General features: G+C 38.8%; 1 protein-coding gene across 4 annotated transcripts; it reads right to left on the minus strand.

The window, feature by feature from the left end:
- Positions 1 to 4556: 4556 nt before the first annotated feature.
- Positions 4557 to 59283, minus strand: Smpx (small muscle protein X-linked). 4 transcript variants are annotated; one of them, XM_015488169.2, is made up of 5 exons: positions 59065 to 59283; positions 55384 to 55440; positions 43763 to 43849; positions 37170 to 37317; positions 4557 to 4988 (listed from the first exon to the last, which is right to left on the minus strand). In XM_015488169.2, the coding sequence occupies exons 2-4, from the start codon at positions 55420 to 55422 to the stop codon at positions 37183 to 37185; spliced, it is 261 nt and encodes an 86-aa protein (XP_015343655.1). In that variant the 5' UTR covers positions 55423 to 55440; positions 59065 to 59283; the 3' UTR covers positions 4557 to 4988; positions 37170 to 37182. The 4 variants fall into 4 exon arrangements, with proteins under 4 accessions (XP_015343655.1, XP_048652242.1, XP_048652244.1 ...); XM_048796285.1 differs by lacking the exon at positions 4557 to 4988 and adding an exon at positions 16853 to 17176; XM_048796287.1 differs by lacking the exon at positions 4557 to 4988 and adding an exon at positions 25908 to 26413.
- Positions 59284 to 66298: the final 7015 nt, after the last annotated feature.

A 66298-nucleotide genomic window follows, 5' to 3' on the forward strand; every position in this document is an offset into this window, starting at 1 on the left:
TGGTGTTGTGGTTCAGCAATAGAATGCTCGCCTATTATGTGTGAGGCCTTGGGTTCGATCCTCAGCACCACATGAAATAAATAAAATAAAGATATGAAAAATAAATAAGTGAAAGGAAGACCAGTAGAGGAAGAAGAATAGGAGGAGATAGGAGGGAGGAGGAGGAGGGATGGGAAGTGGGGACACTGGGGAGTGGAATGGAGTAAATCAAATTCCAGGCATGTGTGATTTTATGAAAATTAACCCAACTATTATGTATAACTATAATGCAATAATGAAAGAAAAGAATTCCTACCCAGTGTGTGGGTATGGGTGGGTGGGCTGTTGCCCTGGATTCCAAATGGAGTTCTGACTCCCTCTCTCCTGAACTGTCGGTATCACAGCCACAATGCCTAGCAATGAATTTGAGATTTGGAAAAAAATATATGTCTGGAGGGTTGATCTTTTTGTGTTTTTCCCCAAATATTTAAGGAATCTTGGTCTATGTGCTATTGTTATTTTATCATTTAGAGACAGCTGTATTGTTTCCTATTTCCTTAGCTGCAAATTTAAATAAATGGAACATGCCATTTTAAAGAAATTATAATAAAGTTGGTTAACCCAAATGATTTTAGAATACTAAGCAAATGCCTACATTCCAACACCAAACAGAAATTCCCAGGCCTTGTTGGTCAGCTGGCCTCCTAGAAGTTGAAAGGTCTCCTTTGGCTTCTCCTTATGTTCCTTATCTCCCACCATGTATGGAAAACTCATCTCTGGCTGGGAGAGGAGGGTGAGGATCGCCTAAGCCTGAGAATCTTGGTGTGTGGCCGAAACCAGAAGACACAGTATGAAATAAAGCAAAACAAAACCATAAATCAAGAACAAAGCCTTTCCTGTTTTGTTTTTGCCTAAAGCTTGCCATTAGCCATCAAGCAGCATGGCTTGTGTGGGTGGGTGAATCACATGTTGATGTGTTCCAAAAATGTTTGTGAAAAGAAATTTCTCCAGGATCCTGCCTTGTCTAGTGCACCATAGGTTTTTGAGCAATGTTAAGGAGCAGGAATGGCTCTCAGAGAAGTCTAGACCACCTTTTTGCATGCCCAGAATCCATCAGCCACCCACACACTGGGGCAAAACCTGCCTGCACCTTCCCTCCCCATTGCTCCTCCCAGTCAGTTTTACAAATTCGATTTCAGAGTGCAGACTTGCCGTTTGCTTTGCAGCTCGCTTTAAGCCCAAGGGGAAAGCCTCCTTCCCTCTGGAATCTGCATCTTAATATATCCTCACTGAACCAGGGAAAGAGCTAGTCATAAAAAAGAGCCTTGTTATCTGATAGTGTGGTTTCTCCTAGTCAGTGATGTCTCTGAATTATTTTGCTCAGGAGAAGTCAAATGTTAAAGGATTGATTTTTCTCCTAAATAAACAAGCATAGAGGTGAAGGATATGAGGCCAAGAGCTTCCCAGAATCTGAAAATGATTGCTTAATTGAGGTTGTTTTTCTTTCTCTGAAGAACACCTTTAGGTGATGATGTTGTTAAGGCTGTAATCTTAGTTTATGTCTGAATCCCCTCTTTCTATAATCAGTATATTTTTTGACAGTATGATTTGCCTTCTATGCAGGATCTAAACAAGTTTTGTCATTTGCTTAGAGAAAAAAAATGAACTCAATACATGAGTTCTAAGGGTTTTCTTGGACTGGCAATATGCTAGTGGATTGCTGTCTATCCCAGAGAATGCTTTATGTGTGGCTTGTTGAATGAATACATGATTGTGTCTGAGTGATATAATATATCCTTTCCTTCAAAGCAACACAGAAATTTCACTAATGGTACATAAGGCAAAGAACTAACAATGGGCCACATTGATGTACACGCTCAGCATCAGGTTAAATTCCCAAGGGAGCATCAATTATCAAATTAAATGCAGTTTCTATTTCAAGCTAGATTGCAAAGCAATGGGATAATGCCACAGGCCTTCCAAGGAAACGAGTTTTAATTGATCAATCTGTAGTCCTTGAATCCAAATGAGCCCTGTGCTCATTCCCAAAGGGGAAACCCTGATTCTAGGTCAGCCCAAGAATGTAGGCGAGGGGATTTCACAGGATGGCACATTCAAATTAGTAGCGTTCCTTACATGGACCTAATCACAATGGGAGGCTTTTTGTAAATCCTCTAGCTGCTCTAGTTAAAAATGAGGGATTCATTTGGGTAATTATCATCCCCCATGCCCAGGGCCTAACTTCTAGAATACTACTGTGCCATTCAGCTATTCAATAGGCAACCTTGGAAACAAAGCTAATTACATCCAGTCTGTGCTCTCAAAATATAAAGATCATGCAAAATGAGTGGCTGAGATGATTCTGAACAGTGTTTTCTATGGTTTCTGATCCAAAGGGAGAAGCTTTCCAATTGTCCCATTCAGTCATGAACCCAGCAGGGCCTTTTTCCTTTACTGTCCCAAGTACAATATAGGAAGATCCCAGATTTAGGGAAAGGATGAGAGGGAGTGATGGGGGGTGGTATTTTAAGCAAGGTGATTTTCTGGGTGAATTTGCTCTGTGTTCCCCAGAACTTAATATAGAGCCTGACATATCTATCAAATGTGGGCAGAGTGGATGTTGTATCTTTGAGTACACAATAAAATGCTAATCATCATTTACAGCACGCACTCTAAAAACTGGATATGGTAGCTTATGCTTTTCTTATTCAAATAGGTGTTGTTTCTAGGATTTTTTTTCTTTCCTGATGACTCTTCAACTACTTGAACTTGTTTCTCCCCATACAAAAGTTGCATAATAACTGGTTGCTTACAAACCCATAAGATAAGTGTGTTTCCGAGTCATGTATCGCTTTCTTCTCCCTGAGACAAGGTCTCAATATGTTGCCCAGGCTGGCCTTGAACTCCTGGGCTCCAGTGATCCTCCTGCTTCAGCCTCCTGATAACCTAGGACTACAAGTGTACCACCATACCTGGCTGATGCATGGGTATTCTTGTTTTTGTTTTGTGGTGCTAGTGATGGGACCCAAGCCCTAGGAAAGCACTGTGCCATGGAGTCATATCCCTAGCCCATGATTTATGGTATGCTACTTACCATAAAATGTGTGATTTTTTTTAAACTTTAGTTTTTTACATATTTAATTGTCAATGGACCTTTTTTTTGTTGTTGTTGTTTGTTTGTGTGCGGTGCTGAGAATCAAATGCAGTGCCTCACATATGCTAGGCAAGCGCTCTACCACTGAGCCATAGCCCCAGCCCTGATTTTTTTTAAATTATAGCTTTATAGAAAGCCAAAGCTCTAAATTTTCCTATATTATACTATAGGTACTCAGCAATGAATGATAGAATATGGAACTCCTAAATCCTACACATAGTGATTTTGAACATTAACAAAATAAAATACACATTACATTTAAAGCTCTCAAAAAATTTGAATTCATCTCATGGCTTCGGTCTGCATTATGCTGCAAATGTGTCTTGGGAGACTTATTAAATTATGAAGACAGTTTTCATAACACTGAACCAGAACTTAATTTTGAAACTGAGTGTGGATAATTTATATTTAAACAAAGTGAAGACTGAGGTAAATGCTGTAACCCTACCCAACCATGACAATTAGGAAGGAAAGAGACAGCCTGAGGCAACCCAGCACCATATTATTTAGAACTTGTTCACCTGCTCTACTGACAAATGATAGGCTGGCAGTTCTGATTGAGCTTCCCCACCCCATAGGCATATATTAGATGTAGATCACCAAGATAAACCACAGTCCAGCAAGATACCTAGGACCTAAAACCAGATAGGCAACCCCTCAGGAAAATGTAAACCCATCAGGCATCAGAGAGTCTCCAGCCAGTCACAGGTGTGGGCAATGATAGTCTTGCTTTTGGAAACCACTCTCTGCAAAACAGAAAAGCAGATTCATTTCCACTTGGGCTTTTTAGAAGTACATCGAATTTTTTACAACAGCTGGCTCTGAGGCAAGGATAAAGTTGTTTAGCCCCAGAAGTGGTGTTGAGGTCTGTGCATACCAGGTAGGTGACACCCTTTGTGTTTCGAACACCATGGCCTTTGATCATCTGGTCACTCGTGTCCTTGCACTGTGAAGTTGCTTGTGTGATTCTTTTTATTCTGTGATAGTGTTGGACATTGATTAAATTTACACAGAGACTCTTCATCTGAGCTGCAGGTGGCATGTTTCATGTTCCTTTGCACAACTAGCATATGATCTGCCCCTCTCTTTTGTTCTGATCTCTCAACTTTATTGTGCCTTACGATAAACTCTATTCCATTTGGGTGAAGGGAGTTTCTGAGCCTCTACAGAAGTCAAATACACTCTCCACAAATGTCATCTTTGGAGAAGGAACATCAGTGATATCCAATCCCTCAGGCAATATTTAATTTTGTGTGCAATGATCACCCAGCCATAGTGTTATTCGTAGTAGCTAATAATTCAGAATAAGAAGCCCACACTTAGGCAATAGAGGATTTGGCTCATTTTTACATGTTACTTCTCTCCATGTTAGTGAATATGTGGCTGTATGAAGATATGAAAATTAATTTAGTCTAGATTCAGATTTTACATTTACTCCGATATTTATTTGAACTCATAAAAAGTTTATTGACATAATTTAAAAGGTGAAGAACTAAAATGCATTCCAAATATTGACCAAGAGACTGTGGGAAGTAGCTTAGAGATCTTTCCATCAAAATCGCTGTTACACACATTGCCATATCCTGCTCCATAAAATCATATCCCTCCTCAAAACCACACCCTTCAGGTGGCGAATTTATGGGCTGATTTCCTCTGCAAGTTGCCACAAATGAAGATAAATTAAAGTGAAATGCAGCCAACTAGAAGGAAGAGATATAAATGTACAAACAGGCCATTTCTGCTAGAGTCTCAGGCATTCAGGAGGTTCATAATCTTCATACAAATATAGAAAAATTTTTATTGAGCTATATTCATTTGAATCCACTCTCTTCATTTTTAATTCTTCACATCAAGCCTGCAAAAGAAAAAAAACACTAGTTTTCTCTCCCCAGGTTTATTTTAAGGCATGGCAAACAAATAAAAATCGTATATATATATTTATGGTGTACAGCATGATACTTTGATATATGCATGCATTGTGAAATGATTAAACCAAGATAATTAGCATATTCATCACTTTACATTCTAACTTCTTATAAGAACATTTAAGACCTATTCTCAGCAATTTTCAAGTATACAAGACATTATTATTACCATTATCATTGTCACCATACTATATATACACTAGATCTCCAGAATATAGTCTTCCTATATCTGAAATTTTGTACCTTCTAATCAACATCTCCCCATTCACGCAGTCCCCTGCAACTACCATTCTACTCTCTATTTCTGGGAGTTCAACTTCTTCAGATTTCACACATAAGAGAGATCATACAGTATTTGTCTTTCTGTTTCTGGCTTAGCTAACTTAACAGAATGTCCTCTATGTTTGTCATGAGTTTCCATGAGATACTTTTAGGGACAGGTTATAAATCAATCTGATTGGTACAAGCCAAATGGGACACAAGACCCCATTTTCACTTGGAAATTTCATCTCAATTCCATGAATGTAAAACGAACTATGGGTAGAAGGTGTGACCACCAACTTCAGCTCCAGTGATTTAAATAATTGCAAACTAAATTAGAATGGCTTCCTTGTGAAGATTTAGAGTGTAATACTAATCTTATGACGATGAATTCCAAGACCTTTGGTGCCTGAGATAGATTTGCATTCATGGCTCCATTCTGTCATCCCTCTCTATATCCATTCCTGCTATGTAGTTTCCTACCATTGTGGGTGGGATATAATTTTTCATGCTTGAGTTTGGCCATGTGACTTACTTTGGTCAACAAAATGAGGCAGAAGTGATGATGTTCTAAGCCTACACGTCAAGAAATTTCACATGCTTTTGCTTGGTCTCTTGTACTTCTGCCATTGCTGTAACAAGGGTATGCCCAGGCTAGCCTCTGATCCCAAGAGAAGGATGAGAAACAAGTAGATCAGAGCAACCCTAGTTGTAAAGCCTCATGTAATAGAGAGCCCCCAGCTGACCTGAAGACTCATTAATATTTCTGGCCAAGATTAGCTGAGCCCAAACAAATTAGCTAGAATTTTTTAAAAAATGGTTTTTAAGCATTGGATTTGGGGTAGTTTGTCATGCAGCAATAGTTAATTGACATGTCCCATTTTTTTGTAAACTTCTTGTAATGCAGGGATTCTTGAACATCACTGATACATCTGTTTTCTGTTAATCTTTGGTATCTTCTTTGTGTGTTTTACTTATATAAATGGGATAAGTATTTTCTAAGTAGAATACTCAAACTTTTTCATTACCAATAGCTGGAAGGAATAAAAACTCTGCCAACAAGGGTCCTCTCTCTGCTAAGGTAAAAACTATGGCTTCATACTCTCCACAAAGCCCAGTTTTCTCTACTTCAAAGGCTGGTGAGCCAAATACTCTTATTTTTTTAGTCTCTCTTACAGCTAGTGGGAGCCATGGGTCCCAGGTCTGGCCAGTGAGTTCTGAGGAGAAGTCTATTGCAGAGATCTGTTAGAAAGCTTTGCTTTCCTGTATATTTCTTTATAGATCACAAAGCCCCTTGTGTCATTGAACATTTGTAGCATTTCTATGATGCAGGATATGGTGTATCCATTGGTAAGATGAAATACATAAAGGTTCCAAAAGCTAAGTGACTAGCTCAAAATGTCATAGCTGACAAATGGAAAAACTGGAATTTTAATTCAGTTGTCCTGACTCTGAGACTCTTTTTACTCTACTGACATGGAAGGTTTGGATGGTTTGGGAACCATAGGGAAAGTTAGAGGGATATTAATAGTTGTAAAACTGAAAATGCTCTCAATAGCAGTTGACACAGTCCCTTGTATTTCTCTAACATTTTATTTTATTTGCTTATCTTTTATTTTATTGTGGTAAGAACACAACATGAGATACACACTCCTAACAGATTTTTAGGTATACAATAAAGCATTGTTGAGTTTAGGTTCAGTGTTATACAGCAGAACTCTAGAGTTTATTCGTCTTGTTTGACTGAAACTTTATACCTCTTGATTTATAACTTCCTTTTTCCTCTTCCATTCTGCCCCTGGCAACCACCATTCCACTCTTTGATTCTATGAGTTTGACTATTTTAGCTACCTCATGTAAGTGGAATCATACAGTGTTTGTCCTTTTGTGACTCTGCCTAATGTCCTCCAGGTTCATCTATATTGTCACACAGTACAAAATTTAATTCTTTTTGAAAGCTGTATAGTATTCCATTGTACATTTACATCACATTTTCTTTATCTATTCATCTGTTAATAGATATTTAGATTGTTTAGTTTTTAATTATCAATTTTTTGTGCATGTTAGTCACCAAGAGAAAGTAAAATACCACCATCTCCACAGTCCAGGGTCTCCACAGGAGATATGTATCATTAACCAGCAATTTCAAAGCCTCATCCTGGTGCACCATGCCAGCCCCATCTCTGACCATTCTCTCTCATTCATCTGTACTCTGAGTTCACTGGACCACTTACTTAATGCTTCTTTAACACAAGAGCCATCAGGCCTCCCCCTCTTTGCTTATAACTTTGGACTAAAATCCTGCCTCCTCATGACTCTCCATGTAACATACTGAATTGTAATCATTTGCTTATATGCACATCTCACTCCTAACATTTTTTTCTGTTATAGCTCTCCTGCCACTAGGCTGTGACCCTGTGTAGGGTCTAAACATGTCCTATTCACTTTTACATTCCATTGCCTATCATGGTACCTGCCATATAGCAGAGACCAGGGAACTGATGACTTGGGCCACTGGATAAATGAGAAAAGAAAAAAAGGCTGAAATTGTAGTTACAGCCAAACCCACATTCTTCAATGTGATGCAGCAGGAATGAGCAAGAGGTTCATAGATGCAGTAAACCAGGAGTGCTGATTAATGGGCTAGGTCTCCACTGTGCTGTCAATTTTGCTCTAGACCCTAGCCACAGTCCCATCATGGCCAGGGTATGCTCTATTCACTTTACTGCTGTGGTCACTGTGCTGGGTCACATATGGCCCAGTCTCCCTGGCTAAGTAAGAGGCCCATGACAAGCTGCCCTTGAAGCCGAGACATTCCGTAGGCTTCTCTGACCAGCATAAAAGGGGTGATGATCCATAGCAAATTGTCACTAAAGCATGTTCTGTGAGGTGTGATTTCTCTCCAAGAAATATTCAGACTGGGAAGCACTATCTGCAACCCAGAGATCAGTGCCATTTATATGGCAGGATTGATATGTACTCTGAACTAAGGTAGATAAAATTGTGGCTATACTGAGAAATATTAATTATGCAACATTAGCTGTAGGGGATCTGGGCTCTTTCCCTTTACCCAAAGTGCCCAAGGCCAAGGACACCTCTCAAACTCTGATTAAAGATGGGAACTCTGGCAGTGTTGTCAACCTGTGGCTTCATGTGGGGGTGGAAAAAGAGCTGATGGTGACTATACCAGTCTCAAACACCTACTATGTTCTGGACACTCCACCATGGATTTATACAGTTACCTCATTTGATCTAAAAAGTGAACCTGATTCTTCTTCCTAGAAGAAGCCAGACAGGAGGCAGTGGATGAAAGAGAGAAAACATTGCAGTTGTCCTGTAGATCACACTGTGCCTCCAGATCCCTTTTCCTCTCCTGGGTATCAGTAGAATTTGAGATGTCCCAGCTTGAACACTGGACTCTGCTTATGGATAAGGACTTATATAATCCTACCTGGAGTACAAAGCCACAGAGGACCAGAATCTCCAACCCTGGCCTCATGGGAGTTGGCATATGCTAGCAATGCCTGGAAGACATCAGAAGACAGAAATTCAGGAATCCAGAGACCTGAGCTCCCTGCTCTGCGTCAGGGCTCAAATTTAGAAATGGAAATCAATGGGAAGGGATCCAGAGCTAAAATTGCCCATGCTGTAAAGCACACTTGTTTGTTGGGGCGTTGGAATGCAAGTGTGTTGGGCAGTCTCCAGGGCCACACTGCTTTGCTGCCTAGACAACAGCTGTCAGCTATTCTCCTGTGCCCTGTCCTTCTTTATGGGGGCATTTGTAAGAAGGATGGGGAAAGTGAAGCACCCTGCTGAAAAGTCACTCGCCAGTTACCCCACAACTTTTGCACCCAGATTTTTTTTTAAGTGGAAGCCCAACCTCTAGTTTACTTCTGGGCAAGGGACACTTTGGCTGGTGCTAAGATAGGCTAAATTTCCCCCTTGTGTCACACCACATCCAGCCTGAGGAGCATGTGATGTTTACGCCTTGCCATGACCCATTTATAGCTGTGTTACTCATAGTCACTGTGGCCCTACATATATCATGTGGGAAATGGAGTCTTCTCAACACTTTGGTCTTTTAACCAGACACTCAGGGGGCAGTGCAACAATTACTTGCTCCTATGTGGTGCTAAATCATAAAGCCATAAACACAGTGACACTCAAAAGTAGTTGGGATTCGGGCAGTGTTTCACACTCTGTTTTCATTTGCAGTGGCCCACCACATGCCCAGAGAAAACCAGTGAACACTTTGAAGTTCGATAGAGGGCATCAGAAATAAAGACAAGAGCCTGGCATTTGTGGAGCCCTCTAGAGGTTACAAAGCACATTCACACACATTGTCCTATGTGATCATTACAACTACCACCATGAGGAAAGTGTTAGGGAACACCACACACACACGGTCATAGAGACAAGACATGTACAGTTTGGAGTTACGCTCAACTCCAAACCCAGAATTCTTTCTTTTATCCAAAACAGCCACTCATAAGATCAATGAAACAAAATTCTGAAAAATTAGAAAATTTTTTCCTAAACTATGAAACATGCACCAAAATTGACTCTGGCATATCATGAAGCCTTTGGTGGCAACACTGATAACTGAATTGTTTCTACCAGTGACTATTTAAAAACAGAGAAGATGAGTGAGGTGTGAAGAACAAGACATTTGTTCTGGCAAAATTCTTCACCTGAAATCCAGAGTAAAGTAGCATTGTGTGTAAGACATGGAGAATTTGAGTGACATCAAGGAAAAGGCAAATTACATATCCAGGTCAAATCTCATTAAAGTAAATTCAAAAGGAGCTTTTAAATTTTATTCTATTGATAGCATGACACATTGTCAGAGTTAGGGGCCACAGGAAGCTGAGACACAAACTTAATTTGGTTGGTGAGATCTTGATGAAGAAAGGGGCATCATCTAAGTTACCACAGGTAGCTAGAGAGTTTGTGGAAAATTTCTCTCCATCCATCAGAACATATTCCTCCCTGTTTTCAAAGGGGCCACTGACTTCATTGTGGAAATACTGACTCGAGATTTCCCTGGCAAAGCAGAGGTCAACAATATCGAGAGGTAGAAGAAGTGATAAGTTGAAGAAATGACTATCTTGACCAAAAGCTTCTGACTTCCCAAATACAGGAACATTCTTCTATGTTGTGTATACCTTAGCATTTGAATCCTAGATACAATGGTGATTACATGGGAAATACCCAGAATCCTCCTACAATTGTCTAGCAATGATCTGTGGTAGCCATGTGTTCTGGAACAACCAAATAGAAAACCAATTTCTTGACATAGTTAACAGAACACCTGAAAACAAATATAGGCCTCTCTGCTGTCTTCCAGAAACATACTCCTGGAAACCACATGGTCATACAGATTGACTCTGTTTTTATAATAACAATGATCATGATGAGTGGTTCAAATTCTCAGTATTAAAAAAAGTACAGCCTTTGATGTACCATCAAGCAAAGATATAACCATAAAGTTTTATCTTTCAAAATAGTTAAACTTATTTTCAAATATGAATGAAATTAGAGGGTTTTTATTGCTTCTCATTTTAGAAATTAAGAAATTTGAATCCAGATGGTTTGAGTCTCTTGTCCAAGATCATACAGCCAGTTAATGGCTAATTCAGGAAGAAAAGCTGGTCTGGAGCTCTTTCCCTTACACTAAATTATTTTTCAAAATTTCTGTAAAATACTGACAGTATATTAGAGACACCAGTGGCAATAACTGATAAAAAGAAATATATTGGTAGTGTATCAAAATTTTGATTTAAATATGTGTACTTATTCTGTCCTAATGAACACCAAAATTTAATCAAAAATGTTTCTTGTCTTCTTAGAGGCATTTTAAAAATATTTTCTAGATAGTGAGGCCCTAAGCAACTTAGCAAGACCCTGTCTCAAAATAAAATATAAAAAGAGTTGGGAATGTGGCTCAGTGGTTAAACACCCCTAGGTTCTATCCCTGGAACCAAAAACAAGCATATGTATATATATATATATATATATATATATATATATATAGAGAGAGAGAGAGAGAGAGAGAGAGGAGAGAGAGAGAGGATATATATAGATACACACAAATATATCTGTGTGTGTGTGTATATATATATTTTTTTCCTAGAGTAAAATGCTGAAATCTGACATGAACAGCATGAAGTGTTGGGGGGTTTTGTTTGATTGGGTTTTTGTTGTTGTTGTTGTTGTTGTTATTGTGGTTTTGATACAGACTCAACTTAGGACCTCTTATATATTAAACATGTGCTTTACTATGGAGCTACAGCACCAGCCTTTTGTTGAGATTCTTTTTACTATTTACAGCTTGTCCCCAACTTACAGTGGTTCAACTTATGATTTTTAAAGGTGTTGCCTTAGGAGTATGTTAGGAGTTAGTAGAGGTAAGCAGGGTAAACCATTATTATGGGAAAAGAAAGAGTGAATATGGCATTTCCTCATCAAGTCCAGACAGGGGGGAAAAAGTCATCTGATTCAATTTGTGTTCTTTGATTTGATGATGCAAAAGCAATCACATTAAGTAGAAAATGTACCTTGAATGATGAATTTTGATTTTTTCCTGGGCTATCAAGACATGATATGTTCCTCTACCACCATGCTGGGCAGTGGAAAAATCAGGAACTCCCAATTAGCCAGGCTATGATGTGTGGTGGGCTAGGTGTAGTAAATGCATTTTCAACTTCGGTATTTTCAACTTATAATGGACACAACCCCATCATAAAAAGGAGGACCTATATATAACCATGTATGGCTTTTATCTTTACATAACTATGAATATCATACATGCCAGCATATCCCCAAAGTTTTGTTAATTTGTTTGAGAAATACTAATTCCAACAGGTGATAAAAGAAGTTTCACTTTTGAAAGAAAGGGAGGGAGAAAAAAATCCTCTGTGGTCAGTTAAATTAGAATTGACCAAATTATACTATGTATATATATGAATATACCATGGTGAGTGTGTGTGTATATATAGCACCAATTAAATAAACAATAAATAAATAGAAGATGGACCAGTAGAGTAGAGGTAGGGGAACAGGGGAGGGAAAGAAGGAGGAGAAAAGGAAGTATTGGGGACAAAGTGGAGCAAATTATATTCCATTCATTCATAATTATGTCAAAATGAACCCCAGTATTATATATAACTATAATGTGTCAATATAAAACATTTTTAAAAACATACTTAGTTAAGGAAAGATAATCCAATTTCTTAATTTTAGGGCTCCTTAGAGCTTTAGATATATAAATGTATATTGTGTGTATTAAGAGTAAGAATAAAGCCACATTTTATTTTCAAAATTTACTCCACCCCTACATTTTCCCAGTTACAGTGTTTGCATTTTTTATGTCTCATTATTATGCCACAGTGTCTGTAGTATTTCATCAGGAGACTGCAACCGAATTTGCTTGATTGAAATCCTATTATTGAACATGTGGGTTTTCAATCAGTTTTTAAATCTTAAATAAACAATTTTTTCTGCATGAACATTATCTTTTGGAAGGACTTCCATCAAGGCATACCTAGGTTGGAAGAGATAAAAATCCACAAGGTGTGAGATTTTGTTCATTTATTAACCCCCCATCCTCATCACCTATGCTACTATAGTGCCTGCTATGCGGGAGATTCTCAATACCCATGGAGAGAATGAGTATGTCTGTCTCATGATCATTTTCCCATTCATCTTTGGAATTTTCTAAGAGGAAAATTGTTAACTTTGTTTTCTTGAGCATCCCTTTGATTTCTAATGAGGCTGCACATTTTCTCATGCTTCTCTGCTAATTACATCCACTTTTGTGAATTGTGTGTTCATTTTCTTTAACTATTTATTTATTAAGGTGTTAGTGTTTTGCTTCCCAATTTGCATGGGCTCTTTATATAATTATACATTTCATGCAAAACAATTTTCTTGATAGGGTTTGCTATTTAATGTATTTTTCCAAGTATAGACTTTTAAAAAATGATCAGCGTTTGGAGGGATTATTTCAATGGCTCTTATTTAAAAGCTTATCATAGAAGCTTAATGCTTTCATTCCACCCCCAATCATTCAACCATTATTTTTAAAGTTAGTTATAGCCAAATTCTATCTTTTGAAGATATCACCAAAGGACTTTAATGTTATAATCCTAAGAGAGTTAAGAAGTCATGAAAGGATATTTATGGAAAGGAAAGAAGCATTGGATATTTGAGGTCTTGTTTGTAGCCTTTTTTATATAAATCACTCCCAATGTTGTGGAGAATTTTCTTGTTTTTGAAAACCCAGAACAGGAGTTCAAAGTTGGCTGCACATTAGAATCACCTGGGCAGTGCTATTTGTTGTTGTTTTCAATCCTAAAGTCCAGGCTGCCCCAGACCAGTTATACTAGACTCTGGAGGTGCAATCAATATTTTTTAAAGTTTCCCAGGTGCTCTGATGTGTAATCAAGGTTGAGAACCACTGGTCTAGAAGGGCTTCTCAGACTTCAATGTCCATGTGACCTGGGGATCCTGTTAAAATGCAGATTCTGACTCAAAACATGTGGAGTGAGGCCTGAGACTGTGCATGCCCAGCCTCCCAGGGAGCACTATTGATTCATGGACCATGTTTGGAGAATTAAGGGTTGAAAGTGGTGGTTCTCAATAGGGAGGGGGTTGCCCACCCCCCACTGTACATTTGTTAATATGTTTAGGCATTTTTGGTTATTACAGCCAACAGGAGGGTGGGCCATCCAACAATGCACAGAACAGCACCCACAACAAAAAGTTATCTGGTCCAAATGTCAAAATACTGATGTGAAGAAACACTGGTCCAGAGAGAGCTGTTTCCTGTGAAAGAAAATGCTCACAAACCTGAGCTAGTAAAGAGCTTTGTGTTCTGGTGAAATAAGTGGTTCCTTCTAGGAAACATTGCTGATGAAACATATGATTTTCTGATCAACTTTAATGAGATTAAGAGATCCTTCAGGGATATTAGATTTACCTGCCTCACTAGATTTGCCTTGTAACAGTTTAATGATCACTTGTACCTGGTTTCACAATGTTATCTGACCACATTATTTCCTATTCCACATTTTAAAAAATTTCTCTTATTTATTTTTTATGTAGTGCCAAAGATTGAATCTGGTACCTCACACATGTTAAGCAAGCACTCTATCACTGAGCCACAGCGCCAGCCGAATTCCACATTTTTTGAACTGGATTTTTGAAGCCACTTGAAACAACTCTAAAATAAAGCTTTGACATGTGCTCACAATCAACTCATCCAGAAACAGCTTCAACAGCCTTTGCCTTGCCGGTCTCTGAGCTATTTCCCAGGTAGGATCCAGACTCTACATTCAGCTAGGGTTTTCCTGCATGCTCACTGTGGAGATGTTTCCACAGCAGAAGCTGCCTTCACATGTCAGCTCTCCTGCTTTCTACCCGTGCCACCTTGCACCATGTGCAAGTTATTTAACCACATAAACCCCACTGTTTTTCTGATGGATATGAAAATAATAGTGTCAAGCTCATAGGATGGTTATAAGGATGACATATTCATACATTTAGCAGAGTGCCTCCTACATTATCATTGTGCACTTTTGCTATTATTCTGAGACAAAGGCCCACAAAAAGCTTATAAGTCAACACATTCCTTCCTCCTCCTCTGTCTTCCAAGTAAGATTTTTCAGTCTATGTCATCTTAGCTTCAAGCTCTTCATGGTGCTTATAGTGGAGGGAGATCTAAATGGGTAGAGGAAAATTGAAAGAAATGAATTGAGTCTACATTACAGGGGAAAAGAAAGGCTTAGGGCTCAGTGTAAAACTGTGATTCTCAGAAAGAAAGAAGTGAGATTTGAGTTGAGGTAAAAAAAAAAAATCTCTATGATAAAGGAAACTTGGGCTGATTATGAGAAAATTTTAGGTAGTTTTACCATGTAACTCTTTCTTAAATATTTGCATCTGTTTTTGAGGTCATTTTTGGAAATAAATTTACATTTCTTTTTGGCTCTATACTTACATGTACTAAATGGTCCTAAAGGTGGAAAACAGAATTCCTGTCTAATTGGGTTGCACTGTAGGCCAGGAAACGTATTAGACACTATACATATATGGTAGACAAGTCAAACAGGTTACTCTTCTTCATGGAACTTAACATCTAGAAGGAAAGTCTGACAACAACATAAGTGATGGCAATTCACTCCTCCATTGTGATAGGTGCTGCCATGATGGGACAAACACAGAAAACTATGAATACCTTATCCAGCTTAAGGGGCCATGCAAAGGCTTTTCAGAAACTGCATTTATTTAAACTGGGGAAAAGAAAGGCTTAGGGCTCAGTGTAAAACTGTGATGAGACCTGACTCATGGGTAAGAGTTAGCCAGATAATTGGTAATGGAGGTGAGAAAGATTGGAAAAGAATTTTCTGAGTATTATGGTTGAGATATGAGGTGTCCCCCAAAGCTCATGTGTGGGCAATGCAAGAAAATTTAGAGATGAAATGATTGGGGTATGAGAGCCTTAACCCAATCAGTTTGTTAATCCCCTGATAGGGATTTGCTGGGTGATAATTACAGGAAGTAGGGTGTGACTGGAGGAGGTGGGTCCCTGCCTGTGGGGATGTACCTTTCTGGTTTATAATTTGTCCTTGATGGGCAGAGCCCTCTTTCTGCTTCCTGGTGCCCTGTTCTCGGCTGATTTCCTTGGCCACACTCTTCTGCCATGACCTTCTGCCTCATCGCAGGCCCTGAAGAATGGAGTCAGCTATGGACTGAGGCCTCTGAAATGGTGAGCCCCCAAACAAACTTTTCCTTCTCTTAAATTGGGTATTTTGGTCACAGCAGTTAAAAGGCTGACTAAAACACTGACTGAGCAGGTGCAAATGCCTAGAGTCAACGTAGCACCTCCATGAACTGAAAGAAGTTCACTAGGATTGGAGCAAGCTAAGTCCTGGGTAGAAAAAAAATGCAGGATGAAAAACTCCTGGTTGGTCTGTATCATTTACTGCACACCCTAAGGGTAATGGGGAACCACTGAAGAATGTGCAGCAGTGCAGTGATATTATCACTTCTGTGGGGGTTTTGCTGGGGAGTGGATTTAAAAAGCAAGCGAGGAAAAGCTTTGAGGGGTGAAATTCACAGGTAACTTTGGCACTTGTAGGACCTCAGTGAGATCACCTGTGTGACAGCAATAAGCATTGTGAATAATTAGAGTTTGCCAAACTTCATTTAAGGTCATCAAACATGAGAAATTCAGCACTTGTCCAAAGGCTCTTGCTTGAGAATTGAGAAAGGAGGCCCTTATCTATTGGTAAAACCCCTAGTGCTCCTCAACGAAGAGTTTCAGTTCCAGATCTCAAATTTCCATGGAGAGCTGAGGAAAATTTCCACAGGCCTCAGAAGTATTACTTGGAGCAGTAAATACAAGATAATTGGCAAGTGACCAGACTGTTATGGCATGCAGTGGGAACTCAGACTGAGCTCTTTCCTGTCACTTCAAAGTATTTTGTGGGCTGGGAAGAATTTGACCTTAAATAAAGTAGAAATGAACAGTCTCTTGGATCCCATGGCTTAATTTATTGAACAGGGGAAATAAGCCTTGTGAGGGAGACAGATCCATTACTAACAATTTAACCATTAATAAAGCCCTACTATATATGGAAGTCAGGAGAGAAGGTAGCTTGTCAGAGGGCAAAGGAATCGGCCCCATTATACAAAATAGGTCAGGCAGGGAAAAAGTTGTTATGTCTCCTGACTAGTTAAGTTGATCAGAGATGACAGGCCTTGTCGGTTTTGAAGAGATTGAAAAAGGATAGAGAATATACAAGAGGTTTCTTTCTTGCTGTGTCCTTTCTTAGGAGATAGCTGTTTCAAAGAGGACCTGAAAAGGAAAGCACTGATAATATTTATCACAGTTTTTAAGTTNAAAAAAAAAAAAATCTACTGGGGAGTTCTTAGGAGGCACCTCTTATGACTTACTTTCCAGCCTCCATGGAGAACACAAAATACCTTTGTATTTTATTTGTGATGGGCCATCTGTCTTACCCCCATTAGCTCCTCACTCAAAGATCAATAAAAAACATAGCTAGAAGGTGTTAGATGAGGAGGAAAAGTGAACAAGATAGCCACATCTTACAGAACTATTGTCCTTAAATCCATTATCATTCTGTGTGAAGTAGGTCATATGGAGAATCTAGGAAACCCTAGTATGTAGTATTGTTATGAGTGTTGTTTCAAATTGCTCCTTTCAGAAATAATGGCTCCTATTTTTCTAAAGAAGACACAATTTCTTTTTCTAGTTGTAGAGGGACATAATATCTTCATTTTATTTATTTATTTTTATGTGGTGCTGAGGATCAAATCCAGTATCTCACATGTGCTAGCAAGTGCTCTACCACTGAGCTACAACTCCAACCAGGAAGACACAATTTCAAGTGAAAATGTTACTTTAAATGCAGTCAGGTTCATGTGTGGGCTTATCCAAAGATCTAAAGGTCATATACTCCTTCTAATGTTTTCACAGAGGTTTGTCTTGGGCTTTCTGTTACATCTCTTGGAAGGCCTTAAAAAAAAAAAAAAAAAAAGAAATGAAGAGAGTGGGGAACCCACTGCATATGGAAATAAGCTAAAGAAAGAGAGGAAACAAAAGTTAAAACGTGTCCCTCAAATGCTGGCTTTTTAGTTTACTTCTATATCTGCTTCCCCCCTGAAACATCTCCTCCCTAATAACTCAAATAAGCAAAGGAAACACTTTTCCAAGTGATCAGAGTATGCACTTTGCTTGTTTGTCATCTGGTTTGTGAGAGAATAGCATCAAGGAAACTGACTTTGTTTGGAAATAATCTTTCTAATCTCCTCAAGATAAACAGCATTTGATATTTTAAGTACATATACGAAGTTGTGGTTGGTGAGGATCTGTAAAGGTGAAAGAAAAACAAATACTGAAGTGTTATGGTTATGTGACTTCAAGCAAACCTTACATCTCTGGACCTCAAGTTTCTCATCTGTTAAAAAAATCAGAGAGGTAGCCCCCAAGATGTTAATAGGACCAACTTGTATAATCAATAGAACATTACAAAAATGACACAGTATGTCTTCCAAGGCTAGATCATAAAATACTTTGCTTGCTTGCATTGCATTCTCTTGGATCACTCACTCTTTGAGAAGCCAGCTGCCATGTTGTGAGAACACTCAAGCAGACCAATGGACAAGTCCTTATGGGAAGGCACTGAGGCCTCCTAATTACAGTCATCACCAGGTAGCTAGCAATGAGAGTGGGCTATCCAATCTTTTTTTTTTTTGAGAGAGAGAGAGAGAGAATTTTTTTTAATATTTATTTTTTTTTAGTTCTCGGCGGACACAACATCTTTGTATGTGGTGCTGAGGATCGAACCCGGGCCGCACGCATGCCAGGCGAGCACGCTACCGCTTGAGCCACATCCCCAGCCCCGGCTATCCAATCTTAATCAAGGCTTTAAATGACTGCAGTCCCAACTGATATCTTGACTGCCACTTCATGGGAGACCCTAGGCTATAACATACCTAAGCCATGAATTCTTGACCCACAGAGACTGTGAGATAATATTTATTGTTCAAGTTGTTAAGTTTGGAGTAATTTGTCATACTGCAATAGATAACTAGAGCTGCCTTAGGCTAAGTCCATTCCTTACATGTTTATGCCAATGAATAGATGTGATCGATAGGAATCATGAAAAGTTGGTATTTCATTTGACAGGTCAAAAACTGAATCCAAGCTGCAAGGTAAATACCTTGCAAATGCATTGGGCATTTCTAAAATGGACAGAAAAAGTGAGTAGCCAGAATCTAGAGAAGTAGCAACCTGAGAACCGATTGGTTCAGCTTTATGGGAGCAGGTCACAAAGCAGCTTTGTGGCTGACCTTGAACCAAAGCTTATAGTGCAACAGCTCAGTACCCAGCAATTTGTTCTGAGCACATTACACTAAAGCACAACCATCTTATGTTTACACACTCAGAGACTGAACTTGTTAAAAGAAACTCTAGTGAAATAGGGGCTTACTTAGTATTCCCTTTAATAAATCACTCCAAAGGATATGACTTGAGATTATCTTGAGGGAAGAGCAGCCTTGGCAGGTTTTAGAAGGAAATGAATTAGGATAGAGGTTAAAAGTTACTGAGTTCATAGTTAAACCCAAAAGATTCTTCAGAGTAATGGATATAATCTGGGAAGCAGGGAAATAGAGAGGATCTTTGTATTCAGCTATAATGGCATTGATGGTCACCTGACCTGTGAGAATGTGACTCATCATATACTGATGGATTGACACGCATCACAACACTGAGAAAGCACAGAATACTCGTGGGAACTGGCATGTCTTTAGTCCCCTTTAAGACCAATTTGGCTACTCCTTGGATTCATATGGCAGTCTGCATAATCCAGTATCTCTTTCCTGTGCTCTATCCTAAACAGAGGCTGTAGCACCAATGAGTTACCCTACATATATGTGCACATTTACACTGCATGGCTTTTCAGGAATGCTTGGCTGTTTTCTACATTTGGAGACTTTCATCCCAAAGAAAGACATTCAACCAAAAAAAAAAAAAAAAACACTTTCACAAGCAAGAAAGATTTCACTCTGGCTTGTTAAGGGAAGATGTGAGACACACCCTCTAACTCAGCCCTTCTCAGCCCAACCTGCACATCAGAATTACCTAGAAATTTTGTGAAACATTCTCATGCCTAGTTCTTTCTGTTCTTCTTTCAAAGAATTCATTGGTCAGAGGTGGCACCCAGGTAAGTCCACATGACTCTCTAGAATAGTCACTGTCAAAGACAATGTATCTAATTGCATTCAGCATTTTGCTGCTGCCTAACTCTAGGACTAAAATAATTAGAATAAAAATGAGCAATTCTCACCCTAAAGCTCAAGACTGGACAAACCAATTGTTTAGAAACTGGCTACTTCTTGTGTCATAATATTTGAGAAAAGCTATAAAACTGCCTAGCCGTGATCCTTTGGTCCTGTCTGCTCTTGGACTTGAAAAGTATACAAATTTAGAATATCTTTTGTGTTTTACTTCCACTACCTGTACATCCATAAAAGCATGCTGGAATGAAGATTATCAAACCCAGCTTTTTGTCTCAGCATATATTTGAAACTTGACAAGGCCTTCCTTAGAAATATTTTCATAAAGATTGGAAAAAATGATTTCTGCTCTTTCTTCCCATTCATTACATATAGGAATCTCTCTGTATTATTTCTTACAACTGCATGTAAATCTAAAATAATCTCAAAATAAAAAAAAGGTTAAAAGGAAAACTCAATGATAGGCTAAATTGGACCTATGGGCCCTATTTTGCCAGGCCTGGGACTATAACAGTATTAGCATATAATTAATAGAAATTAATGTTGTATTAGTGTTTGAGTTAGCTCTTTTTGTCACTGTAACCATAATGCCTGACAAGAACAATTTAAAGGAAGGAAAATTTTATATTGGCTCATGGTTTTGGGTGTTCATGGTCAACTGACTCCATAGCTCTGAGTCCAAGATGAGGCAGAACATCATGGTGGAAGGGTGTGGCAGAAAAAGGCTGCTCAGCTCATGACAGCCAGGTTTCAGGAAGAATTTTGCTCACTAGGAACAAGATATAAACCCCAAAGGCATGCCTCAAGTGACCTACTTCCTCCATCCACATCCCACCTGCCTATAGTTATTCAAATTATTAATCCTTCAAATGGTTTAATTCACTGATTAAGTTATAGTTCTCATAATCTGAGAAATTCACTTCTAAACACTCCTACATTGTCTCACACATGAGCTTTCAAGGGATACCACTTATCTAAAACATAACTGTCAGTGAGGTTAAGTGACTAGTTGGTAAGTCAATGCCATTGACAAAATTCTTTATCCTGTACATTAGGATTGTCCCTTGTAATTTGCACAACACATTTCATCCCCATGGGAGCTATCCTGTCTGCCATGTGGAGAGTCTGCCTGGGGTAATGATTAAGAAATCTGCCTAGATTTGACTATTGTCTGCCCCACTGTCTAGCTGTACAATCTTGGGCAAATTCATGTAACTGTTCTGTGCCTCCATTTTCTCATCTGTAAATTGGAGCTCCTACATGTACAAACCCATTTAAGTCTCATAAGATAAAGTGCTTTGAAAAATGTCTGACCCTTGGAAAGACTATGACAAGTATTTGTGATTATTGCCTTGTTGATATTTAGTGTGTCTGAATTTCAGCAAAGAAATCTGACCAAGTGTCTCACTGTACATTCAAACACTAGGTAAAAACTGTGGAGTGGGTGATAGCATAGTTATAGGATCTTTGAATGCCCAGATCTAAACTATCTAGATTGATGTTTGGCTCTAAGTCAATGGTTCTCAAAGTATGATACCCAAACCAACAATAGCTGCAGCCCTGGAAACTTGTTTCAAATGCAAATTCTGGGACAACCCCAGAACAACTGACTCAAACCTTTGGGGTTTAACCCAGCAATATAAGCCGAAGTCATCCCTCCAGCTGATGTTACTGCATGCAAAACTTTGAGAATCATTGCTCTAGACCTATCTAAAAGGTTTCCTTCACAGAGGCCCACAGGATGCTGTCCTTGGTGCTGCCCTGTCCCTATTCTACTCAAGATCTCAAGTTAGGGAGAAAGCTTCTTAAATTGGCAGGTCATCCATGCAGTGCCAGCCTGGAGGAACAACTACATGATTGGATGCTAGAATGTAAACCTGTAATGATCTCCATAGGTTGGAAGTGCCTGCCAAATTTTAGAGAGCTGTTTTGGTTTTTAATAAAGATAGCTTCCTTTTTTAACCTAACTCAAATTTCTTGGCATTTTTAACTTCTACATGATTGGTGAAGTTGTCAGCAGTGATCCAAGCCTCCATGTACCATGGCCCAAGTCCACACCATGGTAAATGCTGCAGAATTGCAGCAAGCAATAGAAGGTTGACCCCAACTATAGAAGCAAAGCCCTGACTACCACCTCTTGTTATTTTATAATTTGATTATCTAGTGAGAAATAGTACTGCTCAGAAGAGGAAACCATGTCTAGACTTGGGTATGAAGGGTTAGAAGTGGGGTAGTGGTGGTGAGGAGGTTCCAGAACTTGATGCAGTGGCATTTGCCACCTGTGCTGTAGTACTGGAGTATTATTAGCTGTTTTGTCTTATCTGGGCCATGAGCTCCTCTTCCTATGCACTGGGAGCCAGTGCAGCCAGGGGCTCTGAAACCAATTGGGTTGGTAGGGTGGCCCGCTTCTGGCTGTGAAAGCATGTCTATAATTATTCCATAATTGGATTGTATTTGGGTCATAATGACTTCCAGGCTGTCTCCCCTGACAGATAACAAGCAGCAAAATTTGTATATGATTCTTCAGGGAGTACAGGACACCATTTTTTTTGGCTATTGTTGATGACAGGGAGCTTTTCAGAATAGTTGACCTGTAGGGTGATGATTTAGGGGCATCTTGAAATGAAGTTTTCCCAGACATGTATTTTTTGGCAGGGGAGGATTACATGGTAGCATTTCAGCATGATTTCCAAATCCTGGTGCAAATATATATATATATATATAGTGTGTGTGTGTTGTGTTTATATGTGTATAAAGATTACACTTAAGTATGATTCTTTTAATTAGGCAGTGAGGGTTGGGGGTGGAACTCAGTGGTAGAGCACCTACTTAACATGTACAAGGACCTGGGGTCAATGACCCTCAGGATGACAAAATATTAAAAAATGAAATAAAATTAGGCAGCAGGAAAAGAGCAAATAAAAATAAAAATTGAGACAATACATTTCCTTTGGAATTTATCTATAAATAGAGATGGGTAAGTTAATCTTGGCTATCTTTCTATGTCAATGAAAAACAAATGTCTTTCTGGATAAAAGGAGAGCCATTATCTGGTCAATTCTGGCCCTGTGGAATGGGTTGTAGCTAATCCCACTCCTTGGCAACTATAGTTGCAGACTATGTAGTGATCTTATTGTATTCGTTAAAAGGGATTGCTCCCATTTTCTATAAATGAACTCAAATAAGCTGATGTCACAATTAAGCTTAAAATTAGCTTTCTCTGGAGGGAGATAATAGTATATGACACAATCATATACTATTGTGAAGCTGGAAGTCATGTAAGAATGTACTATAAATTCAATTTCTGCCCTCCTGATCTCACAGAACTGCTGGTGGGCTCAAAAAGAGAATAAACATGGAAGCACTTTGGAATTTTTAATATCAATTTCAAGGACTTGTTCATGTTATTGCTACCATAGCCCCTATGTAAAAGGTGTGATTTTATTTATTTCATAAAACTCTAAGTAAGCATCCGTTTCCTCATTGCCTGCCTCCTGATGCCCCTTTAAGCAGCCATTTCACAAAGTCTCCAGACTCTCATGTTTTCTGGCACCTGTATTTATTAGTAAATGCCTACCTGCTTACTCTTATTTCAAAATAGACATCACTTAATTATTAAATTAAGCAATGTCAGAAAGAGGGAGACAACACTCCTGAAGGGTAATAGTTGAAAATCGGATGTGGATATAGCATAAGACAGGACAGGATGTCATAGAGAAGACACCCAGGGCACTTCTGGGTGTCTTGACAAACACGGCTCTCATTTTATTTCTGGACCACATGAAAGATTACTATAAAGATAAGCTGCCTCTTTTTGGCCATCAAACCCAACTGAAATGTTCGGGAAAATGGTGTATGAGATTCACTGTTTGACTTTTCCCTGAGAGGAGGAGAATGGCAGCTTCATCCTCCAAGTATTTCTTACACTGATTCTCTTTAGAGAAAAATCAGAAATCACAAATCAGATGCATTTGATGGATAAAAATTGGGGAAAGAGGAGAAAAAATCCCTTGAAGTCTCCAAAACAAAATGAAAATGCTCAAGTGAAATGCTTATAATTCTGCTGTCTCAAAACAAGGACTTTGGAAACAAGAGCTGCTGCAGGTTTTGAAAACTGGAACTGCAATGCCTCCTCTAGGAGAAAGAGGACACCTGCAGGTCAGAAATCACCTCACTAACTGGTGCAAACTGCAGTGGCTCAATGTAGGTGGTGACTGAGAAACAGGTCTTCCTGGATGCTTGCACGTGTTTCAATGAGCTCATATTAGTCACCAATAATTAATGGATTTTAATTTTCAGTGCACTTTCTTCCCATCCCCTGCGGAAATATGCAGAGCTAATCTTTACACAGTATTTCATTTATAAACCAACCAGTTCTCAGCCTTGAAAGAAAGGGGCAGAGTGCAGAAGGCATGGGCACATTGCGGGGACACCAAAGGGGATGAACACTTTCTGGATGCTGGCTCGGCTCATACCAGCTGACACAGCTGAGTCACTTCTCTGTCTTTATGGTCCCCTCTCATGAATTGGCATTATTATTCCTATTTATATATTTAGCTCAGAGTGATCAGGAAGTAGACCAAGGTCACAGAATTATATGTAACAGCTGAAAGTGGATTGCAGGTGTGTCTCACTCTTTAGTATATCCAGTGTCTAGTGCCTGCTGTCAGGTGGGCAAAGCTGTGGCAGGAAGCCTATCCAAACCACCTCAAACAGTCTGTCGACTCCACTGTGACCACCCTACTCCCTCCTGCAGAACTCAGGTTCCAAACCCTTTTCAATTGTCAGTATCCAATGAAACAGAGACAATATTCAAAATGAAAACTGTATGCCTTCCCTAGAAAGTTAGGACATAAAACTGGGAAATAGGAGACTGGGATTTTTTTTTTAGTTGTATATAGACACAATACATTTATTTTGTTTATTTTTATGTGGTGCTGAGGATTGAACCCAGTGCCTCACACATGCTAGGCAAGTGTTCTGCCACTGAGCCCCAGCCCTAGCCCAAGAGACTGAGATTCTAGACTGGTACTAATCTTGACTCAGTTTCTATTGCTAATAGATGAGGGATTTTTAATTCTTTCTAATTGTAACATTCAATAGTTAATAATAGTAATAGCCATTATTATGCTGAGAACTTTCTACAGCCTATGTAATTCAACGTTTTTCAACCCGCCATGAAGTATGACAACTACAAATGTCTTCAAACATTCCTAATTGTCCATTGGGGGGGAGAAGAATCTAAACCCCATGAGACAGGTGAAGAAACTGAGGCACAATCATTATGTAAAAAATCAGAGACCAAGGGAATAACAAAGCCAAGACCTGAACTTATGCGTGAATTTCCTCTCCTCAGCATTTCTTTCAGTAGAATACCTATTTTCCAACATCCTATCTGGAATCATTCTTTGTTGCCTATATTCAAAGGCTGTACCTTATCATTTCATCCCTGCTTTATCCACAATGCGTTAATATCCCCTCTCATTCCTCACCCAATTAGTATGTGAATTCCTTGAGGGGCATTGTCGTTTATCACCTTTTTTTTTTCATCTTGAAATATTGGAGATTGAATCCAAAGGTACTTTACCACTGAGATATATCCCCATCCCTTTTTATTTTCTATTTTGAGACAGGATCTCAATAAATTGCTGAGGCTGGCATTGAACTTGTGATCCTCCTGCCTCTGCCTCCTGAGTAACTGAAATTACAAGTATTCACACTGCACCCGGCTCTCACATATTTTTAATGTCACCATGACTGACACGGTAGGTGCACACATACTCACTTAAAAATGAGTATATTTATTCCAGTACTTTAATCCCTCCGATTTATATACAGTTCATAGAGTTAATGTGCATTGTGAAAAAAAATGTTAATTCAGCCAAGGTAAATTCCAACTAGACCACATACAAAATTACTAGTAAATGAAAATCGAGTCTGAATAAATGGATGTTTGAACACTCAGGATTTAATAAACCTGTGTGGTAAGTTTTTAGGAACTAATTGTCTGTGAAACTAAATGGCAGCCATGATTCATGATTCCTATCATTTGTATTAAAAATTGGGGGTCAGGCAAGAGCTAGGCAGCCAAACGTGTATTACTTGTTAAGGATTCTATTGAACCGTGTCAGGGCAGGTCTTCTGGGGTGGAAGAAGTGCCATTGTCCTTCCTACAGAAGTTATCCAATGACTTTCTGGCAATAGGGAACGCTTGCTTTCCACTGTTTTTCCAGCAGTCCAGATGAATTGTTCTGAACAGCCTTTGCGCCACCTGCCTGGACGAAAGAGACTTCAATCTGTCGACTGCTTAATAGAAATTTCCCTCAGTGAGAAGCCAATTGACCAACCCTGCCTGGGACTAAACCAGCTACCACCTCGCCATCTGCATAAAGCTCTAAACCAGAGGGTGTGGAGCGATGAGTTCACCAGCAGGGAGTGGTGGCAAGGGAGTACAAGTTAAATTTGCAAGTCTTGATTTGCTCCTCGTGATTCTTTTTTCTCAAATGCCACAGCATGTGCAGGGAGTTAAAACAAGCAGCGTTGTCACGATGCAGCCAAGCCTGATTAGACAGCCTGGAATTCATTTCCCCAGTTTTCTGCGTGGGTTGCACACAGCATGAGAGGGAATAAGAGAAAAGGCTTCATGGCTCAGAGACGGCTGCACCATAAACGACAAAGACGCACCTGACAAGCCCTTGCTCATCCTGGGAGCCAAGGCAGGCTCTGCAGAGGCTTGGCAGTCTCTGCTGTGGTGGTGTTGGCACTGGGCACAACCCACACCAGCCTCAACATGACCATAGTCTCCTCTCTTCTTCCCCCTCCCTCATTTCTTTCTCTCTCTTTACCTTTCTCATAGTCTCTCTCTTTTTTTCCTGCTTTCTCTGATACAAATGGGTATTAAGCCTTTGGGTTTTTTTCAAGATTTTTAAAAAGAGAAAATTATTTGTGCTTCTTTGTGATGTTTTTCCCATTTAACTGTGAACCAGGGTAGATGCTCTAACTCACATTTGAATCCCCAATGTCTGATATACTCAGCACCTGGTGAATATTTATGCTTAATAAATGCTGACTGACTGGTTGAATGAATGAATGAATGAACAAGCAGATGATCAAATAAGCCAGTATGTGAGAGTTGTGATTCAGTATTCCTCTTTGAGGAGATGACAGTTTCTTCAGTGTCTTTAGCCTTTGCTTGCTTCACTCTGACCCAACACAGTGAAATATTTGCAAAGACTGTAACTCAAAAGGATATTTTAAAAGAATGCAGTGGGAAATAGTGATTTAAAGGGCTAGCATGGAGTATAATAGATGGTGGTGTGACCCTCACCTCTGTTACTTACAAGCTGGGTGACCTGGGTCAAGTTACATAAGCTCTCTTAGCCTCCTTTCCCCATAAAAGAAACTGGACATTATATTATATACCCCATGCAGTTAACATGAGGAGCAAATAAAATAATGTGAAGCACACAATGTGGTATAGGACATATCACAAACATATAATAAATGGTAATGCTCATGATTACAATAAAAATGATAGTGATGATTACTAATGCTTAACATAAACATTTTAAAATAGTTGGTGAGCTGCTGAGATAACCTACTGCTCTCTGATACATTTGAGATGAAAAAAATATCCTACAAAAAGTAGTTTGGATATTCCATGTACACCATATAGCATAAATATGCTTACTTTACCAATTGATAAAAATAATTGTATTTAAGATTACCTTATTTCTATGTCTCTACTGTGGAGAGAGTTTAGATGTTGGGCAGTTAACTACTCTTTTTGTTAATGTCTTAATTTCTGTAAAATGCACTGAATTGATTGCTTGGAAAAGAAAGTTTGCAGCAAGTTGCACTGACATTCAGCTCTCAAGCAGATAAAGCAGGATTACTCAGCACTACTGACATTTGGAATTAGATCATTCTTTATTTAGGGGGCTGTCCTGGGCACTGTGGGATATTAAACATCCCTGAACTCTCTCCTACTATATAACAGTAGCAGTCCACCCCTCACCCAAGGTGTGACAAACTAAACTGTCTCCAGACATTGCCAATGCCCACGAGGGACAAAATCTACATATATTCCCACACCCTGGGTTGAGAACCACTGAGTAGAAAAACATGGTCCATTAGCATTGAGAGGAGGGGATATGCTGGTCATGATTGTACTTTTACCCATGGAAATTTACATGCCAGTATACAAGGATCTGAAGATTTGGGTCCTGAATCACCTGTGCCTTCTACCATGCTTGCTGGAACAAATGTGTTTCTCTGGTCTCAAGTCTACTCTGTAAAAGTTGTCTCATCAGTTCCAGCTCCCTGCTGAAAATTCACACAGCAGCCCCTCCAGGGCTCTGTTTAGTAGAAGCCATCCAGGTGATTTCAGTGTGTTTGCCATGGAGAGGCTCTTCAATCAATGGCCACAATCAATTCAAAGGCTCCTCAAACTCACCCTCATTGAGTCCTTTACACCCAGCCAGGCTGAAATCAGAGCCTAGAACAAGAGCTTTGCCAAGCAAGAAAACAAACGAATGAAATCTTGATGCAGTTCAAAACCACTGCAGAACTCACTTTCTCCTAACCTAGTGAAGAGCAGGAAAAAAAAAAAAAAGAGCATCACAAATCAAAAGAAATGTGGCTTCACTAAAGAGTGAAAAATCTCAGCCTCAAACCATTTCCTTCAGAGAAAGTGAAGAGACCTTGTGTAATTGGGTCAAAGCTAGGAAGATGTCAAAATTGAGGACAAAACATTTCCAGCAAACCACAGAAAAGACATTTGGAGAAGCTTTTTGTTTTGTTTTGTTTGAGTTGAGTTCTATGTAAATCAATAAATCAATCTTAAGTCTTCTGCAGAGGGAAAAGGTTATGAAATCATGACAATGACTATGAGAAATAAATCTTAATAGTGAAGGCTAAAAAGCAGCATAAAAATATTCTTGTGAGAAAATGTATAGTGGAAAAAGCAAGATACAAATCTGTACAAGTGCTATGAATGATGCTTTCTCAGAAAAAAAAGTATAAAGAGAATCAGTTCCCATTTACTGAGTAATTACCCATCCCAGGTGTTGTGCTTAGATATAATTTTGCAAAAACATCTCTCTAATCTTTTGCAACTACCCTATGAGGGATGTGCCATTTTCTGTTTTGTTTGTGAAATAAAATAGATACATCAAGCTCAACATTGCAAAAGTAGAAGGAAATGAGATCAAGTCTTTATGACCCCGAATCACCATATTGTTAGCAACTTGATTATATTTCATTCCATATGTAAAATCAGAGGAAAAGACTACAAGGGGAGAGATCAAAGTGAATGTTATGCTAAATTGGTGATCTGGACAATTATGTTTTTATTTTCCAGTTCTGTTATGTTGTTCTAGTGTTTATATAGATAGATTTTTTTTAAGTTATTATGCTTACCATTTGAAAGGAATGATATTTCTATTCACAAATAAATTTAACCATAAGTTTACTGTAAGATGATAAAAGACATGTTTCCCAAATATGTAGCTGCTAATATTGATTTGGTTGGTTGGTTACGGATTTGAGATCCTTCTTTTTTTTTTAATATAAGCATTTACAACTAAGCACTTGCTTTCATTGCATCCCATAAGTTTCAGTATGTTATATTCTTATTTTTATTAGTCTCAAAGTATTTTTTAATTTCCATTGTGATTTTTTTCATTGACACATTAGTTATTCAGGAGTATGTTATTTAAGTTCTACATTCCCAAACTTCCCTCTGTTATCAATTTCTAATTTCATTCCTTTATGGTCAGAGGGCAGACTTGCATAATTTTAATCCTTGTAGATTTATTGAGACTTTTTTGGGGGGTGCAACATATAGTCTGTCCTGGACAGTGTTCCTTGTGTACTTGAAAAGGATGAGTAGTACTCTGTTCTTGTTGGATAGAGTGTTATATGTGTGTCTGTTAGGTCTGGTTGCTTTGTAGTATTGCTCAAATCTCTGTTTCCTTTTTGATCTTCTGTCTAGTTCTAGCCATTAAGGAAAATGGGATATAGAAGTCCTCAATTATTATCATTAGATTGTCAATTTCTCTGTTTATTCTGTCAATTTTTTAATTTCTATATTGGGGGGGGTCTGTTGTTAGGTGCTAAATGCACTTCTTATCGAGTATCTGGATATATCATTTTGCCTTCCTGCCAACACTCAAAATTAGCCCTTGAGTCAGTAAGAATGACAGTGATGCATAATGCTTAACATTTAAGAGTAATAAGCACCTTATGTTCTCCTCTATCAGAGATGACATCTCTCTGGATGACTGGTTGGTAAATATGTCTTATCTGGACATAAATGTTCTTTGAAAAATAAAGTTAAAGAGTTCTTGAAAATTAAATTTTCTTCTGGTTTTCCTCTTTGGAGAATATGAACCAAATTTGACATTTTCCCTAATTTTTCAGTTTCTCAAAGGAATCACTGAATTGAAATCATATTTCTGAGCCTATTACTGGTTATGGTAAAAAATGTTACTGTCAGCACTTGCCAGAGAAGCTAGTCTAGCTTTTAAGTAGTAATCTCCCTAAAATACAAGGACTTGGAAGCTCCCCATTTCTAAGAGACACCAGACTTGCTGTAGTCAAGGTGCCACTATCATCCTACAGACATGCCCTGTGTGCCATACCATGGCATCAAGAAGATAAAAATCAGAAAACCAATATGTTACAATTTGATAAGTATTACAGCATAAATAGAAGATGCTAGAGAAGTGCTGGAAGAAGGGGGCTGTTACAGACTGAATGTTTGTGTTCCTGCAGACTACTTTGTCGAAGCCCTAATCCCCAATGTAGAGTATTAGAAGGAGTAAGGCTTTGAGGATGTAATTAGATTTAGGTCAAGAGGATGAGGCCCCCATGAAGAGATTAGTTCCCTTGTAAGAAGAGAAAGAGATCTCAGAGCATCCTTCTTCTACCATGTGAGGACACAGAGAGAAGTTAGCTGTTTACAAACCAGGAAAAAGGCGTTTGCCAGAATGTGACCATGCTGGCACCCTTGTCTGGGATTTTCAACCTCAAGAACTATGAGAAACAAATGTTGTTCAGCCACCCAATCTATGGCATTTTGTAATAGCAGCCAAAGAACCCTAAAATAAGGGCACCCCAACCCCAACAGGGAATATGATTCTTTTCCAACCTACAAAATTCAGAATCAAAGCTGGTTAGCTGATATAGAATATAGGATACAGATTAGGTTGAGATTATGGGACTATGTATGGGTCCAAGGGAGTGGCAGATCATTTCAACTTACTTGTGTGTGCTACTGTACAGCCATGTTTCTTGAAGTATGATCTAAGACTTATGGGTTGATCTCAAAATACTGCAAAGATTCAGGTGCTTCCCTCAGTTCTTAATGACAAATTGGGATCAATTCCATAGGTTTTCATTTTTATACATGACCAAAAACTAAGTGAATTAATAAGAGTCATTAAAAGCTTGAATTTGGGGAATCACCTGAAGTATGTGTTGATGGATGAATGGATCATGAATATGTGATGCATATGCAATGGAATATTAGCCATAAAAACAATGAAATCACATCATTTGTGGCAAAAGGAATTGTAATGGAGGACTTTATTCTTAGCAAAATAATCTAGGAGCAGAAAAAAAATACCACATGTTCTCACTCACATGTGGAATCTAAAAACGTTGACTTCATAGAAGTACAGAGTAGAATAGTGGTCACTAGAGACTAGGAAAGGGAAAGGAGGATGGAGAAAGGTTGGATAACAGGTGTCAAAGTGCAGTTATATGGGAATAATGGGTTCTGATGTTCTACTGCACAGTGGAGTGACTACATTCACAACAATTTCTTATACCCTATAAAGAACTAGGAGTTTGAAGCTTTCCAAAACAAAGAAATGATAAATGTTTAAGGAGAAGAAATTGCTAAATACCCTGATTTGATCATTACACATTGTATACACATATCTAAATTACCACACTGTACCTTAAATTGTACAATTATGCCAATTTTAAAACTCCAAACCACAAAATTGTTTTGCATTTCTCTGAGACCTTGGTTTAGTATTTATGTATACTAGTTTAATTATGTATGAAGTCTGCCTCCCACACAACATGTGGTCATGCCACCATGCCCAACACTGAAGAGATGCCCTGTAACTTCAGAATGACAATTTCTCTCAAGAGCTTCACCAGTCGCAGAGCTTCTGATTGCTGCTATCTTGGTGTTAACTAGCATTATTGGAGAACTATTCTTAGGATTTACCTTTGTTAATCATTTCTTTTTCTTGTAATTGCTGCATTATTACCACTTTAATATTTATATTGTTCCTTTCCAATTCTTTGTTATCACTGAGCGCTTTTACCACTGGAAAAAGAGGAGAGACAGTATAGGCAAATTGTAGGGTATTGGCCAGGTGCAGTGGCATACTCCTGTAATCTCAGCAGCTCAGGATGCTCTGAGACAAGAGGATCATGAGTTCAAAGCTAGCCTCAGCAAAAATGAGGCACTAAGCAACTCAGTGAGACTGCCTCTAAATAAAAATACAAAATAGGGCTGGGGATATGGCTTAGTGGTTGAGTGCCCATGAGTTCGTTCTGTGGTATCACCTCCCCCACAAAAAATTATAAAGTCTTATTTTTGTCTGCCCCAAAATTTTAACAAGTATTGCCCCAGATAAACTGTTGAGTCTCACCAAGCTACCTTATTAATGGTGGCCTGAAATTTCCATATGTCCAGAGGCTATCTCTGAGCCTGTTTTAAACCATTCTCTTCCTTCTACCTTGAAATTGTCCCTGACTCCAAATCATCACAAATTCCTCCTCTCATAAGTCTTTACTGCGTAACTTGTTAGTGGATCAGAAACAGCTGTGAGATATCTTCAAACACAGAACCGCTGTCTAATTCTTGAATTCTCTCTCTTGGGAAGTAGTTTGACTTTCCATCAAGACTTAGGTATCCTGAGATCAGGGACCAAGTTTTGTATCTATACATCTTAGTACGAAATGAAGAAAGTGCCCAAGGTATAGAAGCATTACAAGGGTTATTTACAAAGCACCTGTGGTCTAATCTCAGGGTTGTGAGGCAGCAGAAATGGACAGAGTCTGTTTGGACACCAGCCCTGAGCTGGTTCCCCAGACCTGTGTCGATGAAGCCTGTTGTGGCATCTGCTGTAGCTATGAGCAAATGAGCTAACAGGACTTATGGGATTTTTGCTAATGCAGCAAATAAGCAGGAGTGTACTTGTTTTTCAGACTTTGCTGCTGGTCCTGCCTCTGCATCTGGCTCTTGAACTTACTTTCGTTTGCTTGCTTGCTTGCTTGCTTGCAGTACCAGGAAATGAACCTAGAGTACTCTATCATTGAGCTATATCCTTAGCCCTTTTAAAATAATTTTTTTGAGACAGGGTCTCACTGAGTTGCTGAGGCTGGCCTCAAAATTGTGATCCTACTTCCTCTGCCTCCCATGTAACTGGGATGCCAGGTGTGTGCCAGCCACCACACCCAGCTCTTGGACTCTTGTGAATCACCATCTGACCACCTGAAATCACAGCCAGTAGAACTGCAAGAATCTATGGTTGAACACCCTGCCTTCCCTGCCCTATGCCACTTCCAGCCTGGTTTGGGGCCCCATTTGGGACACTCATATGTCCCTTGCTATATGCTGTCTCATTCTTTTTTATTTTTTTTTTAGTTTTCGGCGGACACAACATCTTTGTTTGTATGTGGTACTGAGGATCGAACCCGGGCCACACGTATGCCAGGCGAGCATGCTACCGCTTGAGCCACATCCCCAGCCCCAATGCTGTCTCTTTCTTACCTGGTCTGATTCCTGACTGGGTCCAGGTCCTAAGTCCTTTTTCACAAGCTATGATTCCCCATCCCTAATGGGCCTTTATTGGCCTTTCTGGTTCTTGTACTGTAATGTTTTTAGTCAATTTCCATGAACAATCTGGCCATAAAATAAAGCAGGGAACACATCTAAAATCCTGCTTAAAAGGAGACACTGATCTTGACTGGAAGGATATGCTGCTCTGCCTTATATGTCTAAAGATTGTATTAATTATAATGTGGACTTTGATTCTTGAGTCTCATGGTTTTTGGTGTTTGTCAGTATGAACACATTAGACTTACTCTGTCTTCAAACCAATGATCTGTTTGATCAAATAATTGGACAATACAGAGTGAGGGTGAGTGACAACAAAATGGTGGCCCAAGAAGGAGGAAATCAATCTAACCAGTGAGGAGTTAAGTAATGTCTATTCCAGCGTAGCTATTGCTCATGAGTTCATTAAATCAATGAATGTTACGAACTGTTCTCCCTCTGTGACCATAGACCTGTAACCACTGAAATCACAGGTTTGCAGAACAGATGAGTTAGAAGCTTCTACAAGAAATAAAGATCATTTCTTAGCTTAAAACAATGTCTGTACTCATTTGGAATTCAGATCAATTAATCTGACAACTTAGATGTTCACATTCCCGTGAGATTAAGTATAAATAGGTTTCTCAGAGAGGTTTCACATTAGAATTGTTCATGGGGATGTTACAGTTTGGATCTGAAATGTCCCTCAATGGCTCATGTGTTGAAGACTTGCTTCCCAGTTAGTGGCACTACTGAGAGGTGGTGGAAATTTTCGAAGATGGGGACTAGTTGGAGGAAGTAGGTTATGGGAGTAGGAGGTGCCTTTGAAAGGGATATTTTGCACCTCCCTTTCTCAGCCCCTTTGTCTTGTTTTCTTTTTGCTTTCTGGCTGCCAGAGATAAGCAGTTTTGTTCCACCACGCCCTTCCATCATGAATGTTTGCCTCACCACACACCCAAAGCAATGGGGCCAAACAACCATAGATTAAACCTCTAAAACCAGGAGTTTTAATAAATAAATCTTTCCTCCCTTTAAGTTCATTTTCCCAGGTACTTTTTCACAGTGACAAAAAGCTAACACAAGGGAGAAGAAACATTAAAGTCTTCTCTGAGAAAATGAAGTGACAAAAATGTGTACTGGGTACTCTGCTACCTTTTCAATATTTTACTGAGTTGATTTTGTTCTCTGTTTACTGTAACCAAACATCCAAGGCTACTGAATCAACTGCTGCTATGTACCAATGCAAGGTCCTCTCTGAGCTCATTTTTAACAGCCCTTCCTTGAATCTTCAAAGCCAAATTCTTTTGAAACGGGAACTAGGGTTAAATTTAGGTCAACATGGATTTCACAAAAGCAAATCCTTTAAAGTTTGCATTAAAAATTCATATGTCTAACTAGACAACCTTGTTCGGCTGATGATAATATTACAAAAAGTTAATTTCCCATCTCTAGGCTTTCTCACAAGGAAGTTCTGTAGCTTCATTCCAAATGGATTGGAAGATTTCATCTCAGTTTCACAACACAAGCAGGACTGAGTATGCTTATCATCAGTTTGCTCCATTCTGTCATAAATAATATCAAGTGCATGCAGCTACATGTCAGGTCAGTTCCCGTTCATGTCATTTTGTCCCCATCGAGGTTCCTGGGATTCATTTCTATGGGCATGGATTCCTCTGTTTTTTATTCTTACTCTTTTTTTTTTTTTTTACCATAACTGAACTACAAACCTTAAATNTTTTTTTTTTTTTTTTACATAACTGAACTACAAACCTTAAATACTGTTTTTTTTTTTTTAGTTTGACTCAAAATGGCTATTCTTTTTCTCTAGACTACAAAGATATCTTTTTTGCAGAAGTAGCAAATATCCTAGTAAATCCATGCACATATGACACAAATAACATGGCCACAACCTATTGGATTGTCTCACAGAACATTCAGTTCTTCATTCTGTCTAGAGGAAAAGATATATCAGGGCCTCATCTGCCCTACTGCTTGCCTCTGCCTTCTAGAAGGTCAGAAAATTTCACCCCAACACCAACAGGGAGTGTGTAATCCATCTGAAAGGTGTGATGGGAAGAAGGGGTTGAAGCAGTATAACAAGTAGGTGATAGCATGAACTTTGAGGTCAGAAACCCTTTTTAGGATGTATGATAGATGGAGAACATCAGCTTCTCTAAGACTCATCTCAAGAATTAGGACAATAGTTGGTTATCATGAGGCTTATCAGAAACAATAGATATAGTGCTTTTCACAAAGTATCTGGCACATGGTAAGTGATTAATAAGTGCTTCTAGTGTTCAGCACATTGTAGATGATAAATATTGATTGAATAATTGGGCACGTGGACAAATGAATGAATGACCATTCAGTGAGATAAAAGCCTGTTTTAAGTTCCCAGTATAGATTCCTCTCCTGTAGATGTCTGCTTAAGAAATGGAATAGATTGTGCATGGTTGGGTTTAGTAATGTTAGATAAAGGTACATTTGCTCTCCTCAAGTCTTTTGGAAAAAGAGCAATGATTTGGGTCAATTCTACAATCCTCCTGGTGGCAAGAATTTCTATACCAGTTGACAGGAGCCTGCTTTACAGATAGAGGGTGGGCTGCGCCCCTACCAGGGGGTCATTGTTGAACAGATAAATTGAATTGCCTTATTGGGGGTAGCATGTATAGTTTTAAACCTACACTTGCTCCATCCACAGGAGTTACTACAAGGTACTATCTGCCTTCCACATACCTGGGTTAATTCTCGTCGAGCCCTAAACTCCTATTCTGTGCCCCTTCACACTTCCAGACCTGTTCATCTCCTTGCTCCTTGGATCTTCTAGCTAAAGGAATAGCCCACTGCTCTTTGTGGTATGTGAGTGGGGAAACTGCAGCATGTGGATGAAAGAGGACTCCCTGGATCCCAAGACCAAAAGCTCCTTAAATCTATTCCCCAAGCATTTTTCCTCTCCTCACCCTTCCCCAACCCAGAAGGGTGACCAGAAAGGAGCTGGCAGACAAACATCCTCAATTTCTGACTAATTGTAGAATAAGATGAGCCCCAAAGCTTGGCTTTACCAGAAAAATGCACCATAGACATACTAGTCTAAATTGAAGGCTCCTGGTACTTAATAAAATTCCAGGCTTCTTCTGTGCCATTTTATAGTGGTGTTTTTGAGACAAACTAGTTTTTAACTCACCTTTTTCTGCCAACTACTGTTCAGCTTTGGGGACATATTTCAGTTCACTTTTAATATTCTGGATCTCCGATAGGTTGACCGCAGGTCCTGGAAGTTTCTTAGCTCCCGGAATTGGCTTCTTCTCCTCATCTGAGGTGGGAGGAGCTCCCTGAAGGAAAATGAGAAGATATTCAACTCCCTAGAAAAGATATTTGATCCTTCTCTGGCTCATGGACATAAACCAGGAAAAAAAATAAAGCAAGAATGTCAGATTGTGATTCTAGCAGAGTTACTTTCTCTTGCATTGTTAAGACAGCCTCAGTTCCAATAAGATCTAGAGTTTAGTAAAATAAATCTGGAAGAACAAAATAAGTAACTTTAGTGTATGGCTGGCTCTAATGATGACATAGTTCAGGAATTTTCAAGGTTTTATTTGAGGTGCTGTGGCTGCCAGTCTTTGGTCCCACGACATCTTTGAAAAGTATAAACAAAAGGACATAAGGGAAACCACTTTGAATAAGGATAGGGTGTGAGGGGCCAATAGAGGAGACCCAGCCTTCTCCTCCTGCTTTGAAAGTATTTTAAATTTCCTATCATGATCTGTTGTTATGTTTTTGTTGCAGCTTTAGGGCAATATCTACATCCTGTCCTTTTTATGGCTCTTCCAATGCCCAGTTACAGATACGCACAAGCATACTTGATGATTGCTGATTAATTCATTAATCTTAAGAATGTACCATAGCGACAAATCCACACCTCTATGTACATATACCCAACACACATACAACAGTGACTATAAGATAATAAGATCAGCTGCTGTGTATGGCTCCAACTCATTACTACAGAAGAAAGTTGCTTCTTAGTACATTCTTTCTATTTGCTACAGGTGGGGGAACACAGTCTCCAAGGGCCTGGGAAGAAGCTATTTAAGAGAACATTTGATCACCTTGGCAGCCTTGAGAACATGCCTCCTATCAGTTTACTGCAGGGAGGGTACTCGAATGACAGTCCCAGCTGCTTCGCCCTGAAATCCATCCATCACCAGCTGAGGTCACGCTTCCACGGCTGCTTGTAACCAATGACTGAGTGTGACAGGAATCCTAAGGCAGGTCTATTCCTGAGAGACACATGACACTTCAACAGAGCAGCTCTGGCTGGAGAATTGACCTTAGAGCAGCCCGGAAGTCTGAACTGCTTCCGCAGATCCACCCCCCTCCATCCTTCTCACCTTCCCCTGCAGTGTGGTCTGACTGGTGCTCTGACAGCCTCCTGCCACTCCCTCCCACTTTTCCTTACAAGTAGTTTCCTCAATAAATATTTTGCACATCTAATCCCATCCTTGAGCCTGCTTCTTGGAGGACACAAACTAACATGGTCTCAAATGTGAGACTGGCAGAATTCCACTTTGGGGGCCAATACCTGGGTGAATTAATACAATTCCAAGGGGAAAAGAATAAGAAACTGAATGTCGGCCTTCTGTGAAGTCCTAGGCCCTCCAGCCTAACTTGGCAGCCCTGTCATTGGGATGATGCTGATGCCATGTGTTAGTCCCTGCCAGCTCCTATGCCTAGTTCTCAGATTGGTTAGAACTTGAAGAACATTTTCAAGCTTCTCCAAACCCTGACAAATTACTTGGAAGACATTTCTTTTATAGACACATTTTTAAATTGCTTATTAGAGGGAATGAGTAGACACATAAAATATTGAGGTGATGTTCTTCTACTAAGGACTAATGGCTTTTCCTATAGTCATTTTCTCTGAATCTGGTATAGTACTGATGAAATGGCTAACATGTCACCCACATGAAATGATAAAGTAAGTCAATGTAGACTATACCTGCTGTAAATATCTGGAAGATACCGTTTCTGCAGGTCAATGTACAGAGCCATAGGATTGGCTGCTTTTCCTTACACACACACACATTCATCATTTATAAATGTAGATATAGAAGCAGTAATTAAAGCTGTAAAACATCTACTTAGATGACTAGGTATTCCAAAATGTTCTTTGTTGGGCTTCCAGGAGGGACTTTTTAACAAGAATATAAAGTATTGCTTTTTTTTAATATGTGTAGCAGTGAAATGAAAAATGTTTCCTCACTTATAAATGTTCCCATGGTTGTTAGGTGGGTAGATCTTAATAAAGAAGCCTGAAGGAGAAAAATGTTTCCAATTCCTTCTGTTAAGTTCCCCAGTAAGTCATATCTTTGTAACATCAAAATGTGCTCCATTGGCACATTTAACACATTATATCTATCTCTGAACTTATGTGTCAATGTACAAAGATTTATGTGAATATATGCAGATGAATAATGGTAATATTTCATAGTGGGCATCTTCTTTTCAAGTTATTAAAACCTCAGTGCACTGTGTTTTTGTTTTTTTTTTTAATCAAGGTAAGACTTTTAGTATTTGATTTGGAGAGGTGAGATATAATGGAAAATTATATTTAATAATTTGACATTATGATATTGACTCAGGAAGGGGGTTAATAGTGGTGCATTTTTTTAAAACTGAATCTTCTCTCATCTTTTAAAAACTTAATGAAATACAATTCTATTTCTTCCACGAATTTGTTGTTATAAGGATTACAGTAAATTAAAGCATGAACAAGCTGAGTTCCAGATGGCCTCATTTGGCTAATTAAGTACATTCTTTTTGTTTCTTTTTCATAAATAGATATTTGAACTGAGAAGGGACATGGAGGACATTCTTTGGTTCAGATGAAGAAAGGATGGGAGAAGCCTTATAGACCACAGACACATTCCCAGTTTTAGGAATGACTGTTGGGAAGGAAAATGCTTGTTTTGGAAGTCACAGAGTATTTGTAAAGGTTAGCAAAACAGTGAAGCATTTTCCAGCTCACTTGCTTTCATATTCCTCTTTGCTACCAGATACTTTACTGAGTTCTCCCCCGAGCTCTCCTATGTGGGGTGACAGTCTACTGTTCACTCATGCCCAAGCACTGAAGACTTAACAATAACAGCAAACACTACTAGCTGTTCTAAGTTACACATACTTGCTCATTGAACCCTCACACCAGCCCTATAAATCTGGCACTACTCTTACCTTACTCACAAGACTTAAGCACAGGAGAGCTGAGAAACTTGCTTAAGGTCACACAGCTAAGAAGTAGCTGAACCAGAATTAAATAATATCTTCACATTTTGAAGAGACCTGATGGAAAGGGAAATATTTAACAGAAAATCCCAACATGCTACTTTGTGGCTTGATGACATTTTGATCAAAAGAGAGATTTGTGGGGGCTGGGGATGTGGCTGAAGCGGTAATGCGCTTGCCTGGCATGCGTGGGATGCTGGGTTTGATCCTCAGCACCACATAAAAATAAAATAAAGATGTTGTGTCCACCGAAAAGTGAAAAGTACATATTAAAAAAAATTCTCTCTCTTGGTGGAGGCTTGTCAATACCTTTCCAATCACTTTAAGCCAGCAGCTGCTTGTCATGCAAAAGACCAGGCCTGCCTATGAGGATTTGACTATGAGGTTCCTGTGCCAGGCAAATGCCAATGACTGACAGGCCAAGCACACATAGGGTGCACTCTACCTGGGGAAGCAAAGCAAAGGGCTTGCCAGAGGCCACAGGTGGACCAGAGATAACCAGTGTTCACAGGCTTGTGAGGCTGCCAAAGATTCATTGGATTTCTGCTGGGGTGCATCTTCTTCTTCACATCTGAGAGGGTATCAGGATCAAAAACTCTTCTGAGTTTACATGGAGAGCCTACTGACTGTGACAGAGATATTATGTTAAGATCCCCATGTTATACCAAAATTCTCTTAAGGCAAGGCTAAGCAATGAGTCCCAAATCTATGGAAGTAAGCAATTCTGTTTCCAAACTTAGATAGTAGTATTAAATATGAATGTGGAAATTATTTTGACTTCAGATTCTATTTTCCCAAACTATGCCACAAATGGCAACTGGGACTTACCACACAGAATCCTACTTAACCTACCTTGTACCCAAGCCAAATTGCCCAACCACTCCCCTTAAAATATTGTTTCTGTAAAAAACTAATTCTGTGAGCCAGGCCAGAGCTTGAAGCAGGAGAGCCCACTCCTCTGGAAAACCCACCAGTCCTCACAGTTCATTCCTGCTTGTGTGATAAGGGAGCTCCCCAGCTCTACTTTCCTCTTGCCCACTGAGCCCTGTGAAGAAGTGTGGCACCATTGAAGAAATACTCCTGGGGTCTCTGGATCTCTGTGGATACCTTACTTACTCTATCATGTAAAGAATATTAGTTGGCTACTTGTATATGTGGCTGGTTATAAAGTATATATTAATAAACTAGACTGTATCCATTCTTGATTATTTTAGAATGTGCTGGAAACCTCATATTGGGGGCAAAGCAAGAGTGAGAGCAAAGTGCTTCCCTAGCCCCCTCAGTGATACACTTGTGTGGAAGAAAGTACCAGTTGTACAGAGAAGAATCAAGGACCATCTGTACCACAGAGAAGAAGTAAGACGGAGCCTCCAAAGCAACTGTTACATCAGTCAATTTAATGAGAAAGAAGGTCAAGCTACCTTCTGATTAATTGCCACCATAGTGACAGAAACAGCTTAAGAGGAAACATGAGAAGAAAATCTAATGACAACAGGCATAGGAAAAATTCCACTGCCTTCCATTTTACCTTCCCATGGCTCTTTCTCACAACATGCAAAACAGCAAGTCCAGGGGTCTCTCATGAACAACCAATAAAAAAAAAAAAAGAGAGAAAAAAAAAAAGAAAATTGGACAATTAGATCAACTGATGAATAATCATTTATCAGATACCTACTAGACTATGCCATATCCATTATATCACAGATTATTTTATCACAGCAACACTCTGAAGAATGGAGGAGATACAATTTGAGGCTCACTCTCAAGTACTAGACTCAGATCCTGGATGGAGAATTCATGAGTTAACTGGAAGGCAAGTTAGAGAACTAGAACTTAGGGTTATATAACCATTGAAAAGCAGGGTAGAGGGCTAGGGTTATGGCTAAACGGTAGTGCACTTGCCTGGTGTGCATGAGGCACTGGGTTCAAGTCTCAGCACCACATATAAATAGATAAATAAAGGTCAATTCACAAATATTTTTTAAAAAAAGAAAAAGAAAAGAAAAGCAAGGTAGGGTCAGGTCTTTTAAACTTGCATATTCAACAATTTTATTCATCAAAGGTAACTTAGTAGCTGAAATTCCAGAACTTGATGACATCACTTAAATAGTTCATTTCTTTCTCTCAAGAATTATCTATTGATGGGAGGCTGGAACCACTGACCCAGGACCACATCAAGAATAGTCACAGGGCTGGGGTTGTAGCTCAGTGGTTGAGCACTTGCCTTGCACATGTGAGGCACTGGCTTTGATCTTCAGCACCACATAAAATAAATAAATAAATAAATAAGTATATTGTGTCCATGTACAACTAAAAATATATTTTAAAAAAAGAATAGTCACAGGAGGGATGGGGTCGTGGCTCAGTGATAGAGCACTTGCCTAGCACATGTGAGGCACTGAATTCTATCCTTAGTACCACATTAATAAAATAAAATAAAGTTTAGGGGCTGGGGTTGTAACTCAGTCATAGAGTGCTTGCCTAGCATGTGTGAGGCACTGGATTCGAGTCTCAGCACCACATATAAGCAAATAAATAAATAATCCATCAATAACTAATAAAAATTTTAAAAATAAAGTTTAAAAAATAGTCACAGGAGAAAAGATTAGATACAGGATAAAATCTTGTTAGTAACCATAATATGGTGATAGATGTTGTTGGGGGGAAATACCAAAAATGTCACTGAAAAAGTAAAAAAGCCTTTTTACTTTTATCACAAGATAAAATACAGTTTTGTGTGCATTTTGGCTTTATTTAATTCCATTTTTCTTGTCTTGTGCTAATAAAATGCTTCAAAATCTTAATTTTTACCTCAGAATCAGATCTTCCTTCCAGGTTTCAGCAGAAAAGTCACATGTGAATAAAAAAACAAAAACTTCTGAAAACTCTTTGCTACTTATTGCATAATGTAAGCCTTCATTTTAGCAAACCAGGTACTTGAATTTGGGGAAGAAAAATTAGAGGGAGAAAAAAAAGTAGAAATGGAGTTTTGATAGACTCCTTTGCAAAGTTGTCTTCAAAGGAAATATCCAGAGATCATGGTGATTGTTCAAATCCACAAGTGATTCAATGTGCATACTTCCAGAACTCCAATTTGTATTCAGCACACATCAGAAGCTGTCTTAAATACATCCTATTCAGATTGATAAAGGTTTCCAAGTGAAACCTAGCTAACAAATTACTAGTAACTATCACTAAACTAAAAGCAACTGAGAGGCTGTGTCCTCCCTGACACACATAAAATCAATGAACAACAGGAAGCTCAGTATCCTCAAGAAACTGTGCCAGGGACTTGGTTGAAGAAATGAGAGGGACAGAGTTTCCTAGCTGAATAACCAAGACAACTACATAAATCTGCATATTATATATTGATTCCCTGATGCACATTTATTTCCCCTCCCTTGTCCTGCTGCCCCACCTGGCCTCTGCTCTCCTTCAGGGAGGATTTTGGAGGAGACAGACCTTGCTAAGCTCTACTAGCTAAGTTTTCCTCACCTCCTCGGTTTCAGGAGTACATTCTTTTCTTCTGGGGGGTTGCCCAGCTCCTGGCCGAAAGGCTCCCATTGGAATATTGATATTTGCCTAAAAGAGAAAATGGTGTAGATTTAGCTCGAGAAATGTATGAAATTGCAATGATACTCTGAGACAGCAATCATTGGAGAAAAAATGTGTCTGAAAAGTACATCTTCAAAGCTTTTTATCTCAGGAAAATTGCTGTAATGACAGCACAAAATATGCAAAGGAAAATTTGACTTCCATTTGTTACAGATTTCTGGTATTCATCCTTATATCTGAGCAGCGATTTTACAATTCCTTATTGGGTGGAAGAATTTGAAGACAGTTTGTTCTCGCTATTGCCCTCCTGTGGTGCATATTATCTCTGTCAGGGATAAGGAAGAAACACAGAACCGTAGGACAGAAGGAAAGCATCTGCAAAAGCCACCCCATGCCCTTGCCTTCCTTCAGGTCCCTTCAGATTTACCAAGGAATGGGGGACATTCACACCTCCTATGCTGCTGTTCCCTTCTTTACATAACATCCTGCCATATTTCAGCATTGCCTTAGGCCTCTGGAATTGACCTTCAATCCTCTTCCCAACACACTCTTCTGTGTCAGTAAGGAATAAGCAGAATGTTGAAAAGATAAGTTCCCTTTGTATTATAACTCACCGATTCTTATTCTTTATTAAGACAACATATTAATCTCCATCAGTGGAGAACACAAAATACCATCTACTTAATATGAAATGTTCCAAAAATTAAATTATGTAATGTCATGTTGACATAGTAATTTGAACTTGGGAAGAGAATACATAAATTTGAATTTTGCCCATATTTTATCTGATATCAAAAGGTGAAAACACCCAGGCATAGTGGCACGTGCCTGTAATCCCAGCAGCTCAGGAGGGTGAGGCAGGAGGATCATGAGTTCAAAGCCAGCCTCAGCAACTTAGCAAGGCACTAAGCAACTCATTGAGACCCTATCTCTAAATAAAATACAAAAAAGGGCTGGGGGTGTGGTCAGTGGTTGAGTGCCCCTGAGTTCAATCCCTGGTACCAAAAAAAAAAAAAAAAGAAAAAGAAGGGTGAAGACATATAATAGAGACCTAAAATGTCTTCAACCAATAGTAGCACTCACATAAAACATTCATTAAACACTTTTTTTAAAAAAAAGTACAACACATTTTTTCCACTATAGATAAAAGTGTTGCTTTATGAGTAATGGGATATGTGGGTTTGAAAAGTTGAAGTTTCATCTTGTTTTGAGTGACAATGATGCCTGAGCAAAGGCATCATTTTATTATAACACAGATTGGACCAAATGAAATTATTGTGAAATGTAGTAATGTCCATTTGGAAGCACCTGGTATAAGCTGTCACCAGGGGAATGACACCCATGACAAGTGGTATCCACTGTCCATGTTCATTCAGCACGGACAACAGGAAGTAACTTTTCCCATCTAGGGGCTTTAAAACTTCCCTTCTTACTAGAATAATGATGATTCTACAGAAAAGAAATCAATCAAGAGTATTTATAGTGGAAAAAAAAAACAGAGGTACATCATTGCGGTGCCATCATTAGAGTCAGCAAGCCAGGAAGTATTTTTGATTAATATGTCCTATAAGACAGATAAGATAGAGGGAAAGATAGGTCTTAAATAGTTGAAAATATGGAGCCATACTTTGTGAACTCCAAGATGTATTTTTTTAATATATTTGAAATCATAATGTGTCTTACAGCTAGTGATATCTTATACTTTTTTTTTGAGACACAGTCTTACTGTATTACCAGGCTGGCCTCAAATTCCTGAGCTCAAGCAGTTCTCCAACCTCAACTCCCAAGAGACTGGGATTACAGACATAGGACACTACGTCCATTTGTATCTTATAATTTTAATTGGCAAATTTTCTTTATTTCTGGGCAAGACATAAAATAATAGTATTAGCTGGGGTTGTAGCTCAGTGGTAGGGCCCACTTAACATGCATGAGGCCCTGGATTCCATCTCCATCACCACCAAAAACAAGAAAATAAAATAAATTAATGGTATTTTACAACTGACAGTGTTTAGATTGGAAGACATATCATAGGGACCTGAAGTAAGAAGATCAAAACAATATAAATAAGACTCATAGAAGATGATACATAATTGAATCAATAGACTATTTCCAGTAGTACAGTCTGGATGAAAGAGGGAGATAGTCAATAAGGATTATATGGGAGAAGGTTAATCAATTAAAAGTTTAGTGAGATCACCCCATCCCAACCCATTTATTAAGAATCTACATACAGGGGGAATCTTCCTAATAGCCAGGTCAGATTATCATATTGTTTCTAAAAGACTTAATAGTTAAACTAACCTATTTACTCAAGTATGTATGTTCTATAGTTCATTGTGGCTTTCAGTAAAAAAAAAATGCAAAAGTCATCCACAATAATGTAATAGATAAAGCACATGCTATGGGCCCACCCGCTTTTCCCATCTGGGGATTAATTGTAGAAATTCAAGTAGCCTCTCCATGGGTCATGTGTGGTTTACAATAGTGAAAAGAGGGGCTGGGGATGTGGCTCAAGCGGTAACACACTCACTTGACATGCACAGGGCGCTGGGTGCAATCCTCAGCACCACATAAAATAAAATAAAGATGTTGTGTCCACCGAAAACTGAATAATAAATATTAAAAAAATTCTCTCTCTCTTTTCTCTCTCTCTCTCTTTAAAAAAAAATAGTGAAAAGAGCCCAGTTCTAGGAGTTGCTAACAGATTCTCAGTACTTGAAAAAGTGATAGCTGCTCTGTCCCCACTTGTGATATGAATATTAGGCTACAGCAGGGTTTTTCAAACCTCTTAACCATGGAATCCTTCCCTCAATTAAGGAATTCTAAGGATATCTAATGCAAAGTCTGAGGAGATGGAGGTTTGAACACCTACATTCTCACAAGTATTCTGAGGTTGATATAATCATCTTTGTTTTACTGATAAAGAAACTGAGTTAGATAATTTGTACAAGGTCACACAATTAATACAAGCAAGTGGGCATGCTGGCACAAAATGTCTGTAATCCCAGCCACTCAGGAAGCTGAGTCAGGAGGACCCCAAATTCCAGACCAGCCTGGGCAACTTTGCAAGACTGTCTCAAAATAAAAAGGACTGGGGATGTAGCTCAGTGGTAGAGCACCCCTGTGTTCAATCCTGACCGCCCCTCTCCCCAAAAAAGACTACAAGCAAAAGCCAGGATTCTAAATCAAAGCTGTCTAACTGTAAAATCAGACCTTTATACTCTACCAAACCATTCTCCAAAGAGTTCTTTTCACTTGGCTGAAGTTAGCTGTAACCTGCTCTGAAATTACAGACTTATATTTTGAGAAAGGCCTTTGAAAAGGGGCATACAGAATAGATAATTCCAGAATATCTGCCAAAGAAAAGCCACTTTGAAAAATGAGCCATTAACTTACTGACTTGACACTTTTTCTTCTTTAAAGCATCACTCACATCAGGAACCTAAATGGCTTTTTATGACAGCAAATATTGACAGGAATGAAAGCAGCCTGAAAACATGTGGAACATCCAATCATTCATGTGCACCAATGAGGGAGTGTAAAAGGAATGCTTTGTCAACGGTGGCATGCATTACACTAGTAATAAGATGATTAGAGATGTTTCATTAATATAATTGTAGGGCAGTGATACTTGAATGACAAATTATAGACTAAATTATACACATAAAGAAAATTCCTTTAACTTGAATTTGATAGGAAAATGTAGATGTGTAGATCTCTGTTTTTATTCCATTGGCCAGAGAATTGGGTCATATTCTTGTCTTTTTCACTGACTTGCTCCAGTTTGTTTGAAATACTAGGAATGGAAACCAGAGCCTTGAACGTGCTGGGCAAGCACTGTACCACTGAGCTACATACATCCCCAGGGCTTTCTCTGTGTTTGAATACAAATGAAATATCTTTTCAATCCTTCACTCTTTCCCCCTGCAAATTGAGTATGGCATTGGCCATTGAAAATGAGTTTGGAATATAAGCTTCTATCTATCTATCTATCTATCTATCTATCTATCTATCTATTTTTGGAACTGGAGAGTTAACCCAGGGGTACTTAACCACTGAGCCATATCCCCAGCCCTTTTTTAATTTTTTTATTTAGAGACAGGTTCTCACTAAGTTTCTTAGGGCCTTTCTAAGTCCCTGAGGCTGGCTTTGAACTTGCCATCCTCCTGCCTCAGCCTCCGAGACACTGGGATTACAGGCTTGTGCCACCACATCTGGCTATAAGCTATTTTTAAAATGAAAGAATAAACACAGAAAAGGCTTAACATTAATGACCAAAGTCATTAATGTACAAAGTCATTAATGTTAAGTTGGAGTTTTTTTGCTATATAGATTCTGTATAAATGTGAAGGAAGCAGGTTCTTGGTTTTTTTTTTTTTTTTCCTCCCTTTGGTAATGCAACCCTATCTAATTCCTTTCTCTCCTTGAGGTTTACTCATATTAGATATTTTTAAATGTGCTCCCCTTCAACAGACCAGGTGCATCATTTTCCCAAGCTATACATAATTTGTTACATCCTCCAAGTTGGGAATGGAAAAAATCTACTAGATCATCTTTTGCCAGTACAGGATACAGTTCCCTGATAGAAGACCTATCTGATGTGAAATGAATACTACATTTGATCTCACCAGATGAAGAAAAGTAGAAAGAATTCCCTGTAAGTTAATTCCACCACTCCCTTAATTATTTGTATTGTTCTCTTTACTTGACTCCAGGCTTTGAGCCAGGAGGATTCTGGAAACAATATTCCCTTCACAGTCACTCCACTGGGGTTTACAATGGAATGACATCTTCTTTCCCCAGGGGGTTGGATTCTGATAGCTGCTGGCCCCTGGGTGCTGACAATTCCTATTGAACTTTACTTTCCATAGTCATTGTTCTCCCATCTCCTCCTCTCTTTTTGTCTCCCTTTTCTGAACCTACTGTGTTGCATATTTGTTTCTAATGACCCCCCACTGATTCATCTTTAGTTTTCAAAGATTCCCATCAGCTCCTGCCAGGATCCAAAAGTCATTCTCCCAAGATGCAGTCAGAGGAAATTCTATGGGTTGCATTTTACAGTATTTCTTTCTGCAGTTTCCTATTCTCACAGTCCTAGTCCTGCCATGAACAGAGCAGGATGTGACATTTTAAGACTATAGCATCTTTACAGAAGACTTTCAAAAAGAGGTATGTTTTCTGAGAAGAAATTGAAGTTTCTTTTTGATATATTCACCTGAAATGAGAGACAGACAGTCAGACAGACACACAAACACACACACACATACACACACACCTACCAACTGAAATATAATCAACTTATTTTAAATTAAAATTCTGTGTCACTAGAATGCATAACAGGTTAGGGATTCTTGAAAGGTGGAATAGATTAAAAACACACAAAATATTCCCACTCAACACGACTTTGAGAAACTCCCACTCAGCCACTGTTTTCCCCCATGATGTTTCATACTGAACCATTTTCTTTTTTTCTCTGTTCTCAACACTTTTTGTTCTCTTCAATAATTTCCTGGATAACTCAACTGTAGTCTTGTCATCCAGGGAAATCAGATTTCAGGAATGTACTGTACAGCTATTAAGATAATGTGCACAATTGGTTGGGGGCAGGTTGTATCTCTGAAGTACTTATAAATGTCGCCATCAAAAAATGACATCTTTTAGCCAGTTTGTCTCATGTCACAAGAATGAGGCCCTGGTTAGAGCAGAGAGTCAGACAGCTGTATGCAAGTTCTTGCTATTACTTTATAGAATCCAGCATTGAAAATCAGAAACAATGTATTGAAGTGGTTTTTGTAAGAAAGAAATAGTATATACATGATCAAAGAAAGGGCTTTATATCTACATTAAAACAAATGGCAAATGAAAGTTACTGTTTTAAATTTAAATAAAATATTGAAGGAAGGCATATATAATTATTATGATTTTTAGCTTAATCAATGATGATGATAGTCTCTTCCTTTGTATCAAGGAGTGTCATATACTTGGAATCTTGTCTGTGTGTATTTGGGGCTTCCACAGAGACTGCTATTTCTTTATGCCCTGGGCAATTGAGAGTGGAAGAGCAATGATTATGGATGGAGAAGGAAAAGAAGCATTAAAATGTGGGGTGTCAAAATATTCTGTTCTCTATGCAGACTGAATAGCAATGGAAACCTATAGTAAGAAGCCACACACGAAGGGCTCACAGAATCATTCCTTTGAATGTATGATGAAAGAGTTGGAGTTAGTTTCACAAGCAGCTTGATTGAGTTGATTAAGCCAGAGGTAATAATTCAGTGGTGGTGGTTGCTTGTATTTCAAGACCATGTTTGTCACTGAGTCCCTTTATTTTGTACTTTTCACTGTAAGCCAACTTGCCTTTAACATGACTTTAATTGGTGTCAGCTATTAGCTTCTCCACTGAAATCCTGACACAATTTCTGAAAGAGAGTTGAATTCTTTAAAAAAAAAAGGCAGGCACCCAGCATCCATAAAATAGTAATTGTCCCTCAAGTAGCCTTGGCACTTCCAATCACCCTTGAGATGATCCACAGCCACACACCCAGTCTTGTGCTCTATGCCAAGGGTGGGGATGACAACTAACAAGAATGGGCACAGTGGTTCCAAACATGGCCTCTGGGATTGCACTGGACCACTGAGTTCAGGTCTGACTCTCCTACTTACAAGCTGTGTGATCCTGGGTGCATTATTTCATATCTCCTAACCTAATGTTATGATCCACAAAAATTCTTTGCACTGTGCCAAAAACATAGGAAACCCAGAATAACTGTAGTTATTACTGTCATCCTAATAGTAAACCTTGGAAGTTATTCTCAAGAAATTCACAGACTATTAGAAGCTGGTCAGAGGCTTAGTGGTCATTTAACACAACACCTTCCCTTTGCAGATTACAAGGGGGGGGGGTGAAGTCACACTGCAGAGCTAAGACTAGGGCACAGGACTCTTTCCCAGTCAGCCATGAGCTCTCAGATCGCCTGGGAGAGGAAAAATAATAGCTACTTTGATAAACAATAGAGAGAAATGACCAGTGACAACCCAGAGAAGATTGGCTCTGTATGAATGAGACCCTGGGAGGCCTGTGATATTTCCAAAAGGGGGTATGTTTGGGAGGAAGAAGAAGAACAAGCAGGTGCTACCAGTAGCTGATGTCATTTGGTCTCATTAGAGAAAGTCACAAAGCAGATCACTGATGGGATTAGATTTCCCTGCAGCTCTAGCTTTCCCCACCACCTGTCATGTCAAATTCTTTCGTGGGAAGGGAGCGGACTTAGTGTCCCAAATGTGCTGATGTTACCTTGGTCACAGCTCCATTCCCATCAACAATGGGGAATAACAAGCAGCCTGGAGAGTCTAAAACTGTAGTTGGAAAACTACAATCCACTGGCCAAATTCAGCCCACCACCTGATTTTCAAATAAAATTTCACTGAAACACACCTATGTTTGTATTGCCTATGGCTGCTTTATGGTATAACAATGGAGTTGAGTAATTGGAACAGACCAAACAACCCCAAAGCATAAAATATTTACTATGTGGTCCTTTTCAGAAAAGGTTTGCCAACCTCTGAGACACAACTTTATCAGCTGTTTAAGAGACAAAAACCCTGTCCAGGCTATGAAAGAATCAACTGATTCCTTCAAGCTATTTTTATGCTCCCTTGCTGAGACTTAGTTAAAACTATGTGAAATAAGGGTATACTTAAAATCTCCACAAAATTCAAAGGCCTTCTCTTCTTCAGTATGGATGTAAAAGACAATTGTCCACTTGTTCTAAGGGTGAATCTAGTTCTGGTCTCCCTCTTATTCTAGTACATGGAGGAGATAGAGCCACTTGAAGAGAAAGCAAAGCCATTCCATGCATTACTACATGTAAAGAGCCATCTCTTAAGAAATGTGTGTACTATAAACCAGGTGCTTGCCATACATGATTTTGCATTTTGCATTATAACAACCATGTTAAGTAACATATTATCCCCATTTTACAGAAAGGTAAGCTAAGAGGTTTGCAACTGTTTGATGCCATGTTTTCTAACACAGGTGCAATAACTCAGTTCCTGATCTGCCTGCCTGTTACAAGCATGGCTGAAAGTAGCTTAAGTTTAACCAACCCAGACAAAGTAGAGACCCCAATTATTATTTCTAGACATTTGCTCTGCCAAACACTATACAGCAAGATACTCATTGAAGAGGTCCAATATGTTTAGAAAACATTGTATATGTTACCACCTTCCTGGAAATAATATGATGCTATTTTCAAGTTATTGACTCTGATAAATTTTTCCAAACATTTAATGATAGATGCCTTTAATTTAATTAACAATATCTCATAAAACTGGTTTTCCAAAGGACACATTTGGGTACTATTGAATTAGATGATGAGGGCTGGGGATATAGCTCAGTTGGTAGAGTGCCTGCCTTGCATGCACAAGGCCCTGGGTTCAATCCCCAGCACCCCCCCCCACACACACACACACACACACAAATCTGCCACTGTTTGGGCTGGGGTTGTGGCTCAATGGTAGAGTGCTTGCCTCACACACAGTGAGGCACTGGGTTCGATCCTCAGCATCACATAAAAATAAATAAGTAAAGATATTGTGCCCAAAAAATAAAAATAAAAAAATTTAAAGATATTGTGCCCATCTACAACTAAAAAAATTTTTAAAAAGTGTAGTCATGAACTAGATGATGATGATGATTGATGATTATCATTGATAATAAAAGTTCTTTCTTAAACAATTACAATGACCCAGCCAATGGCCTAAGCATTTACATGTATTAAATTTGATTAATTCAATTTACCCTCCCAGAAACCTTGAGATACACACTATTATTAATTCCCTTATTGACAGATGAGGAAACTGAGGCACAAAGAGGACAAAATAAACTTGCCCAAAGTCATGTAGCTATTAAGTAGGAGTCTATGAGTTTCTCAAATATAGGAATCAGATATCAATGCATCTTTGTATACCCTACACTTAGCACAGTACCTGGTCCACAATATGTACCCAGGAAACAACCAGTGAACTGGATTGGAAATAAGGTTCTAATAAAAAGTGACTAGAATGTATTGAGTAGAACATTTAAGACCTTTGAATGGCATTTACACAATGAGGGTATTCCCTCATCAATCAGGGTTTTTATTTGTTCCAGAGAAGACTGTAACCTAGAAAATATCCCTACTATAAACTACTTTGTACTGTGTAACCATTTTTATATTTTATTTAATGCATCCTACTTAAGGTTAATACAAAAATGATAGAAAATATTAGATAGTACTGATCCAATTTAGCCACAAGAAAATGAAGGTACGTTAAACTGGGCTTTTTGTGTGGCATAAAATATATTGAAAGAGGCAACACCACACCATAAGGAATGACTGTATTGCCCTTGTTGGTAAAGTGGACGGATTTTTTTGTAATGCAACATAATAACAGCTACTGAGAATAGTCGATAGTAGCTTTTTAAATATGATAGGTCTAAACATATATCAAGGTCAAAATTAGTAAATGAAATGCTGGTGAATTTTCAGTGTAGAGTTGAGTGAGGCCAGGGAGCACTGAGAGAAGACAAATCATGCTTTCAGCTTTAAAGGAAAGAGAAGCAAAAGCAGCCCAAGAGAAGATTATGGTTTTGTGTCCTACAAAATAAAAAGGAAATTTTATGTTTAGCACTTTGAAGCTTTAAGCGAAGTGATCCAATGGTATTATTGCTCAGAACTTACATAAAACACTCCTGAAAGATCATAACTATAATAATGGTTGATCTTCAGCTAGTGTATATTGTGCTGTTTTCAGCATCTTATACATATAGCCCTAGATGGTGAGTACTATTATCATCCCCATTTTACAAATGTGGGAGTGGAGGTACAGAGAGAGAACAGGGTACAGTTACTTTCCTATGATCCTATGCCAGCACAAGACAGATGAAGGACCTCAGCAATCTGATTTCAGAGCACATGTTACTAACTGCTTACATGTGGAAGAGAAGATTCTAAAGCTCAATTATATCCAAATTCTGAGAGACAAAATAATTTCCACTGCTACTGTCAGGATGTCAGGGTCTCACTAGGTAGACACCAGAGGACTGAATGTCACAATTTGGAATGGAATCCTTGCCAAATACATAGGCCCCTCCTTGGTGGCTTACTAAGTGACAGGTTTCTAGAGGTTGTCATATATCCTGCCACTTAGAACCCCACCAATTTAAGAATATGCATTAGTCATGACAAGTAAAGAAAGATCTGTCCCTCCACCCACATCCATCACTGGTGTGTGCCAGGATTTCTAAAACCCTCAATGATGTAGTCACAGCCTGGCCACGTGCATGCCCTTCCAAAACACAGTCAACTGTTTGTGACTGTATTTATGCCATGATGGTACATCAAAGCTAACACATTCTGCAACTGCCACATGCCCTCACACATTCAGAAAAAGTCCAGAAAGAAAAAAAATGTTCATTTGGAGAAAGCAGAGATGGGTTCCATGTTGATAAAAAGAAGGAATTTTACAATAAATCATTGTACCCAATTCTCTGAGTGGGAGCCATTTGACAATCAAACACAGAACACTTAAGAGAAATAGCAAATTAAATGTTGAATAAAAACAAATACTGAAAGTTATTTTCATAATTGTGTTTTTGTTTCAAAATGCCTGCTTCTCTTTCCCATTTTTGTGGGTGATACTAAGTCAATTTAAACAACCAAAGAATTTTTTTACTGAGATGGCATGAGGAAAGCTAATAACATATGAAATTTTAAAAATAAATAACCAAAATTAAAAATAAATAAATAAATAAACAAGCCATGGGAAGAACACTTGATTATAAAAGGGCATTTTTTTTAAGAAAGATATATTTTATTTGATTTTATGCTGAGGATTGAACCCAGGGCCTCCCACATACAAAGCTTGTGCTCTACCACTGAGCTATACCCCCAGCTTTAAAAGATGTATTTGAAACAGAGGCATCAACAAACTTTGACCCACTGATATATCCATATAGCAATTGGATATGAAAATGGAAACTGAACATTCTATCTCTATTGTTGAGCATATAAAACATGGATATCAAAAAACATGCTACATTTTTAAATTAATATTTAATAGTTATAAAGATTTATAGAGTACAGTATGATATTTCAACAATATGATATTTTATAACAATACATGTATGCAATGTGCACTGATCAAATCAGAGCAATTAGCATTTTCCTCTCCTTATCATTGCTTTCTGTATGGAGCCTTTGAGCAAATCTCTTCTAGTTCTTCAGAAAGCATATAATAGGCTATTGTGAACACACTATATTTTTGTAGAAGATAATTTAATTCTCATTTATAAAATTTGATTTGTCTTTATAATAATCCAGAACAATTAAACAAAAATAGCTTTTATTTTCTCTTTTATGCTTACCGGTCTTCATTTCTCAATTGTCCTTCAGGAGCCTTACCAAGAGGAACTTTCTTTTCTTCACATCAGTTAGAGGTGAACAATCACAGTATGACTTAAGCGATCACACTAGAAGTCACAGAGCTGATGTTAAAACACAAACACACCTACTTACCTGGATGGCTCTGACATTGGAAACTGGCTGTTTCGACATATTCAGGCAGTCTTAGTCCTAAAAAATAAGTAAGAAACTGTTAGATGTGGCGGCATTCAGATTCTTAGTCTTGATAAATTCAAATTTAACTCATGATTCAACTGGGCAGCCACCCCTTTCACAGGCCATATATTCTTTCAGTCTCAATTTCCAAAGTTACTTAGAGACCCTCCTTCTGAAAGCCTTGGGGAGAGGGAATACTAGAGCGCCCCAATAAATCATTCAGGAGGAGAAATGCTGAGATGCCTCGCCCCTGATGCTAATGATAGGGGATCAGAAACTTGAAAGGCCCTATCATCTCCTTCCCTGCCCTCCTGACCCTCTGCCAAGAGCAGCAAAGCACAGAGGCGGTGGGAATAAAACACCTTTGTTCAGGCTTCAGCGGCTCTCCACTTGAAGCTGAACTTTTGATCTGAATTCATTGTTGCCAGGGCGGCTAGTCAGTCCAGTGAGAGCACCTGCTCTTTGTTGAACACCCAAAGACAAATGGCCTGTGCTACATCCCCACTGTGCACATGTCTCTTCTCCCAGCTCTTGGGAGGTACTCGGAGAACCTGGGCTACAGCTTCATCACCCCACACCCCAGCACTGCCTTATGTTCCTCAGGCCCTCTGCAGGGTGCTCATACAGAGCTCAAGCTTTGCTTTCAACGATCTCAGAAGGCAGAAGGACTTCAGTGCCCATGTCAGATCAGATACCCAAGATGTAGAACTGCTTCATTCCCAGAGGACTATTTCATTCTTTCAACCTTCCTTAGGGCAGTGTAACTGGAGCATATTTGGGGACTAGGCTGTTTACTGGGGCTGAAGGAACAGGAAATAATAACCCAGCTCTGGCTTATTTTTATAGCTTCATTTATTAAACAAGAACAGGACCAAGTGAAAAGTTAAAAAATTCATTGAATGAAAAGCACTCTGTGTTCTAAACCTAAACTATAAAACAGGTTGACTGCATTCTATCTATTGACTGGTTTAAACATACATGTTAACATGTAAATAAGTGACACAGGAAGCAGTATTAGCATTTGCCACAAGTCCTATGTGACCTGGGCAATGTTGCTCAACATTTCTAGGCTCATTTCCCCTTCCTTAAAATTTACCTGCCTCACAGGCTGTAGTAACATTCAAAGCACATAATGCTGCTGGGAAGGCCCTGCGAATGTTAAAGCATGGTGCAAGTATTTATTGTTTTACTGGCACTGTCCACAGCTAATGATTTGTGATTGTTATTACTGATATGCAGCCTTAAGTACAGAGAATTGATAGACAGATGTTCCTCAACACCTGTAGAGATAAAAGATCTGAGAACTCTGTGAGTAACTTGGGTTGTTGTTTTTTTTTCAGATCTTCAAAGTCTTAGGCTCTATTATGTGAAGTTAAACAATTACATATTTTTAAAATTAGTATATCCAAGTAGAGTTTTTGTAGCTATATACATGAAAATGATGAGGCTTTTTATAAAAGTTTTACCCAAATGCTTTAGAATTACATGGATATAGCCTCCATGCATAAAGGTGTACGCACAGTTATTTTTAATATGGTTAAAAAATTAAATAGCAAAACCAAAATGAACAACAGGGATACATTTTGCTCTATGATTTGTTTCAAAAAGATTACTGTCTTTTGTTCAGTGTCAAAGGAAAATGAATCATTTTAAATTTTTGGATCTAGGGCACACAGATCAATGCCAAAGTGAAAAGTGTAGTGACTTAATTTTTAACGTTTCCATTCCTCAAAAGCTAGTAGAAGTCATGCAAAGAATTCTCAGAGGATTTTAAATATCTCAGCATAGTTTTCTCTGAGTGTGTACAACTAAAGTTCAACTACTATCATTTGGGAACTTTTGAAAAGTTATTTTACATCAATTTAAAACATGGGAATTAGGAAATTTCTTTATGTTATTACAATAGCATGTTGGAATGTAAAACAAAACAAAAAACAAGCAATGGATAGTTGTGTCATTTATACTGCAATGATTTTTTTTTTGATAAGCTGATTTTGTTTTTTTTTTCACTGGCAATAACAACAACTACTGTCCTGCTATGTTTTTTGAGGGGAGAAACATAGCCTAACAAATGGGTGGGCCTTATCTTCCTTATAGTTTTGGTATATTCTGATTTATATACAAATCTCTTCTAAACATCCATGTCAATATTGAATAGAGACACCTATAGAAAAAGTTGGTTAGCTCCCAGCTCTTGTTCCTCACAAACAGGCTAGAGAACATTTGTGTAAATCAGTTCAGCAGCAGTTCCTGCTGTCCTCATTATTTGCAGAGAAATCAGGGCAAAGCACACTAATGAATAAAAATAGACCATGTTCCCTAGCTGTTTCCCTGGCCCCGTATTCACCTCCATCAGGGATGTAGAGTATAGGATGCACCTTCCCTCTTCATCTGCATGCTTCCTCCCGGGACCAAAAAAAGAAAGCTATGCCTTAGGTACACTTTCTACTCCCACCGGGGCCACAGCTTTTCATCCAGAGAGGTACTCTTTATAATACTCAATTACTGTGTCTGTCTCCTGGCTCTGGCTAAAATTTGAAAACATTGAAAGTTTGACAGGCATATATTGACTTTTACAAAGCCTATAGTATAATGGAAATGCTTGCCAACTGAGTGCAGTTGAGTTTTCCTGGCAGTTCTGCAAGTCAGTAGGGACTTTTAATGGTCTGTATGCTGAGTCATGTACAATATATACCCCTGGTTGGTTTTGATTGGACAGCACCTAATATCTAACTTCTAAATAAAACTCCTTGAATTACTAAAAATTGGTCAACATTAATATCACTAATTTAATAAGAAGGGATTCAGAGGAAAATCAATATTTGGAAAGAAGAGCTTTGTTTGTTCTTTCGAAAGGTCAAGTAAATGGATAAAGCTCCATCTCAAAGGGAATTATCTTCTGTCCTACAGCTAAAAATAATTCCTGAGAAGGGTGTAGAAAGATGTTCAGCTGTCTGAACTGACTCCTTATTCACTCTGTTTTAAATACAATGGGAGGGAAGAGACTTTATAGTCCCATGCCTTGAAATCTGGTACCCGCATAGATGGGGACAGTGAGAACTGCCCTCTTCACTGATAGAAGTTACAGGAAAACTGACCAGAGTGAAGCTCTTAAAAAGAAGGTTCTATCTACACACAGATATTAATAGAACTTTATCATTAAGAGTAAGCTTGGCACTTAGGGAAATGAGAAAAGCATTCAAACTTGTACTGTGTAACAACTCTGTCAATAATGCGGATTTAGGTAAATCAGAAAACTAGCATTATAGCTTTTCTTTGCTCCCAGTTCTCCTGATTAATTCTCAGCTTTGAGTCCAAATCAGTCTACAGCTGGCTGACTGTAATGCTGACCATCCAGCTTCAAGGTCACAGTTATATCTGGATTGTGAACATTTTACTAACATCCCTATCAATGAAAAATACCTCTAGTTCAATATTTTTTCAGCACACCCCTCACACACATATGCATAAACAATGTATAAAATAAGCAGCAACACCATCAGTGAACAGGGAGTTGATAAAGAAACTACCCCCACTGGTTACAAGCCTATAAAGTTATAAGTAGTTACATCAAGTTAGGTATCAAGGACATTTCCTTCAGAAAGCCCAGGTGCCAGCAGAGCTGGTCCTTCTGCTTACCTGCTTTCTGTATTTGTTTACTGCCTGAGGAAAGTCCCAGGCAGCCAGGTGCAAGAATACAAAGCTCCTTGGAGGGTGGAAGGGACGCCCGGTGTCCTCTGAGCTGCGATCTCAATTCTGATGCTTTTCATGTGGCTGAAATAGCTCGAGTGCTCTGTGCCTCTCCCGGTACAGAGAGCTGCTCCTGGCTCGGGGCTGGAGGGGAACTCAGTTTAAGGCTAAGTGTTAAAGAGAATTCCTGTCATAGCTCACAGTTGTTCTTCCTAAATATAGAGTTTGATACAAGCCATACTCTGGCTGCCTCCAAAAGGATTGACCAGGCGGGAAGCACGGCTCAAATGTCAGCCGGGAGGTGGCTATGGTATCTTACTGCCCTCCTAATCTTCCAGAGAGGCTGATTATATTTTCTCACAAATTCTAAGGAAGTATAGAAAACTTCAAAAAGTAGGAAAAGGCTATCTTTAGCTTTATTACCTGGAGGCCAGGAGATGAGGAGCATTTAATGAAATTTGGGGGAAGCAGCTAGGGTACTGATGTCAGTGTTTTTATTCCAGCTTGGCCACTTGGGAGTTATTAAAGTTTTGATTTTTTATAAATAATCAGCATTCAATAGTCACCAAATGATATTTAAATTATTGCATTGAACTGTATGACATTGTCTTTTTGTAGGACAAAAATGGTTAAAGAGGGACAGGCTGTTGGGCCCATAGTCCTTGTTCCTCTGCTTCACTGCCTCTACTGGGGGCATTAACTTTGACCCCCAAAGCAAAGGAGACAACAGAATAGAACAAAGCAAACAAAGATGAAGTGTCTCAGTATGACAAGAGCCAGGACCAGGTACCAAGGAAAACATTTTTAAACAGACCACACCAAACCCTAAGGCACATGCTCACTATTTTTAACATGACTTTTCATTTTTTTAACTTCTCCAGTCTTTGAAATTAGCTTTATATAAAACTTACCTTCAAAAGAAGGAAGAGAGGATGGGATATCATAAAGATACAGGGAAGATCAGTAGAGCAGAAGAAGGAGATTAAGAGGGAGAAGGGATGGGAAAGGGTAGGAAATATGGAATAATTTTTTTTAAAAAAATCATGCTATGTGCATATAAAATATGCCACGGGAAATTTCACCTTTATGTATAGGTAGAAAGAACCAATCAAAATATAAATAAATAGATCAGCAAAAGGAAGATCAGTAGAGAAAGGAGAATGAGGTGAGGGAAGAGGGAAAGAAAAGGGGAGGACATTAACTGAAATAGAATTCCATGAATGTATTAATTTGTTGAGATGAACCCAACTACTATGTAAAACTATAATGCTTTAATTAAAATATTTTAAGTAAAAAACTGTCCTTCAGTAGAAATAATTGACAGAGTGTACAGACTTAATATCTACCCACTAAATGAAAATGAACCCTATGTTTGAGTCCTTGATGGCGTGATTGAGCCACGGAACCAGCAACCGTCACCCACTAATCTTCTTGTTAGGTAAAGGAAAGAAACTTCAGTTTCTGTGAGCCCCTTAAATCAAGTTTCTGTTCGCTGTAGCTGAGTGCATTCCAAATAGAAGCAGTTGGCTTTGTTTTCAGGCCTGCAAAGAGAAAAACAATTTTCTGGGAGTTTAGGGGGTCAGCAGATTATTGGGATTTATTTTAGTTTGGGGTTCACCATTGACTTCTATTATTCATATACTATTTCAAAAAATTGTGTCTTTAAATTTCAATTTAGACATCATGCTTTAAGATTATATAGTGCCAAAAGTGAGTTATTTATACACTGGAGAAGAAAATATAAGGAGCACTTGAATATTTGCCCAGATGTTTGGCTACACCTGTGTGTTCAGAGCTCTTTACTGCACCAAAGATGTTGTCACTCCATGGACCAACAACAACGAGCCATTTGGACACCCTGCCCTGCAATCAGCCTACACATTTTGCCACAGTCCTACCTCAGTGACCACTTGGTAGACAAAAGAAAAAATAATAAAGAATGATCAGCTTGGAGAAGGGACTATGAAAAAGAACCTAGCTATGATCTATGAAAACACTTTATTTTTCCATAATATCTACTTCTATGTTAAATTGGAATTTTGACACTGCAACTATGATCAAATCAATGCTCATCTGTAATCCAGAAAAGTTTCAAGTTTCATTCCCTGGCTGATGCTAACACCTTTAAAAAGACTGGTGTGAGGGCTAGAGGTGTAACTCAGTGATAGAGGGTTTGCCTAGCATGCAGAAAACCCCGGGTTCTATCCCCAACACTGCCCTACCCCCCAAAAAAGACTAGTTGTGCAAATGTAGCCCACTCTGCCCACTTGATACTTGTCCCCACCTGTTTGGACAGAAAATAATTCAAAAATTTCCATAAGGGATGCGGCTGTAGCTCAGTGAGAGCACTTGCCTAGCATGTGTGAGGCACTGGGTTCAATCCTTAGCACTGCATAAAAAACTAAAACAAATAAAGGCATGCTGTCCATCTACAACCATAATTTTTTTTTTAATTTCCATAACATCTATCACAGTTGTACCAAAATTTTATAAATTATAGGTCATTTTATCTTAGAAAGTATAATCAGTTTTTAACAATAAATATAATATATTGCAATATTGATGCAATCTGACTAATGGGATAGACTAATTCTGATTGAGTAATTGGTTGTAGTTCTCTGTATGTTCATCTGGTAATGGCACTGCCCATCTACCCAGGGCCAGTGGCCTTTAATGACAAGAAGGTTAGAATATTGATTTCATTAAATTCACTAACAGGATAAATATGGATATTTGTGGTCAGATGAATGATAGGGACCAGGAATAATTTTGGATCTTTATTTTTTATCAATATTGTTGTTGCTTCCTGTTTTACCCTCTCCCATGTCTACAACCCCATTTCTCTCTGCAAAGAGTAATACAATATTATTATCACCTTATAGTTAATCAATTATTAACTTCCACAGTTTCTTTGCATTCAGCAAGATACACATTTGGTATTATGGATCATAACAAATAAAAATCCAACAACATGAAGATATTTGTCATTTTTATAGTCTAGACTTATATAATATTACAGATAATTTCTGGAAAGATTACTCTCACTAAAGGTATGTTGTCCAACAATTCTACAACTAGATAAGTTATTTTCATGTGTTCTGGTCTTCTTAACTGCATTTGTAGCTAAATAATAATATGACTTAAATATCTTAACCACTATTTTGTGGTACCTATATATCATTTCATAGGTGTATCCCCAGTATGTGGCTCAGTGGCTATAATGAAAAAGACCAACAAGACAAATTTTTTGTGGAGAAGTAAGCACCCCTCATACACTACTGTTTGGAAAGTACAATAGTACTTTCCAAAGTTGGAAGAGTCCAGCAGTTCCTAAAAAGATTAAATACAGAGGGCTGGGGTTGTGGCTCAGTGGTGAAGCGCTCTCCTTGCATGTGTGAAGCCCTGGGTTCCATCCTCAGCACCACATAAAAATAAATAAATTAAATAAAGGTACTGTGTCCATCTACAATTAAAAAATATTTTTAAAAAAGGTTAAACACAGAGATACCATATAACCCAACAGTTTTCTTCTTTTGCAAGCTAATTTTATCTATTCTGAGTCCATTGTGTTTCCATATGAATTTTAGGGTTAACTTACCAAGTCCAGAAGGGAAAAAAAAACTGGGATTTTTTAAAGAGTTTGCATTGAACTTGTAGATTGATTCAGGTAGCATTGCCATCTTAACAAGATTAAATCTTTCAATGCATAAACATGAGCTGTCTTTCCATTTACTTCAGTCTTTTGAAATTTACTTCAATAATGATTCTATTTTATAGTTCTCAGTGTACAAGCGCACTCCTTTTGTTAAATATATTTTAAGTATTTTATTCTTTTCATTGCTATTGGAGGTGGAATTCCTTTCTTAATTTCATTTTTGGATTCCACATTGTTAGCATATAGAAATAAAATTTGTTTTGTATATTGATCTTATATTCTGCAACATTGCTGAACTCATTTATTCATTCTAGTGGGGATTTTTTGGTAGATTTTCTTTATATAAGAGCATATAATGTGTGAATAAAGACAGTCTTAGTTTTTTCTTCCCAATATGGAAGATTTTTACTTTTACCTTTTCTTTATATATTTATTGCCAATTGCCTTGATGCCCTTCTTGATCATAGAAAGCCCATGTTTTGTCAGGTACCCATTCCCAAGCATTTCTCAGAATGCCCAAGAATTAAGTGTCATATGTTTCAGAAATCAGCCCAGTGGCCACATATCTCCTTACTAATGCTCTGGCTCCATACAATTTCTCTTACAGTTTGAAGCCTGCTCCTCCTAAACTACCCCTTTCCCTGGTCCCAGTGTAAATCCAGACCCTTTGTTTCCAAAAGTACAACTCACACAAGATTATAACATTGAGTAAAAATTCATTAAAGATTTGTGATAACAAGACAGTGGCAAAATAAAAAATAAAAAGTCAAAGCTGAGTATTATCTGTATTACATGAGACAAGCCACTTCTCTCCTTAGAACTTGGTTCTGTGCTATGATGCACTAGCCATATGTATGTCTCTCTCCTTAGAATTTAGCTTATTTCCACAGGTACCCACGGAGAGGAAAAATGTTTTTTTTTTCCTAAAAAGAAGTACTACATAGAGTTATAATTTCCACTCACAAGGAAAATCACTTTTATATAATTATGCAGAGCATTTTAGCATTTCCTTGCCTTCAAACTACCATTTTGAAAAGAGACCTTTGTTTCACCTTTGTGTAGTTCAATAGCTTTTTCCCCAAAAGTATTTTCTTTCCAAAATAAAAGGACTATCTAGCTTCAGAAGTGAATTCAGAACTCCATCTCCAAAAATATGCTCTGCTCCTCTGTCCTCAGAGAAATTGCTGACATCTACCTCTCAATGCTTTTAGTCGCCCTTTATCATGATAATAACATTTTATTCATTCATTCATCACATATTTTATTACACCTACTATAATTCAGGCAGTGTGATAGATGCTGAATGTTTCAAAGTAAGTAAAATGTAGTTTTGTGTTCTAGGAACCTATTTGCCACAGTCTGGTGCAGGAGACAAACAAGTAAATAATAACATAATTGTAAGCTGTATGTGCCATTGGGAAAGTAACTATACAAACTGCTATAGGACTCCAGAGGAAGATGACCTATTTCTCCCATGGGGCTGAGTGCTTCACCAAGAAGGAAATGTTTGAGCTAAATGACCTGAACCTCTATTAAGTGTAGGCACTGTTCCATTCCTACTGTTCTGGGGAGAAAACAATAAATGAGACTGAGTATGTCCCTGTTCTCAGAGCTTATCACTGGGAAAAAGGGCAGACAAAGCTAAGTAAACTAATAAATGGATAATTATAAATCCTACTAAGTTATATGAAAACAAATACTAAGGAAGAGAATAATGGGGGAAAGGGAGGAGTGGTGGTATGAGAGGCATCTCTCCAAGAAAGCTGAAATTGATATGGTGAGAAGGAACTGAGGAAAAGGGCATTCCAGGCAGCAGAGGCTGCATGTACAAAGGCCCTGAGATGGAAACATATATGTGTTCTCAGAACTCAAAGAAATACAATATGGCCTGAGCATAGATGAGAGTGGCATGAGATGACGTGAGAAAGAAAGTGGCTAGTGAGGCTTTGTAGGCCATTTTGGCAAGAAGTACTGGTTTTATTCTAAGTGTAATGGGAATCCTTGGAAGGTTTTAAGCAGTGGAGTTGCCTGGCTTACATTTTAATGACCTCACTACTGCTGTAATAAATGGATTATGCTAGAACAAGTGGATTAAATGATGAAAAGGCTAGAGGTTATGGTGACCTGAACAAAGAGAGATTCAGAATGTATTTTAGTAATTGAGTTAAAAGTTCCTTGCTAATGGGCTCAAATATGGTAGAATGGGAAAGAGGAATGGCAGGTGTCTCTTAAGTTTCAGGCTTGGACCATGAAATTTAAGGGAACTGGTGCATTGGGGAAGGAGTTAAGATAGCAACAACAGTGAGATACACATCATAAGTTCTTGACATTGGGCTTGGAACATAGTATACTCATAAGGCAGAGCATTGTGATATAGGATATACATATTTGGGACTTCATCCATGGATCTGGCTCATGACTCTGACCTACCTCGACTGATAGTAGGTCAAAAGACCCTCCTTGTTCCAGAGGCTTCCTGCCCCATACCCAGGGGTGCAGGATTGCTGCACAGAAAGGCAAAGAAGTATCTGAATAGACAAGTTTTGCTGGGTTTTCCCACTCACTCTATTAGTAATCATAGCTATGCAATAAAGTCTTCATAAAAACTGAAAAGAATAGGGTTCAGAAAGCTTCTGGATAGCTGAACACATGCAGTTCCCTAAAAGGTGATGTTCCCAGAGGGCACGGAAGCTCCACACACCTGTCATTCTTTACCCTGTGCTTCCCTTCATCTGTATTGTTAAAATACCATTAACAATAAACCAGTAAACATAAGTTTCCTCGAGTTGTGGGAGCCAGTCAAGCAAGTTAATTGAATCTGAAGAGGAGACTGTGGGAGCTCTGATTTGTAGCCGGTTGGCCAGAAACACAGGTTAAAATAACCCGAGGCTTGTGACTAGCATTTACAGTGGAACAGGTTGGGGAGGCATCTTGGGGACTGAGCCCTCAACCTATGGCATCTGAAACTATCTCCAGGTATATGTATCAGAACTTAATTAGATTAGAGGATATCCAGCTAGTGTCCACTAAAGAATTGCCTGTTTTCTGCTAAGGAGATCCTCACACCTTTTGAGGTCATTACCATAATCCATGTTGTTAATGTATAGTGGGAAAAACTGAGTCTGAGTTAGAGTTAGTTCTTCCTTCTGTATCCTTGGAGACATGAAGAATTAAAAGGTCATTGCTGAGAGCCGCCCCCTCCCCCTGCACTGGCAAGGTAGACGGAACTGTGACCACCCACAGAGCAGGCCCAGCGGCCTGCTGAGGGGCAAAGCCGCCCCTCACCCCCCGCGCCTGCCAGGTAGGCGGAACTGTGACCACCGACAGAAAACGCCCAGTGGCCCGCGGAGGGGGAGAGCTTCCAATCACTCCTGCAAGGTAGGCGGGCCTGCGACCCACAGGCAGAAGAGGAGCAGCGGCCTTCTGAGAGGCAGAGCCGCCCCCTCCCCCTGCGCCTGCAAGGTAGACGGAACTGTGACCACACACAGAACAGGCCAGACCTGCAACCCACAGACAGAACAGGCCCAG

Source organism: Marmota marmota, unplaced genomic scaffold, assembly GCF_001458135.2.
Source record: "Marmota marmota marmota unplaced genomic scaffold, marMar, whole genome shotgun sequence".
NCBI lineage: Eukaryota > Metazoa > Chordata > Mammalia > Rodentia > Sciuridae > Marmota > Marmota marmota.

What these genes read in the sequence shown, in the direction of transcription:
- Smpx (XM_015488169.2), bottom strand. Translation starts at nt 55,422, where the DNA reads ATGTCGAAACAGCCAGTTTCCAATGTCAGAGCCATCCAG. An exon ending in CCAATGTCAGAGCCATCCAG is followed by an intron (nt 43,850 to 55,383) that starts GTAAGTAGGTGT and finishes TTTCTCTTTTAG; the next exon opens with GCAAATATCAATATTCCAAT. An exon ending in GTACTCCTGAAACCGAGGAG is followed by an intron (nt 37,318 to 43,762) that starts GTGAGGAAAACT and finishes ATTTTCCTTCAG; the next exon opens with GGAGCTCCTCCCACCTCAGA.